This window comes from Macaca fascicularis, chromosome 16 (genome assembly GCF_037993035.2).
Source record: "Macaca fascicularis isolate 582-1 chromosome 16, T2T-MFA8v1.1".
Lineage (NCBI taxonomy): Eukaryota > Metazoa > Chordata > Mammalia > Primates > Cercopithecidae > Macaca > Macaca fascicularis.
Genome location: NC_088390.1, coordinates 61,527,871 through 61,597,501, shown reverse-complemented (window position 1 = coordinate 61,597,501; position 69,631 = coordinate 61,527,871). Strand labels below are relative to the sequence as shown.

The 69,631-nt window shown below is 52.4% G+C and overlaps 2 protein-coding genes across 5 annotated transcripts; one reads left to right on the top strand and one right to left on the bottom strand.

The window, feature by feature from the left end:
- The first annotated feature begins 12,096 nt into the window (after positions 1–12,096).
- TNS4 (tensin 4) lies at positions 12,097–36,575 on the top strand. 4 transcript variants are annotated; one of them, XM_045375976.3, is made up of 14 exons: positions 12,097–12,186; positions 12,717–12,833; positions 17,048–17,581; positions 24,602–25,025; positions 25,826–26,253; positions 28,302–28,388; positions 28,699–28,824; positions 31,261–31,353; positions 31,471–31,548; positions 32,895–32,963; positions 33,806–33,974; positions 34,999–35,067; positions 35,314–35,340; positions 35,947–36,575. In XM_045375976.3, the coding sequence occupies exons 3-14, from the start codon at positions 17,143–17,145 to the stop codon at positions 36,086–36,088; spliced, it is 2,151 nt and encodes a 716-aa protein (XP_045231911.1). In that variant the 5' UTR covers positions 12,097–12,186; positions 12,717–12,833; positions 17,048–17,142; the 3' UTR covers positions 36,089–36,575. The 4 variants fall into 4 exon arrangements, 3 of the variants coding, with proteins under 3 accessions (XP_045231911.1, XP_045231912.1, XP_005584158.2); XM_045375977.3 differs by lacking the exon at positions 12,717–12,833 and having other exon boundaries at positions 25,877–26,253; XM_005584101.5 differs by lacking the exon at positions 12,717–12,833.
- Positions 36,576–53,683: 17,108 nt separating this feature from the next.
- Positions 53,684–68,811, bottom strand: IGFBP4 (insulin like growth factor binding protein 4). Its single transcript, XM_005584100.5, has 4 exons — positions 68,176–68,811; positions 59,430–59,587; positions 58,467–58,601; positions 53,684–54,958 (listed from the first exon to the last, which is right to left on the bottom strand). Exons 1-4 carry the CDS (start codon positions 68,522–68,524, stop codon positions 54,824–54,826), a joined length of 777 nt encoding a protein of 258 aa, XP_005584157.1. The 5' UTR covers positions 68,525–68,811; the 3' UTR covers positions 53,684–54,823.
- Positions 68,812–69,631: the final 820 nt, after the last annotated feature.

The following is a 69,631-nucleotide window of genomic DNA, read 5'->3' as shown; positions in this document are numbered from 1 at the left end:
CTCCTTTCTTGGTTTCCTTGTCTGTGAAAGAGAATGATGCCAGCCACACCAGAGGGCCATCATAAGGAGAAATGCAATGTATTATATAAAGTGCCTGAAGCCGGCCGGGTGCGGTGGCTCACGCCTGTAATCCCAGCACTTTGGGAGGCCGAGGCAGGTGGATTATGAGGTCAGGAGATCGAGGCCATCCTGGCTAGCACAGTGAAACCCTGTCTCTACTAAAAATACAAAAAAATTAGCCAGGCGTGGTGGCGGGCACCTGTAGTCCCAGCTACTTGGGAGGCTGAGGCAGGAGAATGGCGCGAACCCAGGAGGCGGAGCTTGCAGTGAGCCCAGATGGCGCCACTGCACTCCAGCCAGGGTGACAGAGCAAGACTCTGTCTCAAAAAAAAAAAAAAAAAAAAAAAGGGCCTGGAGCAATCCTTGACCCATAGCTGATGTCATTATTGTAGTTTCCTTTTCCTGGGTAACAAGTGCTGGGTGCCTCCCCAGCTCAGGCTGCAGAGCCTGGAGACCAGAACATTCTACTCTCACTCACCGCCTCCGTCCACCCCCATCCGTGGCTTCCCTCCCTGTCAAGCTCAGCTCCTTGCCTGAGTTGGTCCAAAGGCCAGAGTGGCCAGGTGAGCATGGTTAGCCACAGGCGTGACCACCCAAGATCCCATGACCAGAGTGGCAAGCCTGAATCCACACCCAGGCCTGGAGACCAAGTCCAGTGCTTTTGTCACAAAACAGCAGACCCCCATGCAATGCAGGCCCAAGGGCTCACTGCCTACTCGCTGTCCAGCCATCTCCCTCTGTCCCCAGGTGACCCCATTGCATTCCTGTGGTTTGGGGTTTGCTGGTGCGGCGGCGGCTACTGAAGTCTTGGCACCCTCTCACCAGTGAGTGGGGAGGGGGCTCCAGGGGCCAAATTCCTCTTCAAATGAGATTTCCGTGGTTTCCTCAGCTGAGTTCCTCAGCTCGGTTCCTGGCACAGAACCCCGAGGCGTCTGCAGAGCAGAGAACAAACAATGTGGAATTAAATTTCCCTGGAAAATAGGCTCCGCAAGTGAAGAACTAAGCATCTCTTTGGGCGTGGGTCTGATTGCTCTGCCCTGTGCCAGGATGGACTCCCTCCGCCCTCCAGGCACCGCGGTTGAGCAAGTCCAACTCCTTCCCCCACCCACCACCTCTCCCCACTGTGGGACCTCAGAGCTGTCACCAGAGACAGGCTTTGGCTTTTCCCAGACTCTGCTGGGGCACCCTGACCAGAGACAGACAGCTGGGAGCCCCGAAATAGGAGCGTCCTCCTGGGATGGGGTCACACCAGCTCCAGCTCTGTCTGATGTTGCGGCCACCGCCAGGCAGGATTCAGGATCAGGTTTCAAAGACTAGCGGACATGGTGAGACAGGCTGTCTTCCTGGGTCCCCAAGCCTCAGCAGCATATTCTAAAGTGACAAACCCCAAGAGGCATGGAGGAGAAAAGGACAAAGAGATAAAGTCGCCAGCTGACCTCCCCCAGGCCCCAGCCCAATACCATCTTAGATCCTGGCAGGAAAGCCCCCTGGACATATGGTTTATCCGTGCAAAGGAATGTTATTCCTCCATAAAAAGGAATGAGCTACCGAAATGTGTTCCAGCATGGAGGAACCTGAAATCATTATGCTAAGTGAAAAAAGCCAGACACAAAAGGCTGCGTAGTGTGTGATTCCATTTATATCAAATATCCAGAATAGGTAAAGCCATAAAGACAGAACGCAGATTAGTGGTTGCCAGAGCCTGGAGGAGAGGGAGATGGGAGTGACTGCTTAAAGGGTATAGAGTTTCCTTTTGGGGCTATAAAAATGTTCTGGACCGAAATAGAGGTGGTGGTTGCACAACATTGTGAATGTATTAAATTCACAATGGTAAATTTGATGTCATACGTATTTTACTACAATAAAAGGATAAAATGAAAGGTCCCTGTCTTGGGTCCCCGGCTGTAGAGGAATTCTGCTTTGGCCACCCCCACGGAATGAAGAGTCTGTGGGTCCGCGTGGATGTACCCACCAGAACCACAGCCCTCCCTTCTAGACCATGCATTCCCCATGGAGGACGATGGTATTCCTGCCCATACAGCCCTGAAACTCTTCTCCAGGTTAATTTCCCAAAGCCAAGTCACACTCAGGGCCCAAGGGACAGCTGTTTGAAGGAGAGTGGTTAGAATTTGGCTTCTCCTGGCTCTTCTGTCCCCCCTGCTTCTGGTGCAGGATGAAGCCAGGAATGAGAAGATGAGAAGTCCCAGCGAGGGACTAGGATCCAGGGGCCAGCCCTCCCCAGGCAGCTACCTCCTGGCACAGAACTCCTAGTTGTCAGAGAATTATGAATTTGACCCTGGCCTTCACAGTCATAAAAAAGATCAAGGTAGATGGATAGAACATATTTTATTAACAGTTTGTAAGCTTGACTTATGGCTTTTGAATATGCAGACTTATGGTATGTATTCCTCTTCTACTTCAATGTAAAAAACGACCACAGATTTAGTGGCTAAAAACAATACCCATTTATTAACTCACAGTTAACACGTGGCTCCAGGGATGCGGTGTGCAAAGGGCTGCCCCATGCCGTCAGTGACAACACGCCAAGCAGCAGAAGGGAAGACAAGGGTGGGCATGCCGCGGTGGGGCCAGGGAGGTGTGAGAGCACAGTGTGTCCTCTTACTCAGCCGCCAGGCTCAGCAGGAGGCTTTACTCATCCCATGAGCTCACCTTGGGCCTAGGGCCATGCAGGATCGCACATGAGCTGGCCGGGGATGCCCTTCTCCTGGCCAGTGCCTGGACAGACGGTCCAGCAACTTGGGTCATTGCTGCACAGGTACTGATGCCACCAAGAGCAGCCCGCACTTCCCCTCCTCCGAGGACAGTGAGAGGCCCAGGAGGACAAGCCCAAGGATGGCAGTGCCCAACCCCCAGCCTATCTGTTTTTGGGCACAGATGGCTGATTTTCCTTTCAGATCTGAGGTGTAAAAATCAACAAATTATGTCCCAAAGCCAAGTACAAATTCCTCAGTTCTGAGAGGCCCACAAAACTTACCCCTGGTCACAGTACTCTAGACTTGGTCTGAGAGGCCTGGCTCTGACGTGAGGAAGGAAGGGAGTGGGAAAAGAAAGGGGCATTCTAATCAGAAACATGTCCACACCTGCTCTGGGGCTTACCTGATGCTGCTCCCCAGAGAGCACAGAGCAGAGCAGATGTTCAGGTTCCGGCCCTGAGTCCAGGGAGACAGGTATTGCTAGGGCCACAGGACCCTATGCAGGGGTGGGGCTTGCACAGGCTACCCTGCATCACCTCCACATCCACACTGTCAGGGTCCAGGGAGGATTGTGGAAGGCAAGGACCTGAGTTTCAGTCTGGCATTATCACTCCATTGGCAATAGGTCCCGTAGGCAACCCCCACACTAAGCCTCAGCTCACCAGTCAGCCCAATGAGGTTACACATACATACCCCAAAGGTACCACGGAATGTAGAAAGAAAATTTTAGAATTCATATACGTGTATTTGTATCTAAAAGTAAAAAGATGGAGAGTGCAGAGGCTCATGCCTGTGATCCCAACACTTTGGGAGGCCAAGGCAAGAGGATTGCTTGAGTCCAGGAGTTCAAGACCAGCCTGGGCACCATAGTGAGACCCCCATCTCTACAAAAATTTATAAAAGGAATAAATTTTTTTTTTTTTTTAAGAAAGAAAGAGGCTGGGCACGGTGGCTCAAGCCTGTAATCCCAGCACTTTGGGAGGCTGAGGAGGGCAGATCACCTGAGGTCAAGAGTTCGAGACCAGATTGACCAACATGGTGAAACCACATCTCTACTAAAAAATACAAAAATTAGCCAGGCATGGTGGCAGGTGCCTGTAATCCCAGCTACTCAGGAAGCTGAGGCAGGGAGAATTCCTTGAACCTGGGAGCTGGAGGTTGCAGTGAGCCAAGATCACACCAATACACTCCAGCCTGGGCAACAGAGTGAGACTCGAAAGGAAGGAAGGAAGGAAGGAAGGAAGGAAGGAAGGAAGGAAGGAAGGAAGGAAGGAAGGAAGGAAAAATTCAAGTCAACTAATATTTAACATACAGATTGACCCAGGCACCCTCACTCGGTCTGTTTGTCGGCCAATTGTGTCTCCTGAATTAGTCACTCCATCAGGCAGAGAACTTGAGGGCCATACTCTCACTCTGTTGCTCACTTTCAATGTATTATGACATATTGATGTCTGCATATGCCCAATTTATACTGCCTGATTCAAACTAAATTAGCCCTCCTTCAAAAAAAAAAAAAAAAAGGATAAATGACCTAAAAAGATTTCTGCAAAGAAACAGCAAGAAAATAGCAGAAGATCGCCTCATCTGCCATCTCACAAAGGAAGAACAAGTATTGCCTATTGAGTGCTACAGTGGAGATTTCCAAAAATGAAATCTCTTTTCATCAGGATAAAGGTGAAGTTCAGCCAAGTTATCAAGGAAGCAACTGTGGGGGAAGGAAAAGATATGACAGAGCATTTGAAAATAAGGTCGGAAAGCGTTCCCATTGTTACATGATTTTGTTGCTGAAAACCTCACGTGTTCCCAAGATCTTTCATATCTGCCCTTCAAACAACGAACTAAAAAAGAAATGTTTAATTTGCTTAAAAATCTTCTAAATGAAGAGTTTGAGTGGGTTTAAAATCCATTTGCTGAAAGTATTAAAATGCAACATATTCCAATTTCTTTGCAAGAACAACTGATTGACATGAGAGAAGACGGAAATTTGCAAGCCAATTTTGAACAAAACCTTTGCATAATTGGTGGATGAAATTGAAAATTGAAAATTAATGTCATGATTTAATGAGCTGAGCCCACAAGGCACCCCGTCCGTCTGGATCTAGGTATCTTCGCGAGGCCTTCTTTTCAGCTGTGACAACCATTAAAATTGAATATTGAAATACACTGAATTTAGAATGAGATATTCAAATCACTGTTCCACAGAGTGCTTTCCGATTTCACAAACCAGGATCTTCAAAAATCAACAAGCACATTCAATCACGCTGCTCTCATTGTGAGAACAAAAGGGTTTTTATTAAATGAAATGCCATAAAATTGCCTTTAAATGTATCATCAAAAAAGATTCAGTGTATTTTTCTTCATTTTTATTTATAATTGTAGAATGCATATAATAGATATAGTTTATACATATATGTATAATGAGCATAACATATTTTATAATGTACATATATTTTTATAATGTAAATACTAATATATTTATGTATACATAGTTCATGTATATAATTTGTAAAGTTCCATATACATAATTTTTTGGGGTTTTTTTGAGATGGAGTCTCACTCTGTCATCCAGACTGGAGTGCAGTGGCATGATCTTGGCTCACTGCAACCTCCACCTCCTGGGTTCAAGTGATCCTCCTGCCTCAGTCTCCCAAGTAGCTGGGATTACAAACGTGCACCACCACATCCCGTTAATTCTTATATCTTTAGTATAAATGGGGTTTCTCCATATTGGCCAGGGTGCTCTTGAACTCCTGACCTCAAGTGATCCACCCACCTCAGTCTCCCAAAGTGCTGGGATTACAGGCATGAGCCACCAACACCTGGCCTATATATCTGTAATTTATAAACAAATAGTTATTGGGGTGCCTGCTCAACATTTTTTACCGATGGGATGCATGAACAACAGAGTTTGAGTCTGAGGATGCAGCAGTACCTGAGGGGCCCTCCAGTCTGGGGTTGGAGAATGCATAGGGCCACTTGACCTGGATGTGAGCCTTCATAATAAAGATGTTCCCGAATTGGGCTTCACCTGCCCTGCAGAGGCAAGCCATTGACTACAGCTTCAGGCATGTGGGTGTTATTGTTCTTATTATTATTTTGAAATAGGGTCTCAGTCTGTCACCCAGGTTGGAATGCAGTGGCACCATCATGGCTCACTGCAGCCTCAGCCTACCTGGGCTCAGGAGATCCTCCCACCTCAGCCTCCCAAGTAGCTAGGACTACAGACAGGCACCATCACTCCCAGCTAATTTTTGTTTTCCTTTTTTAAAGAGATATGAGGGTTTCACCATTTTGCCCAGGCTGGTCTTAAACTCCTGAGGCTGAGATCCATCTGCCTCGGCCTCCCCAAGTATTGGAATTACAGGCGTGAGTCACTGCGCCCGGCCAGGCATGTGCATGTTATAGCTAGGGGGTCAGAGGTCCAAAAGCGTAAGACCTGAGGGCAGCCTCATTGGGAAGACCATCATCTCCTCCCCTGGAAAAAGAAGGACCTCTCTCTCCACTGCTCCTCACCCCTCCTACGCAACAAGAGAAGGGAAACTTTCCTCCCACTCAGAGGGAATTCAGAGGCCCTAAAAGGGTAACTCTCTTTCCTGGAGTATCACAGCAAATTGGCAATGGAGACTAAGTGTGAATTCAGACACCCAGAGCGCCAGTGCTGAGCTTTTACCTGCTCTGTTCTCTCTTGATCCCAAGCCTGGTTTTTGGTTACCAAAATTCTCACTATCTTCTCTACTGTCAAGTCCTCCCTGCTATTCATTTTAGATTTGCATGTGGCAAATAAAGCCTAGAATGCTCTGCAGTCTAAATACTCAAAGTCAATCATCTGCCCCACTGAAGCAAAGAACATCTCTCTCCAATCTTTTGGGTCTGTCTTAACCCCACAGAAGAGGGACTCCCAGAGAAAAGTGAAGTCTGCACCTCTGCTACCTTCTCAGGGGGCTCAGCACCTCCCTGAAGCAACAGGACCTCCCTAAGTCACACATATGTTCATGTCACTCCCTCCCTGACCTTGACCTGCTTAAAGGCTCCCTCTGTATCTCCACCGCCCACCACAGAAAATTCCCACCGCTCAGGCCAGTCTACACCCTGGCCCCACCCATGTGCATCAGTCACCTGCAGGAAACAGAAGCCACACTAGCTGGTGTAAGCAGAGAGGAATTTCATGCAGTATTCTGTCCTTAGAAAATGATCAAGAGGGCCAGAGGAGCAAGCTGCACTGCAGGAATAGCTCCCAGAAGACAGGGGCCGAACAATCCACCTGGGAGTCTTGCCCTCTGGTACCAGCAGGAGAGTAAGGAATCAGGAGTGGCCAGGCACAGTGGTCCACAACTGTAATGATCCCAGCACTTTGGGAGGCCGAGGCAGACGATCACTTGAGGTCAGGAGTTCCAGCCTGGCAACATGACGAAACCCTGTCTCTACTAAAAATACAAAAAAAAAAAAAAAAAAAAAAAGCCAGGCATGGTGGCGCACAGCTGTAGTCCCAGCTACTCGGGAGGCTGAGGCAGGAGAATCGCTTGAACGCAGGAGGTGGAGGCTGCAGTGTGAGCTGAGATCGCACCACTGCACTCCAGCCTGGGCAACAAAGTAAGACTCCATCTCAGAAAAAAAAAAAAAAAAAAAAAAAGAATCAGGAGCCGCTCAGGGTCTGTGGGCTTCAAGAACCATCATCATAACTGATTCAGGAAGTTGTTTCGGCAACAACCTCTTGATGCCCACAAAGCTGAACACTGGATGTTAGAAACCAGCTGCTGAAAAAAGTGCCCAGCGTCGAGCTGGGCACAGCAGCTCAGGCCTGTAATCCCAGCAACTCGGGAGGCTGAGGTGGGAGGATCAGTTGAGGCCAAGAGTTTGAAACCAACCTGCACAACATAGTGAGACTTCCACCTCTACAAAAAAATTAAAAGCTTAGCTGGGTGTGGTGGCCTGTGCCTATAGTCCCAGCTACTCAGGAGGCTGAAGCAAAAGGATTGCTTGAGCCTGGGAGTTCGAGGCTGCAGTGAGCCATGATGGTACCACTGCACTTCAGCCTGAGAAACAAAGCAAGACCCTCTCTCAAAATAAATAAAGAAAATAAAAGGGAGGCAAAGAGAGATTAGACAGACAGAAGAGGAGAAGGAGATGTGAAGACGGAGACTGAGACTGGAGTGACGCAGCCACAAGCTCAGGAATTCCAGGACAGCCACCAGAAATTTGAAGAGGCAAGGAATGGATTCTCCCTTTCAGGGCCGGAAAGGAGCATGGCCCTGTCCAATTTCAGGCTCCAGGCTGTGACAGAATAGATGTTTGTTGTTTTAAGGCATCAGGTTTGTGGTAATTTGTTACAATAGCCTCGGGAAACTAATAAAACACATCTTAAAAAGTGAAAAGGGGCCGGGCGCGGTGGCTCACGCCTGTAATCCCAGCACTTTGGGAGGCCGAGGCGGGCGGATCACAAGGTCAGGAGATCGAGACCACAGTGAAACCTCGTCTCTACTAAAAATACAAAAAATTAGCCGGGCGCGGTTGTGGGCGCCTGTAGTCCCAGCTACTTGGGAGGCTGAGGCAGGAGAATGGCGTGAACCGGGGAGGCGGAGCTTGCAGTGAGCCGAGATCGCACCACTGCACTCCAGCCTGGGCTGGGCGACAGAGCGAGACTCCGTCTCAAAAAAAAAAAAAAAAAAAAAAAAAAAAAGTGAAAAGAAGCAGAGGAAATTAATTTCAATAATATTTTTATTTAACCCAATATCTATAAAACAGCATCATTTCCACACACAATCAATATAAAAAATTGGCCGGGCGCGGTGGCTCAAGCCTGTAATCCCAGCACTTTGGGAGGCCGAGACGGGCGGATCACGAGGTCAGGAGATCGAGACCATCCTGGCTAACTCGGTGAAACCCCGTCTCTACTAAAAAAAAATACAAAAAACTAGCCGGGCGAGGTGGCGGGCGCCTGTAGTCCCAGCTACTCGGGAGGCTGAGGCAGGAGAAGGGCGTAAACCCGGGAGGCGGAGCTTGCAGTGAGCCGAGATCGCGCCACTGCACTCCAGCCTGGGTGACAGAGCCAGACTCCGTCTCAAAAAAAAAAAAAAAAAAAAAAAAAAAAAAATATATATATATATATATATATATATATATATATATATATATATATAAAAAATTACCGAGCCAGCATGGTGGCTCACGCCTGTAATCCCAGCCCTTTGGGAGGCCAAGGTAGGAGAATAGCTTGAAGCTGGGAGTTTGAGACCAGCCTGGGCAACATAATGTAACTGCATTTCTAAAAAAAAAAAAAAAAAAAAAAAAAAAAAAATTCTTCAATTACTATTGAGATATTTCATATAATTTTTCATACTGAGTCTTTAAAATTTGAATTGTATTTTGCACCCACAGCACATCTTTGTTTAGACTAGCCACATTTCAGGTGCTCGGTATCCACACGCGACTAACGCTGACAGAAGATGGCTCAGCTCCAGCCTTTTGTAGGCCTCTTGGTTGCACCAGGCTGTGATCTGGGGGCCTTTCTGTCTATGAGTCATACTCCCCTATGAACAGTGTGCTCCTTGGGGGCAGGAGCCTTGTCCCATTCATCTCTACATCCTAACATCTGAATGCAGGGGCACTCAATAAGTGGTTGTTTTTTGTTTGTTTGTTTGTTTGTTTGTTTTAGATGGAGTTTCACTCTGACACCCAGGCTGGAGTACAGTGGTGTAATCTCGGCTCATTGCAACCTCCACCTCCCAGATTCAGGAGATTCTCCTGCCTCAGCCTCCCGAGTAGCTGGGATTATATGTGCCCACCACCATGCCCGGCTAATTTTTGTGGTTTTAGTAGAGATGGGATTTTACCATGTTGGCCAGACTGGTCTTGAACTCCTGACCTCAGGTGATCTGCCCACCTCAGCCTCCCAAAGTGCTGGGATTACAGGTGTGAGCTACCACACCCAGCCAAATAAATGCATTTTGAATGAATGAGTAATGTGGGTTCTCTACAAGAAAAATACTCAGTCAGAAATTACATTTCTTAGTTTCTTTAACTGATTTTCCCTCTGCCTCAGTGAGAGACATGCAGAATACAACAAAATGTATGTTGGACTTTTTTTTTTTTTTTAATCTACTTGGAATCCCTTCTCTCAGAAGAGTAGATGCAGGACAAGGTGATTCCGTCAACTAGGGAAATAGTGTATTTTGAGGTTGAAAACAAATGCTGTGAATAGGTCTATATCTAGCAAAGAAATTGAATTAATGATTAATAACCTTCCAAAACAGAAAGCACCAGGACCAGACAGTTTTACTGGTGAAATCTACCAAACATTTGAGGAAGAAATAGGACCACTTCTCTACAACCTCTTTCAGAAGATAGAAGCAGAAGGAACACTTCCCAACTCATTTTATGAGGCCAGCATTGCTGAAACCAGAGACATTACAAAAGAAAACTATACACCAATATCACTCATGAACATAGATGCAAAAATCCTCAACAAAATGTTAGCAAATTGAACCCAACAATGTATTAGAAGAATTATACAGACCCACGCATAGTGGTACATGTCTGTAACCCCAGCTACTCCAAAGTATGAAATGGGAAGATCACTTGAGTCCAGGAGGTTGAGACCAGCCTAGGTAACATAGCAAGACCCCATTTCAAAAAAAAAAAAAAAAAGAATTATATACCATGACCAGGGGGTTCATCCCAGGTATGCAAGGAGGGTTCAACATTCAAAAGTCAAGTAATGTAATCTATCACATCCATAGGCTAAAGAAAAAATGTCATATCTACAGATGTATAAAGAAATGCCATTCCATCCATCCCTTGATGATCATGGCGAAGGGCAGTGGCATGGTGTTGGGCAGGGTCTGTGAGGCAGTGTTCTGGGACCACCAAGCTAAAGGAAGCAGCTGGGTGTGAAACAAAAGAGCCAATCTGCCAAGAAAGACCATAACTCAAGGTATGGGTTTGAATGGCTGGAGGGTCCCCTGGCCCTGAAGAACCACTGCAGAGGCTATCCACGCCAGCCCCAGGGGAGATGGCCAGGGTTACCCCAGAGTTGCCACGGTCTTAGCCCAACACTTCGCCCTATTGTAACCTGCCCCTTCCGCTCAAGAAACTCACCAGTTGCCCTGCCCACTCTCCCACAATCCTGAGCCGCAGCCTCATGGGGGAAGCTACCGTGTGCAGCGACATCCACTCCAGGGCAGGAGCATCACATTTTTCATCCAAAGACATAATCGCTCACCAAGCCATGTGCCAACAAGGCTGCATGGACACCTAGGGGCACCTTTTATGTCACCATCAGGAAGGGGCACCTTATATAACTTTGCATAGCTTTGCTCACCAGCCTCCCATGCGCTAGCTCACCATGCCTCAGTGAAACCCCAGGGCATCAAAAACTGTAAGGCCAGAAGCCCTACCACTGGGCATAATGGGGGCATGGGGCAACCCACCCCTGAGATTAGCCTACTGGGGTCACCATAAGTCCCTGGGCTGGAGACTTCACCAGCTCCCTCACTTCAGACCAGCGCCCCCAGACCAGGCTCTGCCATCAGCGCCCTCCCCCACCATGGCCGAACACCCCCTTACAACATTCTAGGACCTCTGGCCCCTCTAGAACAGGCAGAGAGTTGGAACCACGGAGAAGGAGCTACCAAACCAGACTTCCGGGCTTCCTGGTATCACCCTCCAATGTCCTCCCCTCAGGGAACTTCCACCCTGAGGCACAGACCAGACGAGGGACGGAGAGAGCCCGTGAGTGAAGGAACAGCTATAAGCCCCTTCTTGAAGGTCTCCAGACACTTCAGCCTCCTTTCCTTGAGTTAGAGGCCCCATTCCAGGCTAGAGTCATTACTGTAAAAGGAGAGAAAGAAGAAAAGACAAGCTCGTGCCTAGCCTTACCTCCAGTGGGCCCCTACCCTGTGCCTGTTCCAGCATGACGCAGCACAAAGGGGGGCTGCAGAGGGTCTCCTGCCCACTGGCACCCTGCTTTGTCAAGGCCCTCACTCTCTGCCAGTTCTGCCAACCCATGTCCTCTGCCCCAGCCAGCACCTGAGGAGTGCCCACTGCACACCTTGATCCTAGCAATGCCCTGTCCAAGGAAGGACTCCCTGGCCATGTGGTGCCACAAGAAGGCCAAGCAGGAACTTGGGAGCCCCTCACACACACCCGGCCCCAAAACCCACCACCCAGTACTTCCCTTCCTGCTGCCTGTGTCAGCCCTACCTGAGCTCATTGGACCCAGCAGGGGTGGGGCCTACTGCTGTCAGGGCCACGTGCAGGGCCCGCCCAGAGGGGAGGAGAGAGGGCGGGCAAGCTGCTCTTAAGGCAGGTCTGGAGGTGAACTGGCGCCTCTCGTGACTCTTCACCTGGACTCTGAGTCGTCTTGGTCCCAGGAGCCAGTAGTGAACGCAACAGTCTGCCCACCCGTGGACACCAGGTAGGTGCCTTTATTCTTTAAGAAGAGAGGAACACTGAGCACCTTTGCCAGCCCTGACTCATTTAACTGTTTAATTTTTTTTTTCTTTTTTTTGAGACGGAGTCTTGCTCTGTCGCCCAGGCTGGAGTACAGTGGCATGATCTCGGCTCACTGCCAACATCTGCCTCCAGGGTTCAAGCAATTCTCCTGCCCCAGCCTCCCAAGTAGCTAGGATTACAAGTGTGTGCCACCATGCCCGGCTAATTTTCTTATGTTTAGTAGAGACGGGGTTTCACCATGTTGGCCAGGCTGGTCTCGAACTCCTGACCTCAGGTGATACTCCCACCTTAGCCTACCAAAGTGCTGGGATTACAGGCGTGAGCCCAGACTCATTTAACCTTTTGTCCTCAGCTTCTCCACTTCTCGGGGCTCAGAGTGAAGATTGGGAGAAATGGGGTGGAGGATGTGGATGAGACTGAGATGGTCTCAGGATCACAGACCGCAGAGTTCAGCACTTTAAGGGAACTAAAACTGTGCCCCTCGGTGAACAGATGAGAGAGCTGAGGGCCAGGGAGAAGAGGCTTGCCTGAGGTCATGGAAAGGGACTGGACACAGCATCCAGGCCTCCTGCCTCCCAGCACTCCGGGAGCCCTCTGGGCCCTTCAGAGGTAGGCAGGAATGGGAGGTGGGGCGGCTGGCCTTCACTGGTCCTGTAGTCTCTGCCTGCGGTCCACATCCTGCGTCACCGGGTCTGGGTGGGAGGGATGGGAAGATCGGGAGCCAGTTTTCAAAAATACGGGGTGCAGTGGAGATTGGGCTAATCAGGCAAAGTGCTTTTGGGGGAGACTCAGGCTTTACCCTTGCCCCACCCTCTCCCTTTACTGACCTGGGCTCGTAGGGAGAGAGTAAGTCAGGAGAAGAGGTTGGCAATGACACAGAAGAGGGGATTTGCCAAGGTGCCAGGACTCCCCAGAGTCCTTGGGAACAAAGAAAGAGATCTGAGTCAGAATCAGAAGTGGGAGCCGGAGAGGGGCACCCACAAACAGGGCGGGGAGGTGGCTGGAGCCCTCCTTGCCCCTGCCCCGTGCATCCCAACCACACAGAGACCCGGGCCCAGGGACTCTCCTCACCACTTCCACCAAGAAAGAGCAAGTTAGAGGAGTGTGTGGGGCCGCGAAAGGCGCAGCTTTCAGGAATACAGGGGTAAACCCTGCCCTGGGACATCCAAGGGCAATGTGGAGCCTTAAAAGTGAGGGGAAGCTGAAGAGGAGCTTAGGGGCTACCTGCCCTGTGCTCAGCTCCAGGTCCGTCCCTCTTGGTTCCAGAATCCCAGAAGGGGCAATGTTGGACAGGGTTCTTAAATATGTGCAGCAGCAGCAGAGGCTAAAAGTGTGAGACCCTGGAGGAAGACCACCTGGGTTTAAACCCCTATTCACAGTTCACTGTATGACCTTGGGCAAATTCCTCAACCTCTCCAGCCCTGCAGCAATAGCACCCTCCTCAGAGAACTGCTGAGAAAATGCAAGGTGTTTGGTGTCTGTTACTATCATATCCCCATCATACAGATGGGACAACTGAGGTCTGCCCAGAGAGGAAAGGATGCTTGCCCGGGGTGGCACCAAAGCTGTGTCCAAATTAGTAAGCAGGTATCCTGGATCCTGGTCGCAAGGGGACACCCAGCCCTCCTTGAGCTCTGCAAAGTCAGCAGCCCCAGCCTCCTCTGCAGGACACAGCCAGAAAACTCCTGTCCCAACAAACCCAGTCCACTTGGAGCCTGTGTGGAAAAAGCCGCGGTTCCGGCTCTGTGTCCTCAGCTGTCCCGGGAGGGCGGGAGCGCAGAGGCCGGCTCCCTTCCACTTCCATTTATAGAAAGCTTCCCGTGCCCGGGATGCCCCGCCCCCTGCAGGACCTGGCCAAGGAAAAGTCTGGCATCAGACCTACGGGAGCCGCGGGGGTGTGGGGAGGCGGGAGAGGGGAAGGGGGCCTGGCTTTTCTCATGAAACCTGTGCGACCTTCAGCCAATCACGCCCCCTCTCCAAATCCCAGGTGTCCCTCTGCACTTGAATTCCATGTGGCATAAGGAATTAAGATTCCAAAATCCCACACCTGGGTTTGAATCCCAGCTCCACCATTTTGCTGGATGTGAAGCGTGTTTCTTGACCTCTCGGAGTCTCACTATCTTTATCTGTAAAATGGACTGATAACTCAAAATAAATAAATAAGGCCAGGCACAGCAGCTCACACCTGTAATCTTAGCACTTTGGGAGGCCGAGGAAGGAGGAGCACTTGAGCCCAGGAGTTCAAGACCAGCCTGGGCAACAAAGTGAGACCCTCTTTCTACAAAAAAATTCGCGGGGTGTAGGGCACAAGCCTGTAGTCCCGGCCACTCGGGAGGGTAGAATCACTTGAGCCGCAGGAGATCAAGGCTGCAGTGAGCCATGACTGTGCCACTGTACTCTAGCCTGGGGAAGAGAGCGAGACCCTGTCTCAAGAAAAAAAAATCAAGAGGACTGACAATAGGGTGCAGTACTTCCTAGAGCTGTGAGAGGATTGAGTTCCCAAATGTAACTCATCTGTAAACTACCTGGCACATGGTCAGCGCTCAAAAAATGGAAGCTACTGTTAATGAGGCTGTTATACTCCGTAAGTCCTTCTTTCTAAGTACTATTTAGAATTGCCTAACTACCTTCACAAGGAGCACCTCACTGGTGCCGTAACACTCTCTGGGAGGGTGCAGGGCAGGAATTCTCACTCCCATCTCACAGATGAGGAAACTCAGGGTCAGAGTCATACCATAAGGAGCTTATTTGAGCTAGAGGTCAAATCTAAATCTTCGGATCCCTGAGTCCATTTTCTCTTCTCCCAGGCTAGTCTCAGATACCTTTTCCAGTGCTAAGGTCTGACTCCAAAGCAGGATGTAAAGGAAGCGTCTTGGCAATGAGAAGAAAGAGAGTCGGGGGGGTGTTGGTGGGGGCTGGGGACAGGCAGCAAAGCTCAGAGCACCCACTGGGAGTGCAACCAGAACATTGCAGCTCTGTACAGTTTTCTTGGCAGCCTCAATCCCAGAACCTCTTACCTCCTTACCAAGCCCCACCTACAAGAAACTAGCATGTGGCATTAAGGTTAGACAATGGAAAAGACTTTTCACAGTCAGGAAAATGAAGAGGTTGGGACATCTCTTTCCCAAATGAGCCCCAAGGAAATGAATAGCATCTGATGATGTCACTCCCCAGCTCAAAACTTTTCAGAGGCTCCCTGTTGCCCCTCAGGGTTGAGCTGGCAGTCCTGAGCCCAGCCTGCAAGGCCCTGCGGGATCTGGCCAGCCTGCCTCCCCCGCCCCATCTCCTCTACCCACCCCAGGTGCCCTGTTACTCAGGTGCTCAATAGTGTCTTGTGAGTTTCCCTGCTGGCCAGACTTTTGCACAAATGGTCCCCTCTACTTTATTTATTTATTTGTTTTGTTTATGTAGTTATTTGATGTTTGTTTATTTAGAGACAGAGTCTCGCTCTGTCGCCCAGGCTGCAGTGCATTGGCTCTATCTTGGCTCACTGCAACCTCTGCCTCCCAGCTTCAAGCAATCCTCCTGCCCCAGCCTCCTGAGTAGCTGGAATTACAGGCACGCGCCATCATGCCAGCTAATTTTTATATTTTTAGTAGAGATGGGGTTTCACCATGTTCGCCAGGCTGGTCTCAAACTCCCGACCTCAAGGGATCAGCCCACCTCAGACTCCCAAAGTGCTGGGATTACAGGTGTGAGCCATCGCGCCCAGCCCATCCCCTCTACTTTAAACCTTCCTCTCTGCCTCCTCATCCCTACCCATCTTCCACAGCTACCTCTTGCTTTTCCTGCTTATCTCCCTTTGCATGTCCCTTCCTCCAGGAAGGCCTCCCTAACCTCCCCCACTAAACTAGGAAAGTCCACTGTCCCTCCTCTCCTCCTCGTGACACTGCTTACAGTTGTTCGCTCGCTTACTTGTCTGTTTCACCAACTGGCCCAAATGCAGGCACTCGGACATCACGCAGCTGGGGGCCCAGTCCTTCTCTGACACTTGTTGGCAGTGTGACCCTTGGGCAAGTTACTTACCTCTCTGTGCCTCAGTTCTCTCCCTGTAAAATGGGATAATAGTACCTACCTTATACAGTTGTGATGAGGATTTTTAAAAATACCAGAGCTTATGTGGATAATTACTCAGTAAACATTAAGTAGTATTTACTTAATAAACACACCTGGGATGTAGTAGATATTCAGTAAACAGCTACTGAAGGTACTTTATTTATTTATTTATTTATTTATTTTGGAGACAGAGTCTCGCTCTGTCGCCCAGGCTGGAGTGCAGTGGCTGGATCTCAGCTCACTGCAAGCTCCACCTCTCGGGTTTACGCCATTCTCCTGCCTCAGCCTCCCGAGTAGCTGGGACTACAGGCGCCCGCTACCTCGCCCGGCTAGTTTTTTGTATTTTTTAGTAGAGACGGGGTTTCACTGTGTTAGCCAGGATGGTCTCGATCTCCTGACCTCGTGATCCGCCCGTCTCAGCCTCCCAAAGTGCTGGGATTAGAGGCTTGAGCCACCACACCCGGCCTGAAGTTACTTTATTTAATGATCACTTACATAATGGGCTTGTTTTGTGCCAGGCACTGTTCTAAGCACATTACAAATATTAACTTGTTTTATAGACAAGGGAACTGAGGCACAGAGAAGTCAATTAACTTGCCCAAGGTTATACAGCTAGTAGGTGGTGGAGCCAGGCTGCAAACCCAGGTGGTCTGGCTCCAGCATCCATGCTTTTAAATGAATGAATAAATTCGCTCTTGTATGGAGGGTGGGGAGGCAGGGGCTTCACCTACAGAAGTTACTCCATTCCCACTCTTGGACTCTTTCAGGTCCTGGGAGCTTCTGGTTGGCAAGTGAGATCTCTGGGATGTCAGTGAGGCTGGCTGAAAACCAGAGGTAAACCGCAGAGGTCACCATCCCCACCATGTCCCAGGTGATGTCCAGCCCACTGCTGGCAGGAGGCCATGCTGTCAGCTTGGCACCTTGTGACGAGCCCAGGAGGACCCTGCACCCAGCACCCAGCCCCAGCCTGCCGCCCCAGTGTTCTTACTACACCACGGAAGGCTGGGGAGCCCAGGCCCTGATGGCCCCCGTGCCCTGCATGGGGCCCCCTGACCGACTCCAGCAAGCCCCACAGGCCCAGGCCAAAGCCACCTGCTTCCTGCCGTCCCCTGGCGAGCAGGCCTTGGGAACCCCGGAAGACCTTGACTCCTACATTGACTTCTCACTGGAGAGCCTCAATCAGATGATCCTGGAACTGGACCCCACCTTCCAGCTGCTTCCCCAAGGGACTGGGGGCCCCCGGGCTGAGCCGGCCCAGAGCACCATGTCAGTGAGAAAGAAGGAGGAACCTGAAGCCTTGGGTAAGGATTTGGGGCACAGTACTAGGAGCAGGGCTTGGCGCCAGACCTTATGAGGAAGAAGGACTTTCCTTTGTACAGAGAAGGGGACCCTGTCCTGTTGGGAGATACTGTGCAAACCTAACCAAGTTACCAACCCCTCTGTTTTCTATGCTACACAAAAGGGATAAATACAAGTTTCCCTCACTAGCCAATTCTATTTGCTTCCTGAGTTTGGAAAGTGATAGATACCAATTTTCTATGACTTGATGAGGACTCAAATAAGCTCCTATAGAAAGTGTTTTGTGCAGTACCATGCCCATAAGGAAGAGCTCAGTAAATGTGGATCCCTGACCCCCACTGTCCTAGGGTGTTTCACTTCAGAGCCTCACCTGGGGCCCCCCTGAAATGTTGGTAGGATTGCTATCTGGACCTCTGTCCTTGTTTAGGGGGGTATCTTTCCGGAGAGGCCTACACTGGAAATGGTAGGATAAGGACCCAGTAGTGTTCAAGCAGTGGTATGCTGGTGAATGTTTCCCTGGCTCCCTGGTTGGGGAGCAGGGGCAGAGGGAGCTGATTTGAAGCTTCTGCCCATTTCCACAGTGTAAATTCTCCCCCTCTGGCCAATTTCAAGCTACCAACATGATGTCACTGAATGAGGAGCTGGAGACACGTGGAGTAGCAGGCTGTTACACAGCCTTGCCACCACACCAACACGACAGATGGTCAATAACCCTGACAGCACAGACAATAATAAGGAGGGTGGGGAGACATTGTTGTAAAATAATTGGGATGTGATGAATTTTGAGTATTTATTACCTTTGTTTTTAATGGAAGTTATTTCATTGTAAGTGTACATAATGTAATTACTCAATGGCTGGGTTTAGTAACCAGCTGGACAAAATCCTGAAAATTTAACAATCAGCTCTTAACCAGCCGATACAAGCCAATTCCAGGGCACCGCCAAGTCCAAAGGAACCTGGAAATTCCTACATCTGGCTTCAGTTTCCTGAACAAAGAGTTTCAAGGAAGCTCTTGATGAGGGTCAAGGAGCAGGCACATTAGACAGGTTGGAAGACCAGCAAGGGTGAGGGGGTGCATCATTAGGATTAGAGATAGGAGCCATAAGATATTCCACTTACTGGACACATATTATATATAAGGCACTGTGTTGAGCACTTTATGTGGAATCTTCAATCCTCTCAATCCACTCCCTGAGCTGATTTTTTTTTTCAATGGAGTCTCACTGTCACCCAGGTTGGAGTGCAACAGCACAATCTCAGCTCACTACAACTTCCACCTCCCAGGTTCAAGCAATTCTCCTGCCTCAGCCTCCCCAGTAGCTGGGATTACAGGCACCTGCCACCAGGCCCAGCTAATTTTTGTATTTTCAGTAGAGACAGGGTTTCACCATGTTGGCCAGACTGGCCTCGAACTCCTGAGCTCAAGTGATCCACCCACCTCGCCCTCCCAAAGTGCTGGGATTACAGGCGTGAGCCCGGCCAAATATTTTATCTCCGTTTCGCAAATGAGAAAGCTGGGGTTGCTGGGGTTGGGTAAGGAGCCAGTCTAGCCTAATGGCTGGCGTCAGGCAGAGCTTTCACAAGCTGCTTGCTTCACCGCTTTGTGTCACGGATTCCTCATCCGAGAAATGGAGATAATGAGAGTTCTTACCTCAAAGGGTGTTATGGGGATTGAAAGAAATTACATTTGTTGGCTGCTTATCACTAATCCTGGCACACTATACGCTATTCTAAATCGTAGCTGTTTTTATTAAACATTGGGGTTGCACGTCGGGCTAGCCCCAGGGTAGGTTTGGGCTCTGAGGTGGAGGCCAGCCCAGCACCCACGCCCTCTGGCACCCCGGGTTCCTGGGCTCCTGGGCTCCTGCCTGCTCTGCCCCCTTTCGCCAAGCATTGCCTGCCAGGCCTGTTAAAGAAACTGTCCCTCAAGGGTCTTCCTGTTTCTTAAGGCCAGTCATGGGCACGTCACTGCAGGAAAGGCGTCTTGGGCCTAATTACTGTTGGCAGGAGTAAGCCCAGGCTCTTACCATTCATGCCCCAGGACAGGAGTTCCACATATCCAAGGCCAGGTGGGGCAAAACCAGTCCCTGTGGAACGTCCACACATGTTGGGTGAGGGTTGGTGACAACTGGGCCCTTCCTCCACGGAAGGGGCTCATGGTCAGCTTAGGGCTGATGGCATGGGTCCACATCCACAGATGCCCCGGGCACCACATGCCATTGTGAACGTGTGTCCACCTAACTCTGGGGAACAGGGAATGTAAGGCAGGCAGCGGCCAGAAGGTCCTGAGGAAGCTGCCTCCCTGCCCTGGCCCCTTCTGATGGAGAAAAAAAAAAAAATCCCTTCCTCTAACCTCCGCCTGGACACCTGCAATGCCTGGGAGTTCACTGCCTCCTAAGACAGCCCAGCCAGGTCAGCTCCCCATTGAGAAGTTCTCCACCATCACTAAGAATAGCAGGCACCTGCGCCCAAAATCCTCCCCGCAGACCCTATTGCTGGTGACAAAGCTCTCACTGGCCCATGGCAGCCTACAACTCTGAGCGTTGTGGTGAGTTCTCTTACCTCTAAATGTATTCAGAGTGGAGGATCCCCTGCCATTTTACAATCTCATCCTTCCTACTTTTGGGCTGTTCAAGGAAAGAACTCTGACATTACCGTGCTAGGAGATGTTTACTGTTCCTCTTCGTCCTAACGTGGACAATTTTAAAATTAAACATTGGCAATTCTATGTTGACATTTCCCCTAATATATATACATATATTTTTTTGAGACAGGGTCTCATTGTGTTGCCCAGGCTGGAGTGCAGTGGTGTGATCGTAGCTCACTGCAGCCTTCAATGCCTGGGCTCAAGCAATCCTCCCACCTCAGCATCCCCAGTAGCTGGGACTACAGGCACATGTCACCACGCCCGGCTAATCTCTTTTTTTTTTTTTTTTTTTTTGGGGTGGGTGATGGAGTCTCTGCCTCCCAGGGTTCAAGCGATTCTCATACCTCAGGCTCCCGAATAGCAGGGATTACAGGTGCCCACCACCATGCCCAGCTAATTTTTCTGTATTTTTAGTAGAAACGGGATTTCACCATGTTGGCCAGGCTGGTCTTGAACTCTTGACCTCGCCCACCTCAGTGATTCACCCACCTTGGCCTCCCAAAGTGCTGGGATTACAGGTGTGAGCCACCACGCCCTGCCAACCCGGTAATCTTTAAACTTTTTGTAGAGACACAGTCTCGCCATGTTGCCCAGCCTACCTCAAGTGATCCTCCTTCCTCAGCTTCCCAAAGTTCTGGGATTACAGGCGTGAGCCATATCACCCAGCCCAGAATTTAAAAAAAAAAAAAAAAAAAAAACTATTCCATGTACCAGCCTGGCCAACATGGCGAAAACCCGTCTCTACTAAAAATACAAAAATTAGTTGGGTGTGATGGCACGAACCTGTCATCCCATCTACTTGGGAGGATGAGGTGGAAGAATCACCTTAGCCTGGGAGGTGGAGGCTGCAGTGAGCCAAGATCCTGCCACTGCAGTCCAGCCTGGGCAAGAGTGAGACCCTGTCTCAAAAAAAAAAAAAAAAAAAAAGAGTCCATGTAATCCATGATCCCAGTGTCTGGCTTTTGAAGGAAATAGTGGAAACCTCCTGTTACAGATGAGGAAACTGAGGCTCAGGGTGGGTGTGTGATGGCTCACAGTCACACAGCCAGGGAGAGACAGGTCAGGCCTCAAATCCCAGCCTTCTGGGCTCCGTAGGCCACTGTCCTTTCTCTCTTTCTAAAGTCTAGTCCTCTGCCCTCTGGGGCATCACAGAATCCATCAGGTTGGAGACAGCCTGCAGGCTCCTCTTCTGAGACCCATCCTCCTGGGCGCTTCACAAACCTTCCCCAGGTTCCCTGCTCCTGCCTTCCTTTAAACTTGTCCCGGGCGCCCCCATCCCACAGGGAATGTGGTTCCTAGAAGCAAACACCATGTCCCTTCCTTTATCCTCTCCAACGTCCCCCACCCCATCTTTGGAACAGGCCCCCACTTTCATTTTCCAGCAATTTCTGCCAGACAAGGCTGTTTACCAGCCCAAGTGAAGGGGGTTTAATAACTGTCTCTCCACCCCTCACCTACATGCCCTCCCTCCACTCACCCGCCTGCCTGGGGCTGGTGCCGGCACCCACCCAGCACTGCTCAGACTTGCCCCACAGGCCAGTAAACAGCGACTAAACCCCGGCGGTGGGTGGAGGCCCCCAGCCCCACCCCCCCAGCTACACCCACCTTGGGACAGCCACGGAAGGTGAGCACGGGGCTCCTCCCTCCCCTCCCACTCTCCTTACTCAGCGCCCCCAGCAAGGTCCCTGGTGGATGTTTAGATGACCCAGTGAGTGGGGAGCCCAGAGCTTCACCAGGCCAAGAGATCCTCCCCAAAGCAGCCAAGCACCTTCTCACGGGTCAAGGCCTTGGGGCAGGGCTCATCCTGGAAGAAGCAGTCCCTAAACAGAGCTTAGCAACGCTCCCTGCCTGTGCAGCATCGGATAACTCACTTCACCTTTCTGAGCCTTCCAGATTTCCCATCTGTTATATGGGCGTTAATAGCATTCCCTACTTCAATAGAGTTGTCACGAGGGTTAAAAGAGCTAATACAAGCAATGTGTTCGTAGTGGTCCCGGCACATTGCACTCAATAAAGACCAGTCTCTATGAAACATCGTTGTACACTAAGTGTTAGCTCCATCCCCACTCTTCTCCAAGCCTCAGTTTCCTCCTCTGTAAAAACTAATGCCTGCCCTGCTCAAGGGCTGTTACGAGGTTCAGAGGAGATTATGGGTATAAACACTATAAAGTCCTATAAAAATTGAAGTTGTGCTTTCTAGCCTTCCAGAAGAATCCAGCCCATTCCAAGATCTCTTTTCTTCCGGAGCCCACCATACAGTCCCCCAAAGAGTCTCACCTTGCAGTCATCTTTCTAAGCAGAGAGATCCCCAACCTTAGCCAGAAACAGGGCTCCATTTGGCCAATACTGCCCCCAAAAAGCAGGCAGGTAGGAAAGGCTCCTCTCTCGAGCCTCACCATGGGCCGGGCTCCAGGCTATTGTATTTCATCCTCATCACAGCCTTGGAAGACTGGTTTCAGATCCTCACTTTGCAGATAAGGAAACAGAGGCTCAGAGAGGGTCAGAAAGTTACACAATGCCCTTGGCTGAAAAGCAGCAAAGCCAGGACTCACCCCAGGTTTGTTTTGCTACAAAGCCAGGCTCTTCCTCCACCCGCTGAGCAGCAAGCCCCGGTCAGCTGCCAGCCCTTGCTCATCTGATGTAACTCCCCACCCCCTCCGTGTGGCCCAAGCAGGCTCAGACAGAGGCAGTAACCGTGAGCAGGGCCAGATGGCCCTACCCTGGAGCGGGCTGGGGCAGGCTGGGGCTCCACAGTCATAACGGGGAGGAACAGTACATGTGCCAGGGCCCCAGGCAGGTGGGAGCTGAGGGTGCACGTTCTCCCCAATTTCCCCAGCCTCCATGCCAGGAAGCCAGAGGCAAGACTCACACTCTTCAGAAAAGAGCAGCTCATTAACCCCCACCTTCCTCCAGCTTTGCTGGAACAAGACCAAGGACAATTCCCCTCCCCCAGGTCGGGAGGAAGGGTGTTCATCCTCACCATAGGGAGAACCGCAGAGCAGCCCACTCCTAGGCTGACCTCGGGAGAGGAACAAGGCCTCAGAATCCCAAGAGTCCCGGGTGCCCCGACCGGGGAGCGGAAAGGGCGCTGGAGCGAGTCGGCAGCCTGGGGTGTGTTGGGTGATCCCTGTGTACCAGTTACGATCCCCCCGGGAGATCCATAGCTCAAGAATGCAGCAAGCCCTGCGCTCAGGGAGTGCCTGCTCCAAAGCAGGGTTCTCAAACTCCACTGCATATTCACATGCCCTGGGTGGCCTCGCTAAAATGCAGATTATGTTTCCGTAGGGGTGGAGCCCAGGTGATATGGTCCTGCTGGGCCATTCATGGTCTACTGCACTCACCTGAAAAACTGGAAAACAAACAAAACTGAGGCCTGGGTTAACACCCTTGAGAGTGTAATCTAATTGGCAGGAGGCGCAGCCTGGGGTGAGTCTAGTGTGTAACCAAGCTTGGGAATCCCTGCTTTCATTGCAGGTACAGAAATATCACTTCGTTTTTTGTTGGTTTTTTGTTTTGTTTTGTTTTTTTTTTTTTTTTTTTTTGGACATGGAGTTTCACTCTTGTCACCCAGGCTGGAGTGCAGTGGCACAATCTCGGCTCACTGCAACCTCTGCCTCCCCGGTTCAAGCGATTCTCGTGCCTCAGCCTCCCAAGTAGCTGGGATTACAGGCGCACGGCTAATTTTTGTAGTTTTGGTAGAGATGGGGTTCGCCATGTTGGCCAGGCTGGTCTTGAACTGCTGACCTCAGGTGATCCACCCGCCTCGGCCTCCCAAAGTGCTGGGATTCCAGATGTGAGCCACTGCGCCCAGCCTCAGAGAAACCACTTTCACACACCCTGAGTAGCAGAGGCATCAGAAAGTATCACTGGTACAACCCATCAAGTGGCCATTTCAACCTAGGAAAAGGGCACAGACAAAGGAGAGGGTTGCCCAATTTTTAAGCACCTGCTCTGTGCCAAGAACAGTGCTGTGCTGCCTGCACAAGTGTCACTTCATCCTTTTTGTAACAACAAGAGGCTGGATGCAGTTGCCCCACTTTACAGGTGTGGAAACTGAGACCCTGGGTGGTGAAGTCTTTTGGCCAAACTCTCTCAGAGAAAAAGTAGCAGAGCCAGATCTGAAGCCTGGGTCTGTCTCATTCCAAGGCCTCGGTCCTCTACGGCATCTCCTCACCCAAGAGAAGTTGAGTTGTCACAGGAAGGGTGACTTTGGAACTGGGCCCTGAAGATGGAGTTGGGCTCTCCTCTCTGCGCCTTAGTTTCCTCATCTCTATAAAAGAGGGGACAGAATGGTCTTGAGGACACTTCCAGCCTTTCTGTTCTATGAGTCCAGGCTCCTGTGTTTCACCAATGCTCTGTTTTTCTCCCCCAAAGACATAAAGTACATCGAGGTGACCTCCGCCAGATCAAGGTGCCATGATGGCCCCCAACGCTGCTCCAGCCCCTCTGTCACCCCACCCTTCGGCTCCCCTCGCAGTGGTGGCCTCCTCCTTTCCAGAGACGTCCCCCGAGAGACACGAAGCAGCAGTGAGAGTCTCATCTTCTCTGGGAACCAGGGCAGGGGGCACCAGCGCCCTCTGCCCCCCTCAGAGGGTCTCTCCCCTCAACCCCCAAATTCCCCCAGTATCTCAATCCCTTGCATGGGGAGCAAAGCCTTGAGCCCCCATGGCTTGGGCTCCCCACTGGTGGCTTCTCCAAGACTGGAGAAGCGGCTGGGAGGCCTGGCCCCACAGCGGGCCAGCAGGATCTCCGTGCTATCAGCCAGCCCAGCGTCTGATGTCAGCTACATGTTTGGAAGGTAGGTTCGGTAGCTTCTAACATTGCACACACATACACACACAAACATACACACGCACACATCCCCTAAAATCACTGAAAGGCACCCTACTCTGAGCAAAATCTGGGCATGCACCAAAACCAAAAGGGAATGCCCTGCCTAGGCATCGCTTACAATCATCCCAGGTCAATTCTCTATAGACCTCACAGCAGAACTGCAGGCACATGCACACCCATTCTGCCCCAGGAAGACCGAACCACAGGACTCTGCTTCCCACTCCACCTCCAAAGCCACTGGCCAAGGCAGTCCCTGGCACAGAGGCTGGGGATTCCACAGCCATGCCCACTGGCACAGGCCTCTGAGCTCGGGGAGAAGTCTGGCTGGATGGGAAGCTGGCCTCCTCCTGCAGCTGGGGAGTTCCCTCTGTATCAGCCACGTTGTGGTCCAGCGTAGGTCCAGCCCATCTGCACGGCTCCTGGGAGTCATGGGGGCCTGGGGAGATCCTGATCCGACAGCTCAGTCAGAACGACCTGGCTGGGAAGGCAGACGGAATGGGGGCCAGCCTATGCCCAAAGCCTGCAGGGGTCAGTTCATCGGCTACTTTAAATGACCAAAGACCCTACCATCCAGGGACATTTCTGTATCCTTACCATCTCTTAAGGATTAGGTGGGGGTGCACTTTGCTGTGGGCTGTACGGGGTGGGGTATGCAGTGTTCTATTTAGCCAAAGCCACGGGAACCCAGATCACCAGATCCAGAGCCTGGCTCTAGCCCCTGAGCCACCTGCTGCCCTAACAACCTGTCTGACTCTCCTGCTGCAGCAGCCAGTCCCTCCTGCACTCCAGCAACTCCAGTCATCAATCATCTTCCAGATCCTTGGAAAGTCCAGCCAGCTCTTCCTCCAGCCTCCACAGCCTTGGCTCAGTGTCCCTGTGTACGAGACCCAGTGACTTCCAGGCTCCCAGAAACCCCACCCTAACCATGGGCCAACCCAGAGCACCCCACTGTCCACCACTGGCCAAAGAACATGCCAGCAGCTGCCCCCCATCCATCACCAACTCCATGGTGGACATACCCATTGTGCTGATCAACGGCTGCCCAGAACCAGGGTCTTCTCCACCCCAGTGGAGCCCAGGACACCAGAGCTCTGTTCGACCTGGAGCTGCTTCTCCCAGCAACCAGGTCTGTCCAGGCACCAGGAGCCACAGCCAGACCCTGTCAGATGCCCCCTTCACCACATGCCCAGAGGGTACGTTGTAAACCAATATTTCAAGCAACGTAAGGTTTGGCTTGGGGGAATAGATAAAGTGCCAGTAGGTTTCTGCAACAGCCAGTCAACACATTTATTGAGCAACTATTGTGTGTCTGGTACTATGCCAGGTAGCGAGGACGCACAAAGGGACACAGTTTAGAAAGAGACAAACACAAATCCTCACGGTAGGGTAGGATAAATGTGGAGGTAAAGAGATATTCTCAATCATATGGGCCACAGTAGAAGGAATGATTCTTTCAGTCTGGAGAATAGAGGAAGCGACATCCGAGCTGGATCTGTGAAGTAGATCAGAAGTTTGTGGCCAGAGAAGCAGAGGAAAGGCTTTCCCAGCAGAGAGAGCAGGGAGTCCACAGTCGGGAAGGTGTGGAAGCACATGGCATGTTCAGGAAATGCCAGAATGCTGGGTGCAGGTTCAAGTCATTGAGAGTAATTTGAAGCCAGATTGTGAAAGGCCTTCAATGCCAAACTAAAAAAAAAAGAAAGAAAGAAAAATGGAATTTGCCTTTTAAGCAATGGGGTACCATCAGTGAGCCTCACACAGAAAAGTGATGGGGTCAGAGGTGCACACTCAATGGATCACCCTGGCAGCTCAACGAATAGCAGGGGCCTGAACCGGGGTGGGGCAGTGGGGGTGGAGGAGAGAGGACAGAGCCAGGCGACCCTCAGGATGTGCTTGATGACTAACTTAAGGAGAGCAAGAGGGCGAGTCAGTTCTGACTCTGACGTTCATGGATGACGAGAACGCAGAGGGGGTGGATGGGGCAATAGAGACAATGCATTCCAGTTCAGACAGCTGAAAACCACAAAACAGCAAACACCCTCCTTCCCGGGGTCTGAGACCACAGGCGTCCAAGGAGAACAAAATCAACCAGAATCTACGGCAGTAAACACAGAAGCTAAGCTCTAGCACCCTCTGGATGCCTCTCCCATGAGCAGAGTCCCCTGCCAACCCCCTGTTCCCCCTCCCTCGGCCATCGGAGGGCTTCTCAGCCCCCACTTGGCCATGACATTCACAGGCATCAAGGCAACTCTGGGGGAGTGGGGTGAAATGTTTACTATAGCCCACTGCTCCCTCCCACTCACAAAGCCATGTGGAGGCAAGCAGGAGAAAATGACACTTCCAGCATGCCTTTGCATCTGCCCTGATCGATTTCCTAGGACGAATCAGTTGCAGATTTCAGTACTTTTTTTTAATGAGTTACTTGAGAGTAACTGGTCACAACACTCCTTTTCAAGCCGCCAAGGTTGACAGCTACTGCTCTCTGCCTTAGGGACCCAGAGAAATGGCCATTTTGGCATCTCAAAGAGTACATTTACTTAGCCTAGTGATATTCCCATCCTGCTTTGGTCCCATAATATCACTAACTGTACCCCCAGATCTTCTCAAATTCTGCAAAATATTCTCAAAACAACATTCATTTTAATTTCATAGGCAACTGGAACATTAAAGACCCTCAGAAGTTGTTTAGTCCACTTGGTTCCCTCTGAGCTTCGATTATCCCATATCAGAGTCAAGACCCAGCCTCCCACCTCCCAGGGGCATGTTTTTCTGCCCGGATCTGCTATTTTCCTCTCCTTCACGTTTTCTGCCATTTTCTTTTCCAAGCTGAATATTCCCCTGAGGAATTCTTAGGATTATGAAGACGGAGGAGAATGTGATATCAAACATGAAGCATCTGAGAATTCCTTGTTTATCTCTTATTTCAGTCCTCACCAGGGGACTCAACACTAGATTTGAGAAACCATTTCTCCTTAAACTAAGGTTGTATCTATTCATTTTTTTATTCATTACCAAGGATACAAGGGCACTTCTGAGTTCTAGATGCACCAAACCCTGGCATCCTTCTGTTTGATTTTCCCTCTCGTAGGCAGTTTGGAGATACAATGGGGTTAGGGTCTGGGATGGTGGTCGAATGAGACTTTGGAGCAATAGAATAGGGAAGGGTCTCCAGCCTTCTCTGGTGAACATCCCTCAGCTCCCATCTGTCCAGCCTACAGGGTCCCCCTTCTCTGTCTGTCTCCAGGTCCCACCAGGGACATGCAGCCCACCATGAAGTTCGTGATGGACACATCTAAATACTGGTTTAAGCCAAACATCACCCGAGAGCAAGGTAAAAGGAAGCATGAGCGACCCCAGAATCGGATCTGGGTCTTGCACCTTGCATCAGGCAGGGCCCTGGGTTACAGTTAAGGAATGGCAAATAGTGGGTCCAGGGAAGCAGGGGAGGGGGATGTCCTGCTGACCTCATGACCTCCCAAGGAAGTAGGAACCACAGCAAGAGTGGTGGAGATTTGACAGTAGAAAAAACTTCCTGGGGACAAAAGGTGACTCTGTAACATCTGCTCTGTTACGGGGGACAGAGGGGGACAGAGGGTGTCCAGGTGGGGCGGTGTCCATCTCTGACTCAAGGATTGTTCCAGCAATCGAGCTGCTGAGGAAGGAGGAGCCAGGGGCTTTTGTCATAAGGGACAGCTCTTCATACCGAGGCTCCTTCGGCCTGGCCCTGAAGGTCAAGGAGGTTCCCCCATCTGCCCAGAATCGACCAGGTATGCATCTGTCTCTGTGCTCACTCAAAGTCTCACGGAGGCAGCGGGGTGTGGTAGCTTCCAGTCCTGGCTCTGGCATTAGCTTTCAGGGTGACATGGCACCAGTCTTAAAACAGCACCTAGGAGAAGTGTCCACTCCAGTACTCTCTCCAATGCCCTCCAGCCCCAAGGCACCCTGAAAAATGCCTTTCACAGCAAGCCTGAGTGCTTCTGCCTTCCCGAGCCCCGCCCCCAGTTCCCTGCTTTTTCCTCCCGGTGGGAGAGAAGGAGGAGGGTCCCAGCCCCCCTCTAGGCTGCTCTCTTTGGAGTCAAACTGGATTCATTTCCAGGGAACCTAATGTGTGATTATATGCGTAGCTAGCTTATCTCACGGGTGATAGCTTACCACGTGTGTGTATGAGCTCAGCACACGTGTGTGTGATAGCTCTTATCACATGCTTTCCTGTGGTCTCCCACGCTCATTTGATAGCAAACATCCACAGGGCATCCGCCACACACCAGGCACTGTGTGAGGCTGCAGGCATACAGAGGAATCAGACCCAGACGCCACCTCACCAGGGAGACAGACGAAAACATGATTACAACGCAAAGTACCTGGGTCATAGGCCTCACTCAAACCCCAGGATTGCACCTTCTTATTTAATGGATGAGGTAACGGAGGCTCCCAGAGTTACTTAATGACCCCAGAGCAATTAAGTGATAAAGGGAGGATGAAACACCCAGCCTTGTGTTCTTGACAGTACGCCTCACTGTCACAATAAGAAAGTGACCTCTGAGGAGGGTGTTGCTTATAAAGGACACCTTGCAAGAGGCAATGAACCCAGACTGAGGAGAACGCTGTGGATTGGTGGAAAGGAGTCAGAAGGTCATTGTTCGCCTCCCCCAGCCCCCCGCCCCCCTGCCACGCCCGGGGCCAGCGTGGCTCCAGCAAAGATGACCTGGTGGGCAGGAGGAGACAGAAACCAGAGCAAAGAGTCAACATTTATCTATACAATAATTAAGAAGTGTCCTTGCCAGGCACAGTGGCTCACGCTAGTAATCCCAGCACTTTGGGAGGCCGAGGCAGGATGATTGCTTGAGCCCAGGAGTCTGAGACCAGCTTGAGCAACATAGCAAAACCCTGTCTCTACAAAAATTACCCAGGTGTGGTGGAGCACACATGTAGTCCCAGGTTCTTGGGAGGCTGAAGCAGGAGAATCGCTTGAACCCAGGAGGTCTTTGAGGCTGCAGTGAGCCATGATCACACCACTGCACTCCTGCCTGGACCAAAGAATAAGACCCTGTCTAGGCCGGGCGCGGTGGCTCAAGCCTGTAATCCCAGCACTTTGGGAGGCCGAGACGGGCGGATCACGAGGTCAGGAGATCGAGACCATCCTGGCTGACACGGTGAAACCCTGTCTCTACTTTAAAAAATACAAAAAACTAGCCGGGCGAGGTGGCGGCGCCTGTAGTCCCAGCTACTCGGGAGGCTGAGGCAGGAGAATGGTGTGAACCCGGGAGGCGGAGCTTGCAGTGAGCTGAGATCCGGCCACTGCACTCCAGCCTGGGCGGCAGAGCGAGACTCCGTCTCAAAAAAAAAAAAAAAAAAGAATAAGACCCTGTCTAAAAAAATAATAATAAATTAAAAAAAAAAATCCCTAGGCCTCTCTGTGTCTCACACCTGTAATCCCAACATTTTGAGAGGCCCAGGCAGGAGAACCGCTTGAGCTCAGGAGTTGAGACCAGCCTGAGCAAAACAGTGAGACCTTGTCTCTACAGAAGAATTAGCCAAACGTGGTGGGGCACGCCTGTAGTCCTAGCTACTCAGGAAGCAGAGGTGGGAGGATTCCTTAAGCCCAGGAGGTTGAGGCAAATAAGCTAAGATCACGCCACTGCACTTCCAGCCTGAGAGACAGAGCAGGACAATGTCTAACAACAACAAAAAAATCCCTGGTAACTCTTGAGCAACAGAAAGGTTTCCCTACCCCACCCCCAAAAAAAGAAGAAGAAGAGAAAGGTTTTCTGAAGGGGGTGTGGCTGGAGTCATTGAGCAGATGTGTTGGCACCTCCTCTGTGGGAGTGAGAGGCAGGGGGATGGACAAGGTGGCATTTTTTTTTTTCCGGTGAGACGGAGTCTCACTCTGTCACCCAGGCTGGAGTGCAGTGACACAATCTTGGCTCACTGCAACCTCTGCCTCCCAGGTTCAAGCGATTCTCCTGCCTCAGCCTCCCGAGTAGCTGGGACTACAGGCGTGTGAAACACGCCCGGCTTTTTTTTTTTTTAATCTTTAATAGAGACGGGGTTTTACCACGTCAGTCAGGCTGATCTCGAACTCCTGACCTCAAGTGACCCACCCGCCTCAGCCCCCCAAAGTGCTGGGATTATAGGCGTGAGCCACTGCGCCCAGCCACAAGGTGGAATTCTATCCGAATGCACTTTCTTCTTTCTCTATCCAGGCGAGGACAGCAATGACCTTATTCGACACTTCCTCATCGAGTCTTCTGCCAAAGGAGTGCATCTCAAAGGAGCCGATGAGGAGCCCTACTTTGGTGAGATTCCCCAGCCTCCAGGCTCCCCAGGGATGGGGGACCAGCGAAGTCTCTGTTCTGAACTGTGGGGTGGGCTAGGGAAGCTCTACTCATGCAGGGCTGCTTGCTTCCTTTCAGGGAGCCTCTCTGCCTTCGTGTGCCAGCATTCCATCATGGCCCTGGCCCTGCCCTGCAAACTCACCATCCCGCAGAGAGGTGGGTCTGGGCCCCAAAGAGGGAATGCCAAGGTGGGGGACCTGTTTGTTCTCACTAGAAATGGGGTTCATTTCAACCTTGTTGGTGGATTATTTTAGTGTCACGGTTAAAATTGTGTGTACTGGAGTCGCTCAACATCTCCACCTCCTAGCTATGAAAATTTAAGAATGTTGACCTCTCTGAGCCTCAGTTTCCTCATCTATAAAATGGGGACAATCATCATGGTACCCACTTATAGGATTGCTGTGCAGACTAAATGAGATAGTTCAGGCAAGGCTCTTAGCGCAATGCCTGGCATAGAATGGATGTTGGATAAATAGCAGCCTGCTTTGAGAGGATGAAAGAGCCTAAATCAAATAGTTTGGAGAGGTTTTCTTTTTCTGGGTCCAATATTTGTTGAGCACTCACTCACCCATTCATGCTTCACTACAAGCTTGTGAAGCAGACTTTGCTGTTATCATCCCCATTTCACAGATAAGAAAATAAGGGCTGGGCACAGTGACTCACGCCTGTAATCCCAGCACTTTGGGAAGCCGAGGCAGGGGATCACTTGAGGTCAGGAGTTCGAGACCAGCCTGACCAACATGGTGAAACTCCGTCTCTACTAAAAATACAAAAAATTAGCCGGACGTAATGGTGGGTGGCTGTAATCCCAGCTACTTGGGAAGCTGAGGTAGGAGAATCACTTGAGCCCAGGAGGCAGAGGTTGCAGTGAGCCAAGATCGCGACACTGCACTCTAGCCTGGGCAACAGAGCGAGACTTCATCAAAAAAAAAAAAAAAAGAAAGAAAGAGAAAGGAAGGGAAGGGAAGGGAAGGATTCGGTTCTAGATGTTAAGTAATTTGCCCAAAGGCCCGCAGAGTCAGACCTTGAACTCAGATCAGCATGCCCTATCCAGAGCGTACAGCCAGGTAGGGGGACAGCTCAGATGGAACAGAGCATCTCAAGGGTATGCAGGAGAAGCTCGAGAAGGGCATCGGCGCAGGGGAGTCCCAGAGGAGCATTGGTGAGAGCCTCCTCGCTTTCCACAAAGACAGGTCAGGGGTTGGGACAGGGTCCAAAAGAAGTGAGGAGGTCAGGGGCCTGTGAGGACAAGATCATGGCAGCCATCTAAGAGGGCGAGGAGGGGAAGAAGAGATCAAAAGGGTTGCAAACTAAGCATTTAGGGAGCCCAAAGTGGCCTGTTTGCCTAATTACGGTAATCACACCTGGTTTGAGTCACTTCCTGGAGATGGGGGTGGAGGTGGGAGATCTTCAAAGGGATTCCTGAGGCCTGTTCCTGTGAGAGGGGTCCATTCACTCCACCCCCGCCCCTCTGGGGGGCCTGTTTCTTTGCCTTGGCTCAGAACTGGGAGGCGCAGATGGGGCCTCGGACTCTACAGACAGCCCAGCCTCCTGCCAGAGGAAATCTGCAGGTGAGTGGTACAGGACGGGAGACGCCAAGCTTGGCTGTGCCCCAAGAGGGCACCTCCCGACCCTGCCCACACGCACGCATGCACGCACGCACACACACACGCACACACGCACAGGCCCACACGTGTTTCCCATCTCAGCTTCGTTTGTGCATCTTTAACAAGGTGCCACCCCTCCCCCCCGTCACCCCTGTAAAACAAGATGAGAGGCCAGCAGGGAAGTGGGGTGGGGTTGGGGATGGTGGGGTGGCAGAACTTGCAGTCTTTCGGGCACGCACACGGGCACGTGCACATGTGCTAGAGTCTCTCTCGGTCTGAGGAGCCTGCCCTGGAGGTGTTTCCAGGTTTGGGATCCTCTATGGGGTGTCAGGTCTGAGTCCTCTAGCCTTCACCAGGGGAAAGGTCCCTGACCCACACTCCCAGAGGCCAGCACACATCAGCACTTGTCTCAGTGACAGCTCCTGCTCTATGCCCGGAGCACGAACGGCTTCCCTCCCCGTTCTTGTCTTCTGTCCCTTCTGTCGCCAATGAACCAAGACCTTGAGGGTAGAGGTGTGGGGAGGAGGGCAGTCGTTAAGTGTGGACAGAAGGATGTTTTCCTGGGCACCCCTACACACAGGGCAACTTCCCCTCCCCTGCCCCATGCTGGAGGGCCAGGGGCCAGGGCGATGCAAAGCCACAGAAGATCCCAAAGCCCTCTGGGGTTGGCCTCAGACTGTGATCACCCACACACCCACTTCCTGTTGGGTGGCTCTAAGAGGAGCTCCACTGGATTCCTGAACAGGAGACTCACCCCCTCCCCTGGGCCTGGGTCAGTGGCCCAGCACAGTGTCTGCCTCCCACAGGCTGCCACACCCTGTACCTGAGCTCAGTGAGCGTGGAGACCCTGACCGGAGCCCTGGCCGTGCAGAAGGCCATCTCCACCACCTTTGAGAGGGACGTCCTCCCCACGCCCACCGTGGTCCACTTCAAAGTCACAGAGCAGGGCATCACCCTGACGGATGTCCAGAGGAAGTAAGGGCCTTCCCTTGCCCTAGGGCTGCAGGGCTGGCGGCATAGAGCTGGAGGGGATAGCTGAGACAGTCACGGATCAGGGATGAAGGTCGAGTTTAGGGTCCTGGATGACCCAGCGGGGCCAGTGATGTGCTGAGTGACTCCAGGCAACTTCCCTGCCTCCTCCAGTCCTCAATCCACTGCCAAAGCCCCAGTTTATCGTGACTGATGAAAATGGAGTTAACGGAGGCCGGGCGTGGTGGTTCATGCTTGTAATCCCAGCACTTTGGGAGGCCGAGGCGCGTGGATCACCTGAGGTCAGGAGTTCAAGACCAGCCTGGTCAACATGGTGAAACCTCATCTCTACTAAATATACAAAATTAGCCAGGTGTGGTGGCGCACACCTGTAATCCCAGCTACTTGGGAGGCTGAGGCAGGAGAATCGCTTGAACCCAGGAGGCAGAGGGTGCCGTGAGCTGAGATCGCCCCACTGCACTCCAGCCTGGGTGACAGAGTGAAACACCACCTCAAAAAAAAGAAAAGAAGGAAAATGGAGTTAACTAGTATTCATGGGTGCTGATCATGTCTGCACCCATTGATGGAACATCTTCCCTAGGCCAGACTCTGGCTGACACTGGGACCCGGAGAGAAATGAGACCGTCCCTTCCCCAGGCTTGGGATCTCACAGTCTAACAGGAGCCTGATCCAGGGCTGAGCACTTCACAGGGAGAAACAAGAGATGACCAAGATGTAATTCGTGTCCTCAAAAAGTTAGGGGACCAAAAAAAAGTTAAATGGCATGGTAGGGGTATGAAAGAAAACCCCAGAGTATAAGACACAGGCAGACAAGTCCCATGAGAGGAGAGAGGCAGGAGCAGGGCAGCAGGACCCCCCGGTGGGAAAAGCCATAGCGGTCGTCGGGGTCTAACCCAGAGACTTTTTAGAGGACAGGGCACCTGAGCTTGGGGGGAACAAGAGATGCTGGAGGCAGGGTGACACTGGGACAGGTTCTCATCGCTTCCCTTCTCTCCCCACCTCCTCCTAGGGTGTTTTTCCGGCGCCATTACCCCCTCACTACCCTCCGCTTCTGTGGTATGGACCCTGAGCAACGGAAGTAAGTTCAAGGCTGGGCCAAACTAAGAAGGCCGTCCAGGGCCCAGCTGCCCACCAAGGTGTCCTGACGACTCTGGGACTGGGATCCCAGAGGGAGCCTGTGAACCTCAAGGGGTCAGGGTGACAGAATGAGGGTAGGGTGGGGTGTGCTGGGGCGGGGACACAGCTGGCCAGTCCTGCGGCTCCTTCAGGGTCCTGTGGCATGGAGCAAAGCCTCATTACTCGGTATCGTGTTCTTTTCCTACAGGTGGCAGAAGTACTGCAAGCCCTCCTGGTAAGGCCTTCCTGTCTACTCTGTTACCAAAGAGGGGTCCCCGTCTCAGGGCCCCAAACCCAACATGGGGAGGGAACTAGAGAAGGAAAGAGGCCCCATTCTGACTTTAATAGTCCAAGGTGTTGATGAGGGCACAGGCCCTGGTCCTCAGGGAGCTCGCATCTGATGGGAAAGACTTTCACTGCCCTCAGAGCCTCTGGGCTGATAGAGGCGACATGAGCCTGGGAGCCCTCAATCTTCTGCAAGAGGTACAGGCTCTAACTTCAGGGAGCCTCAAGCTATTGGAATGTCCCAGTCTGATGATCAAGATGCATCTTTGCCCTCAGGGAGCTTCCACTCTAATGGGGAATGCACAGGTCCTGTCCTCAAGGAGCCCCTACTCAAAACAAACGAAACCCAGAGCTTGAACTTGGAAATCTCCCAGTCTGACAGGAGAGGCACCTTCTTCCTCAGAGAGCCCCATCTTAAGGAGGTGCTGGAGCCAATTGGCTAAGGGAGGGGCAGGGAGGAATGAGGTGCAGGCTGAGGGCCCCCCACCACCCCATTCCCACCAGCCTGATGCCTCCCTGGGTCCCACCCCTCACTCAGACTGCCCTTCCCCACCAGGATCTTTGGGTTTGTGGCCAAGAGCCAGACAGAGCCTCAGGAGAACGTGTGCCACCTATTTGCGGAGTATGACACGGTCCAGCCAGCCTCGCAGGTCATCAGCCTGGTGACTGCTCTGCTGCAGGATGCAGAAAGGATGTAGGGGAGAGACTGCCTGTGCACCTTCCCAACACCTCCAGGGACTCACCAAGGAGCCCCCCTCCACCCCCTGAATGGGTGTGGCTTGTGGCCATATTGACAGACCAATCTGTGGGACTAGGGGGATTGGTATAAAGTTGATACCCTTGAACCTGCTATGGCCTTCAGCAGTCACCATCATCCAGACCCCCCAGGCCTCAGTTTCCTCAACCACAGAAGGAGACCAATAGACAAGATCAGCTGTTCTCAGATGCTGGTGGGCATTTTAACACCCTCCTGCATGATTCTGAAGCATGCCCACATCTGAAGACCCCTGCATAAAAATAACCTCCAAGAACCCTTTGACCCCATCGACCTGGGCTCTGCCAACACAATATCTGAGCGAGAGACCTGCAGCCCCTGTTTCAGGTGCCTGGCGTTGACCCACGGGGTATCTGGCTTGCAGCCAGTGATGTTCAAGGATTGACTACAAAACGGGAATTGATAGACTCTATTTCCTTCCATATCTGTTCCTCTGTTCCTTTTCCCACTTTCTGGGTGGCTTTTTGGGTCCACCCAGCCAGGATGCTGCAGGCCAAGCTGGGTATGGTATTTCGGGCAGCTCAGCAGGGGGAACTTGCCCCCTTGGTCAGAGGAGACCCAGCTGTCCTGCACCCCCTTGCCAATGAGTATCACCCCATCTTTTCTTTCCACTTCTTTTTTTTTTTTTTTTTGAGACGGAGTCTCATTGTCACCCAGGCTGGACTGCGGTGGTGCAATCTAGGTTCACTGCAACCTCCACCTCCCAGGTTCAAGCAATTATCCTGCCTCAGGCTCCCGAGTAGCTGGGATTACAGGCGTGTGCCACTCACCCGGGTAATTTTGTATTTTTAGTAGAGATGGGGTTTCACCATGTTGGCCAGGCTGGTCTTGAACTCCTGACCTCAAGTAATCCACCTGCTTCGGCCTCCCAAAGTGCTGGGATTACAGGCACGAGCCACCACGCCCAGCTTCTTTCCATTTCTTGATAGGCGAATATTCCAAAGCTGGTATCGTAGCTGCCCTAATGTTGCATATTAGGCAGTGGGAGTAGAGATAAGGGCCATCTCTCTGTGATTCTGCCTCAGCTCCTGTCTTGCTGAGCCCTCCCCCAACCCACGCTCCAACACACACACACACACACACACACACACACACACACGCCCCTCTACTGCTATGTGGCTTCAAGCAACCTCACAGCCACATGGGGGCAGCAGAGAGTCAAGAATGCAAGGAGGCCGCTTCCCTAAGAGGCTTGGAGGAGCTGGGCTCTTTCCCACCCCCACCCCCACCCAGCCTCCAGAAGCTGGAACCATTTCTCCCGCAGGCCTGAGTTCCTAAGGAAACCACACTACCGGGGTGGAAGGGAGGGTCAGGGAAGAAGCCCACTCTTGCTCTAGGAGGAGCAAGTGCCTGCCCCCTCCCAGCGGCTAGCCCTGCCAAAGCTGCATTATCTTTGGCCAAGGTTGGGCCTGATGGTTATGATTTCAGCCCTGGGCCTGCGGGAGAGGCTGAGACCAGCCCACCCAGCCGGTGGTCGAGCACTGCCCTGCCGCCAAAGTCTGCAGAATGTGAGATGAGGTTCTCAAGGTCACAGGGCCCAGTCCCAGCCTGGGGGCTGACAGAGGCCCCCATATACTCCGCTACAGCTCCTATCATGAAAAATAAAGTGTTTGTCTTTGCAAAACAGTAAGTTCTGAGGCAGTCAGGGCTGTGCCCTCGGAGATGGAGACCTGAACAGAGAAGGGGGCCTGATTTGGGAGGGCGTGGCTGTGTCTTAGGGGAGACCAGGTGTGCCACACTCCCTCCCACGCTCCTGGCCACGGCACTACAGGCTCAACAGGCTTCCACGTCGTAAACCATTGCTTAAACCACTCTGTGTCCCCCACACGCCCAACACGCTTGCTCTTCTTTCTTCATCACCCCTTTCCTGCCTCTTTGCCAGGGAAACAGGAGGATTGTGATTTCCTGGGGTCCAAAGTGAGTGTGTATGGTGCCCCTGATGGATTCCAAGGTCTCACTCAGCCCCCACTGAGAGGCAAGGACAGGCGGGCAAAACAGGAACTCCTCAAGAAGAGTCCGGAAGAGTCCCCGAAACCAGATGGCCCCAGAGCTGCCAGCTCCGCCCTGAAGAACCGGACTGTGGTTGGGTGTGGTGTCTCACGTCTGTAATCCCAGCACTTTGGGAGGCCAAAGCCGGAGGATTGAGCCCAGGAGTTTGAGACCAGCCTGGGCAACACAGGGAGACCCTATCTCTACAAAAAAATACAAAAAGTTAGCCAGGTGTGGTGGCACATACCTGTAGCCCCGGCTACTTGGGAGGCTGAGGTGGGAGGATCACTTGAGCCTGGGGGTTCAAGGCTGCAGTGAGCTGTGGTTGTGCCACTGTACTCCAGCCTGAGTGAGAGTGAGACTCTATCTCAAAAGGAAAGAAAAAGAACTGGACTATGGCCTCTTGATCCCACCCTGGGCGTGGGGAGTTCTACCCCCAGCTCCTTCCAGTGGCAGTCCTCCCCTAAACCAGTCCCAGAGGAATGCCCCCCTCCCAGACCTGCTCCAGACTTCACTGCAACTAGGAAGCCAAGGCTGGCATGCCCTGAGAAGGCCTCAGCAAGCGATGCAAGAGAGGCTGTGGCACTTCTGTTCTCCTAAAGAGCTTTGGGAACGGGAGAGCCCCTCCTTCTGTGTGGGCTGAGCTATGTGACCCAGTGGCAGGGGCCTTGAACCCCCGCCGGGTAGACCCTGCCTCCCTTTCCACTGCCCCAGTGCAGTTCCAGATGGAGACTCCTCTCAGTCTCCTGCTCTGGCCCTGCTTAGCCCAGCATGGAACAGAGTTCGTGGAAGGCGATCATTTCTGCTGCATTTGCCACAGCTCATGTTTCCCCTAAGAAGATTTAGCAGAGAACTTAAGACTTTTGCTGAGGGCAAAGCAGCCAGCCCGGCAGGGGCTGGACGGCTGGACAGGCTGGGAGGGCTGGACGGCAGAGGGGAGGCAGGACAACCACCGAGCCAGGAGCCAGGAGGGGAGGAGCCACCCTCCTATCCACCCAGGAACACCAGAGGAGAGTTTTCTCCAGGAGGCTCCAGGCCTTATAGCCCTCGGTCTTAACCCCTGCCGCAGCCCCCGCTCCAGTGTCTCTCTCCCCCGAGTCTTTTCATCCCTCCCCATCCCTTTCTTGATCTCCATACACACACATACCACCCACCCTCCCTCCCTCTCTTCTCCCACTTCCTCTCTCTCCTTTCTCACCATCTCTCCTCATTATGTCTTCTCTACTCGATCACCCCTTCGCAGAGAAACCTTTCCAGCTTCTTGCTCTTTTCCAGTTGAATTTCCTCACCCCTTTGTCCCAGGTGGCTGGACATGCAGCAGAGTCCAGCTGCTGCTGGAGTTCATGAGAAGGGAACCGGGAACCTCTCACACTGCCAATCGTCTCTCAAAACTGAGGTTCCAGTTTGAGACCAGCCTGGCCAACATGGTGAAACCCCGTCTCTACAAAAAATACAAAAATTAGCCGGGCATGGTAGCGCACCTGTAGTCCCAGCTACTCGGGAGACTGAGGCATGAGAATCCCCTGAACCTGGGAGGCGGAAGTTGTAGTGAGCTGTGATCGTGCCACTGCACTCCAGCCTGGTTGACAGAGCAAGACGCTGTCTCTAAAAACAAAAAACAAAAAACAAACAAACAAAAAAAACTCAGGTTCCCACACCCACTAAACCCTGCCTCCTCTCAGGCTACAGAGACCTCTTCAGGAGACTGAAGTGCCCATACCCCGACCATCTGACCAGCCGCCACCCCATGCCCATGACCCACCAAGGGCTGAGGCTGCTCACTGCTCTGTTTTATCTTTGGCCTCTGGTCCTTCACTCTTGTGCCAGGGCTTAGACCCAGGGCAAGGTCTTAGACCCAGGGCAGGGGCAGGGTTAAAGGCTTTCAACCCAGGGCCAATGCCTTCATTCATGCAACAAATGTTTTCTGGCTGTGTGCTTTATTCATGTGAACCAGGAAAACAGAAAAATATGACAGTGTTTCTAATAGAGGTTTACAAGTGCTATGCAGGGCTGGCAGAAAGAGTAGAAACTGGAAAAGATAAACTTTACCCACTTGAAGGGAAAGAGGGCAATGTTACCAAGAAGATAACATTTGAGTTGGGTCTTCAAGGATGAATAGGAATTCAGCATGCAAAGAGAGGTAGAAACCAACTTTTAGGAGGGGGAGGGGCTCTCATGTGCTACATATAATCAGAGGCACATTATATATGCCTAATCCCATTTTACAGGTTAGAAAACTGGGGCTCAGAGGGTTAACTTCTCCTAACTGTAAATGGCAGAGAAACAGGATTTCAAGTCCATGCCCATCCTATTGCCCCAGCGTTCAGAGAAAGCAGATGGAGACATTCGTGTGTGAAGCACACAGGTGTGAAAAGATGTACCATGTTTGATGTGGCTCAAGTACATGGTACCTAAGGGAGTAGGTGAGAGAGAAAGCAGAAGAAAAAGGCAGCAACAGGACCCTCAGGACCCTTGGGTGCCAGCTGAGAATGTCTGGAGATTGAAGACTTGCTGAATTAATGAGGTGGGACTCAGGCCTGCCGTGTACGATTTTGTAGGCTATGCAGTGCATGGTCATACATGGCACCCTGCTTCAGCTTTATCCCACAGGTAATGAGGATGAGGTAGGAAGCAGGACTGGACTCCAGAGGCAGGGCTTGGACACAGGTCCAAACTGAGGACTAGCTAAAACAGGGATGAGGTAGGAGGAGCTTTCCAGTGTGACATGTCAGTTTACCATTGCCGTGGCAACACCCAGAAGTTACCACCCCTTTCCATGGCAGCAACAACCTGATGACCCAGAAGTCACCACCCTTTTTCTACAAATCTCTGCATACTCTGCCCCTTAACTTGCATGTGTTTAAAAGTGGGTGCAAATAAGAGTGTGGAAGCTACTGAGCTGCAGCTCTCAGCACACTGGGGTAGCCCGGCTCTGGAGGAGCAGTCACGGGATTGTGACACTGCCACCTCTAGAAAGCTGCTTTCTTCTACCACCATTTGCCCTTGAATTATTCCCTGAATGAAGCCAAGAACCCTCCCAGGCTAAGCCCCAATTTGGGGCTCGCCTGCCCTGCATCAGGGAGACATTTCAGCCGAGGAGTAATTGACCAGATTTATGCTTTAGAAACATGGAGGCCAGAGATGTCATCTGAGGCTGAAGCTGGGGAGAAGAATGCTGGGATGAGAACCTGGAGTTCGGACCAGGGAAGGGATGAGAGCCTAAAAAGAGGAGCTCTCACCCTGAGACACGCTGGGGCAGGAGCCTGCTTGATCCAGGCCTGGGTCCCTGGTTCTCTCTGAGCTTGGGAGGACTATGTGAGACAGAGCAGGACCAGGGGCCTGCATTCCCCCTTGTATTATTCATCTTCTCGGGCTGCCATAACAAAATACCATAGACTGGGCAGCTTACACAACAGAAATTTATTTTCTCACAGTTCTGGAGGCTTGAAGTCCAGGATCAGGATGCCATGATGGCCAGGTTTGGGTAAGGACTCTCTTCATGGCTTGCAGACAGCCACCTTCTCCCTGTGTGCTCAGATGGTCTTTCCTCAGTGTGTGTGCATGGAGAAGGACATCTCTCTCCCTCGCTTCCTTTTATTTGAAAGCCACCATCTGATTAGAATCTCACCCTTGTGGCCTCACTGAACCTTAAGTTAAGCCTCAGAAAAGCCTTATCTCCAAATATAGTCACATGGAGAATGAGAGCTTCAGCATGCCAATTTGACGGGACACAGCTCAATCCACAGCACCCATCCAGGCAGAGTCCTGCCCAGTCGTGCTCCCCATCCCCACCAAGCCTCAGTCCGGACCAGGCTGGAGCCCTCAGCCCCAGGAAAGGAGATCCTCAACTTCCTGGGCTCCCAGGGCCAGCCGGGGGCTTATTTTGCAACTGTTTCTGGAAGGCTTTTCAGTGTTCTCCTCTCCCCATCTGGACTAGCCAAGAAAGGCAAGTAGAGCTTGGCTGGGAGCAGGCCTGGGGGTCAGGGAGACAAGCCAGGAAGGAGGGAACCAGAGAGGAAGAATGAGGAGGGGGTTAGGAGGGCGAGCAACACACACTCATTCATTCACGCATTCAACAAATAAGCGCTGTGCTCCCATGTGAACCACGCAGAGCCAGGCGAACGGGGTTGGCCAGGAGCTGGGGGAGGGGCTTACACGTGCCCCAGGAAGCGATATTCTCTCCCCCAAGAATTCAGACTTGACACCCTGTGAACACTGACATGGGACATATTCTTAGTTCACTCCACTCCCATCTATGCATGCAAACACACGTGCGTGCGCGCGCGCGCGCACACACACACACACACACACACACTTGCTTCTTTTGGATCAAGAACTGGAAGCCGGCCGGGTGTGGTGGCTCACACCTGTAATCCCAGAACTTTGGGAGGCTGAGGCGGGCAGATCACGAGGTCAGGAGATCGAGACCATCCTGGCTAACACGGTGAAATCCCGTCTCTACTAAAAATACAAAAAAAAAAAAAAAAAATTAGCCGGGCGTGCTGGCAGGCGCCTGTAGTCCCAGCTACTCGGGAGTCTTTTCCTGAGAAAAGACAGGAAAAAAAGAGATATGGAGAAACAGGAAGGAAAAAAAAAAAGGGCATGGAGAAACCAGGAGGAGGGGCATCCGAGAAGAAGAAAACCCAGAGGAAGAACAGGGCCAGAAGACAGGAGACCCAAATCAAGGCAATCTACAGAGACACATTCCGTCTTACAAAATGGAGAAATAAGTCAGGCACAGTGGCTCACACCTATAATCTTAGCTCTTTGGAAGGCCAAGGTGGGCGGATCACTTGAGGTCAGGAGTTCGAGACCAGCCTGGCCAACATGGTGAAACCCCCATCTCCACAAAAAAATGCAAAAATTAGCCAGGTGTGGTAGCACACGTCTGTAATCCCAGCTACTCAAGAGACTGAGGCAGGAGAATCCCTTGAACCCGGGAGGCGAAGGTTGCAGCGAGCCAAGGTCACGCCACTGCACTTCAGCCTGTGACAAAGTGAGGGAGACTCCATCTCAAAAAAAAAAAAAAAAAAAGACGACGACGAAGAAGAAATAGGGCTACTAGGTGCCAAGGGTACAGAGCACAGGAGAAAAGCATTTATGGGAAGTAGGCATTGAAGAGACAGGCAGAAAGCCCCTTGCTACATGTATTCAGTCATCATTCAATATCTGCCTCAGGCCTCCTGTGTATCTGGCACTGTGCTTAGCCCTTAGAGATGGGTTGGGACACATTTATGCTAAAAAATTATTTGTTCTTTATCTGAAATTCACACAGAACTGAATGGGCTGTGTTTTTTATTTTCTAAATAGGTAGCCTGGAGCTACAGTGATGAATGAGGTTCCTGACTTCATGGAGCTTATACAAATGAGGGATAGCCGGGCACAGTGGCTCATGCCTGTAATCCCAGCACTTTGGGAGGCCGAGGCGGGCAGATCACAAGGTCAGGGTTTCAAGACCAGCCTGACCAACATAGTGAAACCTCGTCTCTACTAAAAATACAAAAATTAGCTGGGTGTGGTGGCGGGCACCTGTAATCCCAGCTACTCAGGAGGCTGAGGCAGGAGAACCTCTTGAACCCAGGAGGCGGAGGTTGCAGTGAGCCAAGATCACGCCACTGCACTCCAGCTTGAGCAACAGAGCAAGACTCCATCTCAAAAAAATAAAAAGAAAAGAGGGACAAAGATACAGAGTAATTGCACTGTGAATGCCTAACTAAACACTCTTCTGTTGAGAAGATGCGCAAGGTGCTCTGAAATGAATAGTCGGGAGAACTGACCTGCTCAGGGAAGTCAGGGAGGGCTTCCCTAAGGAGGTGATGATGGCTGAGATGAGAGCTGAAAGAAAATCCATTGTCGGGGATGTGGAGAAGGGGGCACTGGGAGCCTTGAAAGCAGAGGGACCAGCATGTGCAAAGACCCTGTGGTGGAAGGGAATGCAATACGGCCAGTCTGGCTAGCGGCCCCAGAGAGCAAGGGGGTGTGAAGGGCAGGGGGCCTGGTGAGGTCGGCAGGGGCTAGGCCAAGCCGGACCTTCAGCCCATGTTGGGGGCTTTGGTCTTGACCCTTCCCTGAGAGGCCAGGGAAGCAAGAGGCTGACAGGACTCAATTTCCTGGTATTGTAGGAAGAACTGATTGGGGGCCAGGTGTGGTGGCTCACGCCTAAAATTTCAGCACTTTGGGAGGCCAAGATGGGTGGATCACATGAGGTCAGGTGTTCAAGACCAGCCTGCCCAATATGGTGAAACCCCATCTCTAGTAAAAATATAAAAATTAGTGAGGCGTGGTGGCATGCACCTGTAATCCCAGCTACTTGGGAGGCTGAGGCAGGAGAATTGCCTGAACCCAGGAAGTGGAGGTTGCAGTGAGCCAAGATTGCACCACTGCACTCCAGCTTAGGCAACAGAGCGAGACTGTCAAAAAACAAACAAACAAAAAACTGAGGATAAATAAGCTGAGAATGGCTGTAGAGTAAGCAAAGGAAGCAATGGTGGAGGCTACGTCTAGGACCTGGATGGAGGCAGGACAGCAGGGATAGAGCAGAGAGATACTGAGAGTTAAAATCCACAGGACTTTGAGATGGAACAGGAGTGAGAAGTGGGGGAGGGAGTTATCTAGAAGGACTTCCAGGGTTCCAGCCTACAGGAATGATGGTGGAACCCTCTCCTGAAATGGGGAGAGCCAGGAGGATCCAGCTTAGGATAGGGATGAAAACCTGAGTTCTGAGTCAGATCCCCGCCCCACCCCTCCCATCAGCTGGGCAGGACTCTCTGAGATACCCCCATGAGGACCATCCTCCCAGACAGGGCAGCCAATCATTCTACTAAATTGCCAAGATGGAAACTAATGCATGGTGGAGGAGAGGAGGAAGATGAACAGAAAACCACCCACTTTGCCCTCCCTGAAGGGTGGGGGCCGCCTGAGCCCTCAGACACGCTTGGGAGCAGGTGTGTGGGGAGATCCCTGGTGCCTCACTCTCACTTCCTCCATCCACCTCCCCTCCCAAAAGCCGGGCAGCCTTGGCATTATGACAGAGCCTATCTCGCACTGCAGAGGGTCTTTTGTGGTGGCAGGAGAGGGCATGCCTCAGTTCCAGGCAGACCACAGAGTAGTGTCGGGGAGTGGGACACAGGAAAACTCAGTGATGGGGCAGATTTAAGACGTAGGGGGAGGCCGGGTATGGTGGCTCACACCTGTAATCCCAGCACTTTGGGAGGCCGAGGCAGGTGGATCACCTGAGGTCAGGAATTCAAGACCGGCCTGGGCACCATGGTGAAACCCTGTCACTACTAAAAATACAAAAATTAGCCAGGTGTGGTGGTGTGCGCCTGTAATCCCAGCTACTCGGGAGGCTGAGGCAGGAGAATCACTTGAACAAGGGAGGTGGAGGATGCAGTGAGCTGAGATCACGCCACTATACTCCAGCCTGGGTAATAGAGCAAGACTCCATCTCAAAAAAAAAGAAAAAAAGGGGGAGTGGGAGAGGGAGACGGAGAGGGAGAAAAGGGACAGGAGCACAGGATAGCAAGACACAGAAAATGGAAAGATAAGGCCCAAATAAGAGAACCAGGACCAGAGGCAAAGGAACCCACAGAAAGACAGAGGCATAGATAGAAAGACAGCTAGCTGGCTGGGGTGGCTCACGCCTGTTACCCCAAAACATTGGGATGCCGAGGCAGGAGGATGGCTTGAGCCCAGGAGTTTGAGACTGGCCTGGGCAACATGTCAAAATCCTGTCTCTACAAAAAAAAAATACAGAAATTAGCTCGGCGTGGTGGTGTACACCTGTGTTCCCAGCTATTCAAGAGGTGGGAGAATCTCTTGAGCCCAGAGGTTGAGGCTGCAGTGAGCCATAATCACACCACTGCCCTCCAGCCTGGGCAACAGAGTAAGACCCTGTCTCAAAACAAAAACAAAAACAACAACAAAAGATGAAGGATGTCGAAGTGCCAGCTTTCTTGTCGCACTGAGCTCTCCTGTCTCAGGAAGGCTTCTGCCACCTGGGCTGTCCTTAGGGACCCCACAGGGTTAGAGCAGGAAGAGTGAAGAGAAAGGCAGAACTGAGCAGAGGACCCTTGTCCCCTTGTAAGAAGCCTTCAGCCCTGCAGCCACCCAGGACTGCTGCCCTTTTTTATTCACTTATTCATTCAATAAGCATTCGTTGAGCACCTACTGTGCACTCGGCTCTGGAGATTCAAGTGTAATTAAATAAGACCAGCATGTGTTTTAGAAAAACAGGGGAACTCAGGGAACAATTGTGAAAAACATCATGCAGGAAATAAACAAGCTGGTAGAAAAGTAAGGTAGAGGGAGATTCTTTACCTAGGATGGTCAGAGAAGGACTCTCATAGGAGGTGACATTTGGCTGAAGGCTGGAGGTCGGGGAGCCAGCCTTGTGAAGAGAAGGGGTGAGAGTGATTCGGCAGAGGGAACAGTATGTGCAAAGGCCCTGAGGCTGGCAGCGTCATGCTAAAGGGGCTGGAGAAACTCGGAGAGAGCCCTACAGGCCAAGAAAGGTATTCAACAGGAGGCCTCTGGAGGATGTTACACAGGGTCCCAAGCAGAGGCCTCTCCACTGCCTTCCTCTGCCCCTGAGCTCAGGCACATAAGGCCACCACATAGGTGTGTGGTCCCCAGCAGGACCTCACACACATCCGTCCCTCTTGCGTAGGATCATGGCTCTTCTGCCCAGAAACTGCGCCCCCTTCCTTCCTCCCAAATGAAAGCCCCTGGCTTAGCTTCACCTCTCTGGTGGCCGAAGTGCCCCTTCCTATTTAGGTTCCTCTTTTCATCCCACCAGGAGACACTGGAGGAAAGAATATGGCCCTGAGTTCTAATCTGCTTCCGCCACCAGTTCATTTACACCTTCCAACAAGCCAGTTCAGGCCCCTCGAGGCCTCGGTTTCCCATCTTCATAATGGACCTGCCGGAGAGGAATGTGCTGGTCCCAACCCTGGTCTTGGGGATGACCTTTCTCAGCCACGGGAGAGAGCCATCCCTTCCCTTCCCCCCACCACATGCACACATGCACACACACATACACACATGCACACATGCACACACACATGCACACATGCACACATGCACACATGCACACACACATACACACATGCACACATACACCCTGCTCTCTCCTCTCCAGCCGTGACCCTGCCCTGCTCTCCCCAAAGCCTCCTGTGTGGTCTGCCCCCTCTCCTACCTCCCACCCCAGAACCTTGAGATCCGCCTCTGGCAGCCTCTGCTCTTCCCCCTTTTATCCCCTCCCTGCCCACCCACCACTTAGGATTGCACTGACCCTCCCATCCTCTGCCAGTGCCCCAGGGCTGCTGACTGCAGACAGTACAACTGAAGGCTGGCCCTTCCCTGGCCGGCAGCGCCTTCCCGACTCATTAGAGCCCTAAGAACATCCCTGTGGAGGGGTTTACAAGGCCCATTTGCATTCTTTTTTTTTTTTTTTTTTTTTTGAGACGAGTCTCGTTCTGTCGCCCAGGCTGAAGTGCAGTGGCACGATGTCGGCTCACTGTAGCCTCCACCTTCCAGGTTCAAGGGATTCTCCTGCCTCAGCCTCCTGAGTAGCTAGGAATACAGGCACGCACCGCCACACCCAGCTAATTTTTGTATTTTTAGTAGAGACGGGGTTTCACCATGTTGGCCAGCATGGTCTTGATCTCCTGACCTCATGATCCACCCACCTTGGCCTCCCAGAGTGCTGGGATTACAGGCGTGAGCCACCGCGCCCGACCCCATTTGCATTCTTAAGACAACCTCCACTCCCCGCCTCAACCCTAAAAATAAGACACTTTCTCCAAGTTGTTAAGGCTCCAGTTTATATTGTAACATAAACCCCTGTGGGCCTGGGCCTAGGCTGTAGGAATCACCCGCGCCGAAACTCTCCCGTCTTTTAGAGGCACGTTTGTTTCCACCGCAGCCCCTCCCTCGTTGTGAGGCGCTGGGGCTGCCCAGAGAGGGTCCTGCGGGCCTTGTCTCCAGAACAGACCTCAGAGGGCTTTTGAGAGTGGGGGTGGTCACAGATCCTGGGAGCTCGAGTTCTGTGCTGGCCTGGCCCGACCCCTCACAGGGCCGGCGGCCGGCCGGACCAGGGTCACAGAGAAGTCACATGTCACTTTGAATGAGAAGTTTTGAATTGTGGCTGAGAAATGAAGTTGGAAAACAGCTCAGCCAAAGGCAGTTGGAGTTTTGTTTTTTCTTTTGAATTTTTTTTGAGGGAAAAAAATCCTCTATTGTCCGACTAGCCTTCCATGATGCTGGAAAATTGAATTTATTTCCTGGGCAGTCTGGTCTAATTTCCCCTGGGTGGGGTGGAGGCTGAGCTCCCCTCCCTGCGTTCCAACTTAGAAGTTTCTGGTTCTGCTCAGAGACCAGGACCCAGGAGGGAAGCAGAGACCCTGAGCTTTGGCCCTGCCAGGCAGCCCCTCCTCCCCGTCATCCTGCCTCAGGAAGCCCCCATCCCAACCCTTGCAAGTTGGGGAGGCTGTTTCAAGAACTTGGAGATTCCTCATCACTCTCACTCTCCCAGCAGCCTGGGTCTGCTGGGCAGCTGTCTGGGCTTGTCCCCCACCCACCCTTGCTCTCTACTTGTGCCCTGTCTCCTGGACTCCCCACCTCTGTCTCAAAGCTCTCCAGGGCAAGCCGACCGAGGGACAGCTGCAAAACATTTGTGCTGGGGAGCCATTTGCAGCTGGGTAGCTGCCAGGCCTGAAATGATGGGAACCCTCGGCCCCAGCCCAGCTCCATCCCTTTCACTCGAGCCCCAGTGCAGGGACCTGTCTGTCTGCCAAGACCAAGGAGGCCGAGGTGAAGGAAATGGCCTTGAGGCTACTCCAGGAGACCAGGGGTCAGGCATGGTCAGCCCTCACTTGACAGTCTGCAGCTGAGCTGAGCTCTGAGAATGGGGGGCAGGGTAGGGAGGTGAGGGCAGTGGGTACTGCTCCTAGAGGATGGCATCAGGTAAGGTAGCAAACTGCCCACCCAAGCCTCGGTGAGAGGCTGTCCACAGCTGGCCACCCTCTGTGGGCTAATAGAAAGATTTCCAGGCCACAAGCCTAGAGAGACGGAGAAGGGAAGAAGGAGTCTCCCTCCCAGCCCCTGCGAAAAGCGAGCCCACACACACCTCCACCACTCGCCCTTGGTCTACCCCCACCTCCTCTCCTGGGGGAGGACACGGAGTGAGTAGACAGATTAGGCCTCCAGCCGCAGCAGACCCATCTGGTTCCAATCAGGAGAACAGGTTCCCAGACCATAGAGGATACATGGGGAGGGAGGCCACAGACAACAAGCAGCCCGCCCTTGCTGCAGGACCCCCAAGCCCCTCCCAACTGCAGCCCCTGTCCCATTTGGTCTCCTTTCACCCTCCAGATGGGCCTCACACACAGCCACCGGAGGGCCACGTGGGGCAGGGAAACCTTAGGGGGCGTGGACCTCCCTTTCCTACCTAATCACCTGACCACAGCCCCAGACTTCTGTCCACAGTTAGACATTCAATCCACAGAAGAAGGAAGGAAAGGGAAGGAAAGGAAGGGGCTAGAGGGAGGAAGAAGGGCTGCCAACATAAAAAGAGCAAGCAAAGCTTCTAAAAGCCATCAGATTCCAGCTGGATCTTGTTATAAATGGGGAAACTGAAGTCCAGAGAAGGAAGTCTAACAGAACCTAGTGAGCTCAGCCCCAAGCCTGTTCATGCATCATGCCCATCTAATGGTCTCCACAACTCTAGATAGGAATTACCATTCCCATTTGACAGATGGGAAAACATAGGTTCACAGGAGCAGAAGGTCTTACCTGCCCAACCTCACTCAGGTGGTCAGCAGCCAGGTCTGCCTGAATCGAGTCTGGGCTCCAGGCTGCCCACCAGAAGTGAAGGCCGCCTCGACCGCCCAAACCCCAGGGCCATTTTCCCTTTCCCACTGTCTCCAGATGTTGACCAGGTGGGAATCTAGTTCTGGAGAAGTCCACCATCCCCATCCGGGGTCTGCCTTGGTTCCCACCCCTTATCCATGTGGCCCCAATCTCAATCTCTGTCTTCAAGCCCAAGGTCAAAGGACACAAGCCTGAGGGAAAAAAAACAGCCTCTCTAGTTACGGCTTAGCGCCAGAGTTTTAATCCTGGCTCTGGATGACCTTGGTGTCTGGGCCTTGACTTACCCATCAATAAAATGTACTGGGTTGTCTAAATCTGGGTTGGACAGTGATTCTGTAATTCCCCAACCCTCCATTCCTATCCTCCTGAACGAACCTAGAGGCTTCCCCTTGGCTTGGGTGGTCTTCAGAAAAAGGGTTCTGACCCCAATTTCAGAATTTAGAGCTGGCAAGGGGACCAAGAGAAGGGGGGGACCCAGCCAGCCATGGAAGCCACTAATCTCCATCTTTCCCCGGGGGACTGCACTGCCGCCTCCACTGAAAGCAATTTGTCATGCCCTGAATTAAGTGATTCCAACAAGGGTTTAATTTCAGTTTAATGGCTCTGTTTTTATGTGTAATTAAATCCTATTGCATGGCGAAAATATGTTGTTTGCACTTTAGAGACTGTGTAAGGGCCTAGGAAGCCAACCCCACCGAGTTGCTGTCTCAGGCTCCACCAGCGCCTCCCCCAGTTTGGCTGGAATTGTCCAGGTAGAAGGGAAGGGGGTTGGGGACCTAAGGAAAAGAGGTTGGGGAGTAGGGGTGAGGGGAGGGGTGGTCCTGGTGGCGCCTGCTCATTCAGTAGAGCATGTTTCTAATTATCTGCAGCTACTCCCCCAACTTCTACTCCCTGACCCCACCCTCCCCAACCCTGGGGCTTCAGACATAAGAGGGGAAGGGTCACTCTGGGAGTGAGGATCTAATTAGACCCTTGGTTGGCTGCAGCAGTGTCTGCTTCTCCACGGGTGTGCCCAAAAGTCTGCCCCACAGTCCCGACCCAACACCGACCTTCTCTTTCGAGGTCAGAGAGGCCTGGAATACAGGGGGAGTCTCTGTCAGGGAATGTTGCAGGCCATTTACCACACAGCCATATAACAGCCCCCTACACTGGGAAGGAGGACTGAGCAGGCGCCCCAAATCCTGCATGCCTCATAACATTCCTGGAGCAGCTTGGTGGCAGAATGTGGCTCAGGGGACAGCGGGGTTAGGACAACCAGCCTTTTCCTGGAAAGAGGTGGGGGACTGCAGTGGCTGGAACCTCAGGGCCTGAAGAGCAAGCAGGGCCAGGAGGCTTGGCCAGCTCTCCAGAGATTCCCCAACCTGAATCCAAGGCTGGAATCAGTTCAGGTCTCCATTTTTCCTCCCTCCTCCCACCCCACCTTCTTGCCAGTGGAAAACCCAGCCCCCAACCCCCAGCCGACATCAGGGCTTGATCTCCACTAGTGAGCTGGGAAATGGAAACCAAATGCTTTATGTAGATCAGCTAGGGGTTGCTGGCAGGCGGGATGTCCCATCCCCTGCTCCAAGCCAGTGGGAGGGAATGACATGTCTCCAGGAGGCAGGGCAGAGCACTCAAGGACTTCATTTCTCAAGTCCATCCAGGTTTGGTGGTGCCACCAGGACCTCCCTCCCACATTTCCCAGAGGTGCTGACACCCCTGTGGCAACTAGGGAGACCATTCGGGTATTCCCACCATTTCAAGGGTGGGAGGGCCTAGGTGCAAACATGAAGCTGCTTTTATTTGCTTTTTGGTACTTAGGACCTGGCTCCAGGATCCTGTGGGCATGAAGGCTGGATACGGCAGTGTTTCTCTGTGATGTGAAAGTCCTCTCCCAAAAGTACATGTTTATTCTCTAGTGGCAGACATCTCCCCACAAACCCTGAGGCGGGATCACCTAATGAGCGAGAGTCCACTCATCCACAGCCAGGCGGGACATGTGTGTTCCGTGAATGTCTCACTCCCTCTCTCTTCACATCGCACACGTGTTCACACTCAGACACGCCACATATACACACCACACAAATGCACACCACATATACACACCACACAAATGCACACACCACATATACACACCACACAAATGCACACACCACATATACACACCACACAAATGCACACCTTGCCTTCACACATCAAACAGGCATGCACATCCCCAAAAAGCCCATACGCTCTCACGTTTTAGGTATCACTGCATCGTACTCACTCACATGCATGCACACACACATACTCCACAAATGCATGTGTGTCACGAAGGTACACCCACGCCATGCACACAGCTACTTCCAAGCCGACTGGGCTTTTTGGGGAGGCTCATGAAAGAAAAAGGACCTCCTACCACCACTGCCAAGGGTGCAAGGCTAGAGCATCGGGAAGGGGCCTAGAGACAAGGGGGGCGAAAAAGATGCCTTAGGGAAAGAGTTACTTTCCCTTGGCCTGGGCTCCAGAAGGAGGGGGCTCTGTGAAGAGTGACTGGGGCTGAGGGAGCAACCCTCAACCCCGCTTTGTTCTTTATCTCCTGCTGCTGGCAGCCGCCGTGGTGCCTCAGGGAGACCAGATGGCTGCAGGACTTTGCTGCTGGGGCAGAGCTAGAGATGGAACTGCAGATCCAGCCTCAAGATGCAGACCGGACAGGTGCCAACAAAGTTGGGGCCCAGTGAAATCAGAAGCCTGGGAGCGCCTCTGGAGCTGGGGAGGGGGCTGAGAATCCAGGACACAGCTAGACAGGAGGGAGCCCCCACAGCGGGCGGCAGGCACCATGCAGCATCTCCAGACTGCCTGCAACCTCATGGAAAAAGGCCCCCACTGAGAGATCAGCTTCTGCTCCCAGACCCCCTACCCCCTGCCACACACACACGCGCATGCGCGCACACACACACAGACCCCCTACCCCCTGCCCCACACACACGCGCGTGCACACACACACACAGACCCCCTACCCCCTGCCACACACACACACACACAGACCCCCTACCCCCTGCCCCCCCACACACACAGAGAGAGCACAGAGGTGTGGCAGGGGAGGGGCATTTGGAGGATGGCCAAGAATCCAGTCATACCATGTGAGCACAAACTCTGAAGCTGTGGCTGGCACCGAGTCTACAGCAAAGTCAACCCCTCCCAGCCTCAGAATCCAATCTCAGCACAATGCCCGAGTCAGAGATCTCGGCAGTCAGAGCTGTGGAATGTGCTGAAGCATCTACCCCATTTCCCCAAATGCAGGGCAGTGTCCCTGCCCCTCCCCAACAAATTATTAAATCAAATCCAGATGCAAGCCCAGTCCGCCCGATGCCCTAGGAAATGCCCCAGCCCCGCATGCCAGCTGACCCCAGACACAGCTCTGCCCCCACAGGGCTGTCCTTGGTCACGCCCCCTTTCAGGAGCCATTGTTTGCCCGGAGTCTAAGTACAGACAGCACAGACTTTGAAGCCAAGGAGTTCCCTAGGAAACTTCCCTTGCAGGGAAAAGGAAGGTGGATTGGCCATCCTTCTGCAGTCCCTTACCATTCAGGCAGGTCTAGGAACCACACAATGCTCACCTCCCAAAATCTGTCCCCCTCTCTCCACCCCTGGTGCATCCCTGTGTCTAACTGAGAATAAATCAACCAAACACAATCCTCTGGACACTTTTTGGTTTTGTTCTGTTTTGTTAAAAAAAGAAAAAGAAAAAGAAGAAAAGACATCATGGCCAACTGGTAAGTTCCTAAGTCTCCTTCTGTCCAGTCAAGCCGGAAGATGCCCAGGGCAGTAGGGAGGTGTGGGGAGGGAGGTGTAGGGGAAGGAGATATGGAGAGGGAGGCAGAGCCACAGGGAGTGAGCCACTGGAAGGACAGGGTCATCCTGGTGACTTCATGGCTGTGACCACAAATGGGGTAGGGAACAGGACCCAGGAAGCCCCTCATCCCCTAGCACGTGGGTCTTCTCCATTAGGCACATTCAGTCCACTCTTGCATTCTTTCTTCCCACCCTGACTGCTCAAAGAAATGCACCCCACCTCCCTAGCCCTCTGTGCTTCAAGTTTGACCCCTTCCCTCCCCCACAGCAGGGCTCTCAGCTGCCAGCCAACCAAGCAGATGGTGCAACAACCAGACCTAAAGGAAGGACCTGGGGAAGAAGAGAAAGGGAGCCTGGCAAGTCCGAGCTTTGGGAGTGGGTCTAGACCTCGTGACCATTACACCATCTGCTACCCCATGCTTCCTTAGGCTCCCACCCTCTGACTAGCTTGAGAGGAGGGATGATGGTCAAGGTACATGTGTCTTCTCCTCTGACCCTGGGAATGAGATTTTTCTTCTCCCACAGGCTTGAGCTCTCCTTATAGGAGTGTCTCCACATGCCAAAATCAGAGGAAGTCAGAATAAAACCTCCCAAGGCTGAAAACTGGAGCTGGCATGTAGTATGTGGTCAGTAAATGGTTTTAGGTGGCTGGATGAATGAAGGAATGAGTGAGTGAGTGAATCCAGGATCGATCTGGAAACACACCAGGGCTCAGACCTCTTGGGCAAAGTGCCACTCTCAGTCCTCTTGGGCTGTGTAATACCAAAGAGAACACCCCAGGCTCTGGCTTACCCCAAGGGCACACCCATGCTCACAAACACACACACACGCACACACACGCACACATGCACACGTGCACTTGAGGGAAACTTCTGGGCTGCAGGCAGAGACAGGACTCAGACTCAGACTCCACTCTGGGTCAGCTCTGCAGCCTCCAGAGCACGGGAGTAGCAGGGGACGCTGAGCCCCTGGCCTGCTGGCAGGCCTCACTCTCGAAAGCTGTCAGCCAGCTGGTGGCAGTCCAGCTCCCCCTTCGGCTCCAGGCCCCCCGGAAGCTTCACCCCCGTCTTCCGGTCCACACACCAGCACTTGCCACGCTGCCCATCCAGAGCTGGGTGACACTGCCAAGAGAAGGGCATGAGGAGTCAGTTCCAAGGCAGGAAAAGAGACCCCAAGTGGCCCAACCCAATCCCAGCCCAGCCCCCAAGTCAGACGGTTGCTGCTTCAAGATGGCCTCTGAGGGCGGTGACTCTCTTTTGAGCATGGGTCTTCTGAGCTCACTGAAGCAGGGAGAACACGGTCAAGAAGGAAAGGTCCAGAGAGTTCTAGAAGGCAGGACTTTAAGAAGGCCCTCGGGTTTAAAGGCACAGCTGGATTTGAAAGGCTGGGTTCAGGTCAGAGATGTTTTGGGTACATATTCTGATTGGGTTGGGATGTTAAGAAAGGGATTATAGTTATGAGTAGGATTCAAGATGGGATTAAGGTAGGACCAGGAGAAGAGTTGCAGTTGAATTAGGAAATATGACTAAAATTTGAGTTGGATGAGTTGGGTGAGGGTTAAAGCCCAGGTTAGAAACACAATTGGGATAAAGACAGAGGTCAAGATCAGAATAATTAAAGTTAAGCGAAAGTTTGGGTCAAAACTAGACAGTAGGGGGTTCAGGGAACGCAAATGTATATTTCAGTGTGAGAATTAAACTTGGAGTAAAGGATGGCTTAAGGATCAGAATTGGTCTGGGGATAAAGTTCAAGTGTCAGAACTTTCAATGGGATAAAAATCAGAGGAAGAGGCCAGGCCTAGTGGCTCAAGCCTGTAATCCCAGCACTTTGGGAGTCAGAGGCAGTGGATCGCTTGAGCTCAGGAGTTTGAGACCAGCCTGAGCAACAAAGAGAGACCCCTCCATCTCTATGCAAATTTTTTTTTTAAAAATTACCCTGGCATAGGCTGGGCGCGGTGGCTCACGCCTGTAATCCCAGCACTTTGGGAGGCCGAGGCTGGCGGATCATGAAGTCAGGAGATCGAGACCATCCTGGCTAACACGGTGAAACCCTGTCTCTACTAAAAATACAAAAAATTAGCCAGGCAGTGTGGCACGCCTGTAGTCCCAGCTACTCGGGAGGCTGAGGCAGGAGAATGGAGTGAACCCGGGAGGCAGAGGTTGCAGTGAGACAAGATCATGCCACTGCATTCCAGCCTAGAGGACAGAGCATGAGACTCCATCTACAAAAAAAAAAAAAATTAGCCTGGCATGCAGGCATGGTGGCTCACGCCTGTAATCCCAGCACTTTGGAAGGCCAAGGTGGGTGGATCACTTTAGGTCCGGAGTTCAAGACCAGCCTGGCCAACATGGCAAAACCCCATCTCTCCTAAAAATACAAAAAATTAGCCAGGCGTGGTGGCAGGCACCTGTAATCCCAGCTACTCAGGAGCTGAGGCAGGAGAATCGCTTGAACCCGGGAGGTGGAGGTTGCAGTGAGCAGAGATTCCGCCATTGCACTCCAGCCTCGGCAACAAGAGCCAAATTCTGTCTCAAAACAAAACAAAAAAAAAATTAGCCTGACATAGTTGTGTGCCTGTGGTCCCAGCTACTCAGGAGGCTGAGGTAGGAGGATCACGAGAGCCCAGGATGTGGAGGTTGCAGTGAGCTGTGATGGTACCACTGCACTCCAGCCTGGGAGACTGAGTGAGACCCTGTCTCTAAAAAAAAAAAAAAAATGGGAGAAGAAAATGCATAGAATTATACAACACAAAAAGTGAACCCTAATATAAACCACTAATTAATAATAATATACCAATATTGGTTCATCAATTGCAACAAATATAATGTAAGATGTTAATAATGAGGAAACTGAGGTAGAGGACAGTACATGGAAACTCTGTACTCTTGCTTGTTTTCTATAAACCTAAAACTACTCTAAAAAATAAAGCTATTAATTGTTTCTTTAAAATTAAGAGAAAAAGGTGTTTTTGTTTTTTTGTTTTTGTTTTTGTTTTTGTTTTTGTTTTTGTTTTGAGACGGAGTCTTGCTCTGTCACCCAGGCTGGAGTGCAGTGGCCGGATCTCAACTCACTGCAAGCTCCGCCTCCCGGGTTTACGCCGTTCTCCTGCCTCAGCCTCCCGAGTAGCTGGGACTACAGGCGCCCGCCACCTCGCCCGGCTAGTTTTTTTTTTATTTTTTAGTAGAGACGGGGTTTCACCGTGTTAGCCGGGATCGTCTCTCGATCTCCTGACCTCGTGATCCGCCCGTCTCGGCCTCCCAAAGTGCTGGGATTACAGGCTTGAGCCACCGCGCCCGGCCTTGTTTTTGTTTTTTTGAGACAGAGTCTCGCTCTGCCACCCAGCTTGGAGTGCAGTGGTGTGATCTCGGCTCACTGCAAGCCCCGCCTCCCGGGTTCACATCATTCTCCTGCCTCAGCCTCCCGAGTAGCTGGGACTACAGGCACCCGCCACCATGCCCGGCTAATTTTTTGTATTTTCAGTAGAGACGGGGTTTCACCGTGTTAGCCAGGATGGTCTCTATCTCCTGACCTCCTGATCCGCCCTCCTCGGCCTCCCAAAGTGCTGGGATTACAAGCGTGAGCTACCACACTCGGCCAAGAAAAAGTTTTTTAAATTGGGACGAAGATAAAATCCGTGTTAGGATAAAGGTTAGAAATAGGCTAGGCATTGGTTTTGGGGTACCCTCTCTGGCCCTTCACTCATACCCTTTTCATGCCATCCTGGGATGCACAGACCCAGGGCAGCCTTTGTCCTTATATCTAGGCCTCCACTGGCCGAGTGGCAGCTCAAATTGTGGATTTATCTATAGCTCATGGAGCAGGGCAATGGGTCTGTCTACACCCACAAAGAGCTCCAGGCTAGGGTTCCCCAGGCCACACCCAGCAGGAGGCACACCAGGCCCTGCCCAGACGGGCCACCCATTCTGATGGCCAGAGATGGGCTGAAAGAGGCCAACCCTGCTGACCATCCCAGCCTCCTGGAGGCTTGTCAGAGGACCCCAGCTTCCAAGGGCAAGAAGGAATAGGGAAGTTGCTGCCTTTGTGTCTTCTCTCCTGCCCACTCCTTCCTCTGCTTCTACCCAAAGTGCCTGTCTCCAACCATCCAGTCTGGCTTGACCTCCACCCTTGCTGTACTCCAGGTGGTTTTGCTGCTCGCCCTGCAGGGAGGGGGAGGCTGAGTTTCCTCCCTGACTCCTCATGACTTTGGCCCTCCATTCCCAGATGAAACCTCACTCAGTGGCAGGAGGAATGACTCACAGGAATAGAGTAGAGTGAATGAGAGAGTGTTGGGAGCCAGAGGTTGTCAGGGTTGCTAGGTCTGTACCAGAGATGGTGAAATCCAGGGCTGAGGGAAAGTGCCCTGGATAGGGAGGCAAGATCTGCTGTTAACTTGCTCTATGACTCTGGACTAGCCCGGGCGCTTTTACTCCTCTCTGGATCACCGTTTCCTCATCTCCAAAATGAGTGACGTTTTGACGCTGATGTAGGATTTAGGGAGGCTCCAACGGGTTGGGTTGGGGTTGAGGAGTTCCCCCTTCCTGAGATCTCCATCCTGGACCATCCTGCGGAGAGGCTGGGAATGCCCCAGAGCTGAGGCCAGGGGCAAGCCGGCGGGAGACAGAGACCCACCTGCTTGGGGTGGAAGTTGCCGTTGCGGTCGCAGTTGGGGATGGGAATGATGTAGAGGTCCTCGTGGGTGCGGCTCTGTGAAGCGGCCAGCCGCTCCAGGGCCCGGTGCAGCTCGCTCTGGCAGGAGCCCTGGGGCTGGAGGAGGGGAGAACAAAATTGCTCAGCAGAAGGAAGAGAGGCAGGTGGCCCAGGCCTGGGGTCAGAGCTAAGTGGGAACTAAAGGCCCCAAAAGGAGGCCCGAGCCCCCGGGGCTGGGCAGGACCCAGTGAGGTGAAGAGAGGGGCCTGGGTCCAGAGGACACAGTGGGGAGGGCAGACACATGAAGGAAAGGGTCTCGAGCCAAAGAGCTTCTTCAAAGGAGGGGTGGGAAGTGAGGGGACACTGTGGGGAAAGGGGCTGTGGGAACCTATGCAGAAAGCCAGGGAGGGGGTGATTTCTATGCAGAAGGGACAGATAAAACTTACAACTGACAACTTGTAAGACCTTCAGAAGGGACATTAGCCAGACCCTGAAGCAGGGTCCTCAGGCCCCCTGCTATGGCCAGCATTTATCCTTTGGTTACTGAGAAGGTCTGGGGTGGGGAATCCAAAAAAGGTCAAGAAACCCCAGGGCACTTTGGGCAACTGCTTTTTACCAACCGGTATAAAAGTTTTTCAGTATTTAATAATACTGAATAATATTTTCAGTATTTTTCAGTATTTAATAATCACTTAAGCTGTCCCGATGGATATAACTGATGGGCAGGAAAGGAATCCCAAGGAAGGGAATGAGTGCTTTCTCTGGGTCCTGATGACTCACACTAGTTGTACCTTGCACACGGTAGTCACCCTAGAATGTGTGCTGAATGAACACACCACAGATCTGGTGATGATGGTGTATGTGTGTGTGCCTGCTTGGGGGCGAGGGGTGTGTGTGTGTGTGTGTGTCTATGCACATGCACATTTGTGCATCAGAGGTCCTTACCACAGGCCGGGCATCCTCCCGGGGTGCCCCATTGACCTTCATCTTGCCCCCACTGGTGCTCCGGTCTCGAATTTTGGCGAAGTGTTTCTGCAGGCACCTGCGGTCATGGGCACTGCAGGGGCTGAAGCTGTTGTTGGGGTGGTCGCCCTCATCCTTGTCTGCATTCAGGTCACAATAAGGAGAGGTCAACACCAGAAGAGGTCAGAGCATCACACCAACCCAGCCTCCCACCCACGTTCTCCTTCCTGGGGATTCTCCGGCTTGGAGCTGGAGAAGAGCAGGGGACCTGGGGAGCAGGAAGAAACAAAAGCAGCCCCCTACCTCCTCCCCTCTCCCCTGGATCTCTCAGAATATTCCTCTTGAAGTCCTTGACTTGTCCCTCACCCCACCCAGGCCAGTGCTCAGATGAGTCACCAGCTGCAGCTGCCCAGATGGCAGGAGGGTCCCCTGGGCCCTGCAGGGAGGTCTGAGGCAGGCAGGGGGGCCCCCTGCTGGATCCTGTCCCCTTTCCATTCAGCTCCTCCCGCCATCCCCCTCTCCATCTGATCGTTCTCCCTGTCGCCTTTCCTGATTTTTTCGGTGGCTGGCTGAGCCAGCCAGGGGATCCCCGGGGCTGTGGGCTCTGCTCACCCTCTTCCAAATGGCCAGAATCAGAGTTTCCATGAGCAATGAGAACTCTAGCCCAAAAGGCTTTCCCCATTGGCTGGGTGGGAGAGAGTGGGAGTTAGTGTATCCGCCTGCATGAGGAAGAGTGAGTGTGTGTGTGTTTGTGTGTATGTGTGTGTGTGTAATACAACCTGTGTGGTCCCAGGACCACAAGAACAGCCTCACACATTCCTTCAGTCCCCCACCTGGAAGTTTCCCTTCTTAGACTTCAGACTCCATCCAAAGTCCATAGGGGTTGCCCAGAACCAGGGCACCTGGGATCTGGAGACAGGAGTGATGAGGCTGGACCTTCAACCCCTCTGTGGGATCTCCTGAAGGCTCTATCTGAGCTCAAGAAAAACTTCATCTAAACAGGGCATTGTGGCTCATGCCTGTAATCCCAACACTTTGGGAGGCTGAGAAGGGAAGATTACTTAAGGCCAGGAGTTTGCGACCAGCCTAGGCAACATGGCAAGGCCCCATCTTTACAAAAAATTTTTTAATTAACCGGGTATGGTGGCATGTGCCTGTAGTCCTAGCTACTCAGGAGGCTGAGGCGGGAGCATGACTTGAACCCAGGAATTCCAGGTTAACAGTAAGCTATGATCACACCACTGCACTCCAGCCTGGGTGACAGAGCAAGACCCCGTCTCTTAAAAAATAAAACAAAATACATTTTTTAAAAAAAGAAAAACCCCATGCTCGAGTCCCAGAACTGTAACCACTGCTCCTCCCTCCAGGCAGTCAAAACCAGATTACAGGGCGAGCTGGAGAAAGAGGTTGAAAGACCTCTCTACAGATCAGAGCCACCTCTGAAATGCTCAGGCTTGGCAGCTCTCTGCCGGCCTGAGTGCAAAGCCCCTGCCAGCATTCCAGATGTTGGCAGCCAGACAGGAGGTTACATCTGGTTTGCGTCAGGATTTTTTTTTCCTGAGGAGTTAGCAGGTTCCTCCATGCGTGGCAGCGATCCCAGAGCTGCCTCTGGGTCAAATGGTATTTTTCTGCCTAGCCAAAGTTTGGGGGTTGGTTCTCTTTTCATTCTCCTAGTTTGGGAGCTGTAGGGAGAAATATGTGGATAAAAGCAAACAAGGCAAGGAGGAATCTAACCAGAAAGTCTTTGTCAATAACCTTCCACACCAAAGGTTATTAATAAAATTCACTAAGGATGGAAGAAGATTTTTGTCACGGTGGAGGGCTGGCTTAGAAAGAGGAATAAAAGGAAAGAAATAAACAGAGGAGACAGATATAATCTATCCTTTTGCACATTTAAAATCCCAAGGACAGTCCAGAGGGGACTCCAGTCCTACATCAAGTTCCTAAGAGTCAACCAAAGAGAAGACACTATAGCAAGACCCCCCGGCCAAGGTAGGCAGCAAAAGAAGAAGCATAAACTTCAGAAGATGAGGATTGTGCCAAGGAGCCCATAAGAAGATGGATCCTGAGCCCTCGGTTAGGAACCAGAGAAAGATCTGGGATCTAGGCCATTCCTTGGAGACCCTCCCAAGGAATTCCTCCAGCCAAAGAAACCTAAGCTGGCCCAGTGATCACCTCCCTCCATGCCTCCACCTTGCACAAAGCCATAAGGCTTGAGGATGGAGTCACAGTGTTTCAGGGGTGTAAGCTGGAGCTGGGGAGTGGAGAGAAAGAGGAAATGGAAGACCTCAAAGAATTAGAACCAGGCTGGGTGCTCACACCTGTAATCCCAGTGCTTTGAGAGGCCAAGGTGGGAGGATCACTTGAGGCCAGGAGTTCAAGACTAACGTGGGCAACATAGCAAGACCCTGTCTCTACCAAAAAAAAAAAAAAATAGCCAGACGTGGTAGCACATGCCTGTGGTCCTAACTACTTAGAAGACTGAAGTGGGAGGATTGCTTGACCCCAGTACATCAAGGCTACAGTGAGCTATGATTGCGCCACTGCACTCCAGCCTGGGTAACACAGCGAGACCCTGTCTCTTAAAACAAAAACAAACAAACAAACAAAAAAATCGAGAACTAAAGAATCAGAACCAAATGTCAGAAGGACAGAGGCTGAGCTGAGATATGAACAAAGGCCCCACCATGTTACTTAGGTACGACTGGAGGAGATCACGTAGACTTGTTTGCCACAGCCCAGGACACTAACACCAGGGGGCACCCTTCCAACCTGGAAAGCCTTTGTTTTTCCTGAGTTTGCTTTCTTGTAATGACCATAAAAGAAAGTACTAGGGGCCAGCCAGGGTGGCTCATGCCTGTAATCCCAACACTTTGGAAGGCCGAGATAGGTGGATCGCTGAGCCCAGGAGTTCAAGACCAGCCTAGGAAACATAATGAAACCCTATCTCCACAAAAAATTAGCCTGGTGTGGTGATGCACACGTGTAATCCCACCAATCTGGGAGGCTGAGGTGGGAGGATCACCTGAGCCCAGGAGGTCGAGGCTGCAGTGAGCAGTGATCAAGACACTGCACTTCAGCCTGTGCAACAAGTGAGACCCTGTCTCAATTTTTTAAAAAAGCAAGCACTATTTTGTACAGTGATTCATTCCTCTCAGTAAATGGGCAGAATATTCTTTGGTTCAAGGAGTAAGGAAGGGTTTTCAGGAGTTCAAGGAGCGGGGAAGAATTTTCAGGAGCGAGCTCCCATCCTGGAGGTGTGGAGCATTAGGGTAGCAGCAGCCTCAAAAATCTCAAGAGATATGGAATAGAAGCATGACCACAACTATGCTTTCCATGTTGAGTTTCTTCTTCTCACTCTCTTTTTTTAAGAGACAGGGTCTCACTATGTTGCCCCAGGCTGGTTTCAAACTCCTCGCCTCAAGTGATCCTCCTACCTAGACTTCCCAAAGTGCTAGGATTACAGGTGTGAGCCACAATGCTGAGTTTGTATGAGTCAAAGTTCACAAACAACTAATCCTCAGAGGATTGTTAATGGATATTTGGGATGTTTACCATCAAGGAGGATTAGGTATGCTCATTGAAGCCTAGGGCTGCATGGAGCACAGGGTGAGCCCAGAGGCATGGCTCATGCTCTTGGGTTAGTGTGGCCCCATGTCACATCAGGGGTTACCTGGGAAAAGCTGAGCCAGCAGCCTGCCTGGCTTCTCCCTTGTTAGAGTCCCCATTAGCCATCCTACTTATCCCCAGTTCTTGTCTACACAGAGTAGAACCCACCAGATAGGGAGAGTAGCTCCCTCCCTAGTCTCATGGGGACACAGGGTAAATCTGTATTTGCCTACTCACACACAGACAGGCTGGGGCTCAAGAATCGCAAATGTATACAAACAATCACGTGTCCAGACACATACTCATCCACATGTGCCTTACCCACATGCACTTGGGCACTCTGACCCTGCCCTGGTCAGAGACACAGAGCCAGGGCAGGGCATGCTGACTTCAACAGCTTCTCTGCACCGTGGTTTGTTGACTTTCCATGTAATCTGTAACTTTTCCTTGCCCAACCCTGCTTAACTGGCAGACTGAAGAGCCACCCCAGGATCCACCCCTAAGCACTAGGTTTTTGTGGGGGTAAGGGTTACAGCATTGAGTCTCTTGATAACGTTAACCTTCTCATCTCCAAAACTGGCTAAATACTCGCTATTTTCCAGCCACCTGGTGCCACTCATCCTGGTAGTGCCCTCTGGAGAAATTTCAGTGCCTGTGGGTTCCCCGCTGAGCAGGAGTGGAGTCAGACCTATTCCCCTGAAAAGTCTGACCTCCAAAAAGCTTATTTGGGAGATGGGACTTCCAAGCAGGCTTGGTCCTCCTATAGCCCCCAGCTTGGAGCTAAGCCAGCTGACATCTGGCTATAGGGGAAACCTCGGTCTTTGCTCCAGCAGCAGAGGAAGGGAAGGTGTCAGAGAGGAAGGGAGGTGTCAGAGGGAAGAGGCCACACAGCTGTGGCACCACCAGCTGCAAAGTTTGTGGCAAAAGTCAGAGGATTTCCTCTTTCCTGTTGCCTGATTTTACCCTCACGATTTCTCCCCAACACCACCCCCGGCCCCTGAGAGACACCTAGGCTATGTACTGAGTGGGCCCATCCATCCCGACCAGAAATTTCAGCTGCGATCCAGAGGGTCACCCACCTGTCCTGCTAGAAAGGTCTTTTCCCTCTTCCCCTAGACTCTGGCTGGAGAAGCCAAGACCACTGGTGCTGGGTACCAGGCCCTTTCTCTGAGGTCTGGCTCAAGGGGTATCCCCCCAACAGCTGTGTCATGCTGCCAGCCTCAGAATAAAAAGTCAGATAAAACAACTTGGCCTGTTCTTCCCATGGTGACAGCAGCAAAATGCACCAAAGGCCACCCCACCGCTCTCAACGCCTCTGAATGTTGCCCCAAATTTGCTCCCTTGGCCTACTGTTTCCCTAAGTCCTAGCATCGGCTTCTTCTTCATCACCATCTTCATCGTCACTTCAATTATTGAGCTCTTACCCCATGCCAGACACCCCAACGCTGTGAGGCAGGTCCTGTTGCCCTCCCCACTTTGCAAATTAGGAAACTGAAGTAGACTTGGTGGAAGGGGAGGAGGAGAGACTTAGCTCTGCAGCACTCTGTCTTTAAGTGGAAAGACTCCTGATACCCGAGGCACCAATACTGCTGGCTTTGCCAGCACTAAATTAAAAACGGGAAGCGGCCATGCTCCTCCCTCCCCCTCCCCACAAGGCACAGAATTTCTGGGAATGCCCTTGTTCCCATGACATAACTGGATTCCCAGTACTGAAGTAGGGGGGCAGTCAGTATTTGCTGCATTGACTAAAAATTAACCCAGCCTGCCTGTTCCCTAACCCTGTCCCAAAGGGACTGAGAGTCCAGCTTAGGAACTCCCTGTCCAAACGCTGATCTTTCCGCTGTCCACTCCCCCAGATTCCATGAGTCGAGGATCAGTACCAAGATGGAGAGTTGTGGACTTTTGACGCACATACCCCACCTCATCTCTGATGGCCTCAGTGGTGTTAAGCCACAACCTGGCCAGCTCATGGAAAGCTGAGATAGGAGGGCGGGTGGGGGTGGCTGGAGATGGAAAGAGGAGATCTGCCCCTGGGGCAAACAAGAGGCAGCTGGACCATAGCAGCCAAAGAAGGAGGCATGCCAAGTGGCCACCCTCCCCCAGCCACCTGCTGACACTCAGCCTCAAAAAGAAAAGGCAGAAAGAATAGACGGGTAGCCTCGATCAAGCTATTCGCAGGCCAGTGGGCCCAATCCTTGGGACCTAAAGCAAACAGTGGCCTACTGACTGTGTAAGGCTAAAAAGATGGGTGGGTAGGGGCTTGGTCACCTTATCTCACCCACAGACCCTGCAGGGCTGCAGCAGAACTCTAGAGAGTGCCATTTACATGGTGCCATGTGGCCCAGGTCACAGCAAGGAATTACTTCTATGATGACTAGGAGGTGTGGGAGGGCACGGGCATAGCTTGTTCAGTAGGTACCTCCAGGCTTTCCCTGTCTCTCCAGATACCTGCATCCATTGCATGGCTGGAAGACAAGGCAAGGAGGAAAGGAGGAGGGGCATTACAGACCTTGGCTGTGTCATCCAAAGGGGACTTAAAGCCGCCCCATTCCAAGACACTGTTGTTTGTTTGTTTGTTTGTTTGTTTGTTTTTTAGACGGAGTCTCGCTCTGTAACCCAGGTGAAAGCACAGTGGCGCAATCTTGGTTCATTGCAACTTCCACCTCCCAGGTTCAAGTGATTCTCCTGCCTCAGCCTCCCGAGTAGCTGGGACCACAGGCGGGCACCACCATGCCCAGCAAATTTTTGTATTTTTAGTTGAGACAGGGTTTTACCATGTTGACCAGGCCTCAAATTCCTGACCTCAGGTGATTCACCCTCCTCAGCCTCCCAAAGTACTGAGATTACAGGCGTGAGCCACTGCGCCCAGTCTACCCCCTTTTTTTTTTTTTTTTTAACGAAATAGAGAAATAGAGTCGCCCAGGCTGGAATGCAATCATGTGATCATAGCTCATTGTAACCTTGAGCTTCCCATCTCAGACTCCCAAGTAGCTGGGACTACAGGCATGAGCCACTGCAGTTGGCAATTTTTTTTTTTTTTTTTTTTTTTTTTTTTGTAGAGATGGGGGTCTGGCTATATTGCTCAGGATGGTCTCGAACTCCTGGCCTCAAGTAATTTTCCCAAAGTACTGGGATTACAAGCATGAACCTCCACACTCAGACCCTAGACACTCCTGGAGACTCCTGGAGGCCAGTTTGCATTACATCCAGAGGACAACCAAGGACTTTTCATGCCATGCCCTCCCCAAACCCCTAGAGGATCTTATTTTCCTCCACTACAGGATGGAGTATTCCAACCCAACCAGAGGATGAGGTATTCCTATGCAGCCCTTTGAGGGCTCTTCTGTCTTGCATTCAAAGTGCTGAGAGAGGAGGAGGCTAGCAGCCATCCTTATCTGGTGTCAGATACCCTCTGGCTGGTGGAGGATGGAGATTCAAAGGGAACGTGACCCTGTTGTACCCTGAGAACCCAAGGGCTCAGCCTTGCTCCCAGTCTCAGTACCCCTCCTCTACCACTGCCTCCGGCATCTCTGCCCCAAGATTAGCGACTTTCTCCCCCAGGACCCCCCTTCTCAGATATGCCGGGTGCCAGGCTGGCATTTCTCCGAGAATGTTTTCTGCTGACCCATCTCTCCCTACCCAAGGGCAGGAAGGGCAGAGAGGCCCGAGGCCCAGACCCCTGGAGTCCACCTCCTTCCTGTTTTCCCTGCATCCTGCTCTCCTCGGCTGACAAGCTGCAGAGGATTGAGGAAGTAGAGGGTTTGGGACCCAGGACAGGAAGCTTGGGGCTGGAGTCCCAGTATCCGGACTGCAACAATGGAAGCTTCAAGCACCAGGAAAAGAGACAGAGACAGACAGAGGCACAGGAGAGCAAAACAGAGCCAGAGATGGAATGAGAAACAGAGGCATAGATACAGAAAGGCAGACAGAGAGATTCCCAAAGTAACGGAGAAAGACAGAAACAGTGACAGAGACACAGAGAAACAGCAACAGAAAGAGAGGAAGAGAAGCAAAGCAACTGAAACAGAAACACGGAATAAAGTGGAGAAAGAAAGGCATGATGAGCAGAAGACACTGAGGAAAACAGAACTGGAGAGCATGACTAGTGAAACTAGAGGCTGAGAGACAAATCAGGAAGAACAAAAGAGCAAGAGAAAGAAGGAAAAGACACTGAGAGTCTAAGAAGAAACTGAGAAAGGTTCACTGAGAAACAAAAAAAGAAAGTGTAACAATGAGGTTAGGGCAAGGGCCTTCTCAGAGTCTCTCTCTCTCTCTCTCTCTCTCTCTCTCTCTCTCTCTCTGTCTCTCTGTCTCTCTGTCTCTCTCTCTCTGTCTCTGTTTTTCTCCCCTGGCCCCCCATCCACTTCTCTATTCCCTAACCCACACACATGAGGTTTCAGCAGCTCTGGGCTGGGAGCCAAGACTTTTCTGCCACCTCAAATCATACCTGCCTGGAGAGAAGAACAGGGGGCCTGTATACCAGGGCAGGCAGAGGTACCCAGGACTGGCAGAGGGACCCCTGTCTTCCCACTGCCTCTCAAACAACAAGGTGACCTGGTTCCGGGCTTTGGGGAAGGGCAAGTCTAATGCTCCTCACCGCCAAAGTCCCTCTAATTTGTATGTCCCACTCCACCACTGGACCATATAAAAAAAAAAAAAAAAAGTTCAGGCTCTAGCTCCCCAGACCACTGGGATTTCACCCTCGGCCTGGATCAGGAACAGAAAGCTTTCCCCCCTCCCCCATCCTCCCCAACACACACCCCACCACCATCCTCCAGTTCTCTGGCCCTGGACAGCTGACTTAACTGGACCTTAATCTGCCACTCTTGCACCAGCAGCCAGGCCTCCCACTGGGACCCCCTTATCAAATAGACAGCCCTTGGAGGTTTCAGATGGAGCGATGGGACAGTCTCCCTTGGTGATGGCAACAGGCTGCTAGGGACTCGGTAGCAGTTTCCTTGGTGAGCCTGTCCCATGCCAGTCGGGCCCTGCCACGTACCTGCCTTCTCTTCAACTCACGGGGGATTTTTAAGGGCCTTCCAGGGTGGCTGGAATGGGGAAGAAGCCGCTGGGAAGGGAGTGCACTCAGGAGGGAACTGGGAGGCCAGGGGTACCTTACCAGAGGGCTGCAGGCTTTCCTGGATGGCCTCGATCTCCGCCAGCTCCATGCACACGCCTTGCCCGTGCATCAGTGTGTGCAGGGGCTTCTCCACCCCCCGGGGCGGGTAGCAGCGCAGGCCCGAGCCGCAGCGGGGGGTGTACACCCCGCAGGGCATCCCCAAGCCCAGGGCACAAGTGGCGCAACAGCCGCAGCCGGGCTCTCGCACCAGCTCCTCGCAGCCCACGGGGGGGCGGCAGCGCGCCAGCTTCTCCTCGGAGCAGGGCGGGCAGTGGATGGCTTCGTCGCCCAGGCTCGGCCCGGGCCCGGCGGCCAGCAGCAGGGCGGCCACGAGGCAGAGGGGCAGCATGACCGCGCGAGGACTGGGCGCTGGCGCAGGGCGCGGGGCGCAGGCGGGGAGCGCGGGCGCGCGGGCGGGCGGCGGAGGGCACACGGCTGCAGCGCCCGGCGCGCCTGGAGGACCCGACCTGGAGGGCGCGGGGAGACGGGGCGGCCCGGCAGGCGAACGCGGACGGAGCGGGGGAAGTTAGCAGGCGGACCGGAGGGGAGCAAGCCTGGCCGCCGAGGCGCTGCGCCGCATCCTCGGCCCAGCCCAGGCAGGCGGCGGGCGGCGAGGGGGCAGAGGGCTGAGCGGCTGCCCGGGACCGGCTCCCCCGGACTTTATACCGGTCCCTGGCCACACCCCCAGCGCCTTCCCAGAGGTGGGGGAGCCGGGGCGGGCGAGGGGGAGAGGGAGAGGCGGCCGTTAGGGGGAGGGGGCGCTGTCCTGAGTCGCCGCCGCCGCTGCCGCCGCTACATCTGAAAGTCCTTTTCTGCCGAAGAAGGAAGCGGCGCAGTTTGGAAGCCGTGGCAGGCGCCCAGAGCGCCTCTGAACCGGAGCCCCGGAGGGGAGGCAAGGGAGAAGGGAAGCCAAGGGGCTGCTGCGGGGTCCCCTCTCCCGACCTCGGAGGAGTCTTGTCCCGCCCCGCCAAGGCGGCCTCAGTCTCCCACCGAGAAAGGGACCTCCTAGCCCGAACTCGGCTCTGCGGATCTGGTCTCCCTGGACAGAACCCTTTCCACCCCACCCCGGTGCTTTCAGCCTCAACCGCTGGAGACCAAGCCTTGTGAGGTGCGGTAAAGCGTACAGGCACTTAGCTTGGGGCACAGAAAGGCTTGGTGGCCCTAAAACGTTAACAGGCTTCTTCCCACTTGCCCCTTGCAACCTCTCCCACCCCCGCAATCTCCCCAGGGCTCATCTGGGCCCTGGTCCACTCTGCTTCCCCAGGATGGAATCAGCGGAACTCCCGGGGAGGGAGGTGCCACCGAGCCTCTTCCTCCTTCCTGAATGTTCGCCTCTCAGGCCCACTCAGACCCACTCGTGGAGGGAGGCAGGCCTGGGAGATTGCCATTTGCAGTGTGCAAGTTTTGCGTTGAACAACTCCAGTGGGGCCCCATTCCTTGTAGTCATTATGTATTT

Bases quoted from the DNA above. Each gene is read 5' to 3' on its own strand.
- TNS4 (XM_005584101.5), top strand. From the start codon at position 17,143: ATGTCCCAGGTGATGTCCAGCCCACTGCTGGCAGGAGGCCATGCTGTC. The intron at 25,026-25,825 runs GTAGGTTCGGTA...CTCCTGCTGCAG, and splicing joins GTCAGCTACATGTTTGGAAG to CAGCCAGTCCCTCCTGCACT. The intron at 32,964-33,805 runs GTGAGTGGTACA...TGCCTCCCACAG, and splicing joins CTGCCAGAGGAAATCTGCAG to GCTGCCACACCCTGTACCTG.
- IGFBP4 (XM_005584100.5), bottom strand. From the start codon at position 68,524: ATGCTGCCCCTCTGCCTCGTGGCCGCCCTGCTGCTGGCCGCCGGGCCC. The intron at 59,588-68,175 runs GTAAGGTACCCC...ACCTGAATGCAG, and splicing joins GGAAAGCCTGCAGCCCTCTG to ACAAGGATGAGGGCGACCAC. The intron at 54,959-58,466 runs GTGGGTCTCTGT...TTCTCTTGGCAG, and splicing joins GCAACTTCCACCCCAAGCAG to TGTCACCCAGCTCTGGATGG.